The following is a 71,395-nucleotide window of genomic DNA, read 5'->3' as shown; positions in this document are numbered from 1 at the left end:
AATGGTCCCCACAGCCCAGCTCTTGGTGTCCTATGGTGCCAGTAGGAAATGGTGTTTTGGAAGGCCGTGTGAGCCTGGCTGCTCTCAGCAGTGCCGTCCCTGTATGCCCCACCAGCACCATGGCATTTGGTGAGCAGCAGTTCTGCTTTCACCTTATCCACTGCCTTGGTGAGTCTGTAAAGATTCCTAATATCCTCCTCTCCAAAGCGAAGATTTCAGCCATTTTGGCCTCTCCTCTCAAGGTGGCTGCTCCATTCCCCTGGCCATTTTAGTTGTTCTTCTTCATGCCTTCCCTGACTCCACTCTGCCCTCCTGGGAAGTAGTGACTAGAACTGCCTACTGCTTCCCAGAGCTGAGTGCACCCAGGTTTTATAAGGTGGGAAAATTATACAAAGAAAGAGGCCTGTACAGCGGCATCCTGTTCTACTCAGGAATCACCAACTTCAGCCAGTGCTACCTTTGACCCCTCTTCCCATCCATTCCTGGTATTGGGCAAAAAAATTTTCACAAAACATTTTAGCTGTGATATTTCTCAAAATTTTTTTTCCTTGTAAATGTAAAACTAAGCAGAGAAACTTTCACAGGGTGTGTGCAAGAGAGAGACCCTGACTTCTTGTTCTGCAGACAGGGGGACAGCTCCCTTCCAAGCAACGCAGTGAGAGAAGCCCCAGTAGATGCATCCTCAAGGGAAATACAACCACTTCTGTGTAGGAAGCTACTACAGCAGAACAGGCAGAAGAGTGTGATGACCCAGGGAGGAGTGAAGGTGAGGCCTATGCTGATAGAAGTGGCTTGAGGGAATTTTGTTGCAGGTTAATTGCCTTCATTAGCAGTTGTCCTGTGGAGAATCTCTCCTAAACCAATCTTGCAGTGTGTCTGTCAGCCAGCATTTCTGATGACCTTACTGAAAGGTCTCCTATGAGGCAAAGGAGCAAGAATGAAGGAAGAAGAAAGGACTTTCCTGGCTCTTTTCCTGAGTGTGAAGTGCTAAAGTTATAGATAGCTTTGGATTTTAGCAAAGAACAACCAAGAGAGAAAGCAAAGAAAGCACATGCAGTTTCTGGGGACAGAATAACATAGCAGTGACTTACAAGATCTAAAATTGAAATGTCCCTGCACAAAGACCATGCTCTGTTTAAAGAAAAAATAGTAGTATTTAAAAACTGCATATATTCTCCAGCAATTGCTAACCAGACCATGGCAGGACTTCAAAGCATCACTTTCTGTTCATAATACGGCTTCTAGCATAGTCAATGCAGACTTTTGCCATTTCATGCAACATCTTTTAGGTGGGGAAATGGGAGAAAGGGGGCAGACTGTGCCCTACTATTGCATGTCTGTGGCTTCAGTAAACTTGCTTGGGTCCTGGTGGCATTGTGTGTGCCAGCTGGATGCTCTGGGGGAGACAGCAGGAGGTGAGGGGAGGTTCTTAGTTTGCCACTAGCCAGGGGAGGGGTTCTTGGTTTGTTGAGCATAACACAGGTGCTGCCGGGGGGGCTGTGGCAATGCAGGACTGAAGCATCCTCCCCTCAGTTCCTGAGGTACAGCTGGGGAAAATGCATGTTGTGTGGGAGGCCAGAATATCCCTCAGGATGGTGAAACAAACTAGAAATCATATTTGCCCATTTTCATCCTGGTCCTTTTACTGAACTCAACTCAACAGCAGAGATGAGTAACTTGGGCCTTCTGACTCTTAGTGTCATCAGCTAAAAAATGGGGCTAACATCAAGCTTACCTACTTTCCAGTGAGTCGCAGCTAATTAGAGTTAGCGTTAGTTAATGTTTGCATAGCCCTGGGATGTGAAAATGGCAATATCATGCTAAGTATTACACCTGGTGCCTAGACACCATGAATCTTCATAACCAGAGCAGTCAATTAAATTAGCTGAAAGTGGAAAGATGCAGCAATGAGGAAGGCGGAGGAGATACAAACATAATACTGTATGTATGATGGCCTGCAGCTGCAGAGGGCAGGGAAAGCTTTGCTTCTGATACTTAGGGAGCCGGAGAAAGAGGTCTCTGTTTGTGTAGGAGGGCAGATGCTCCCCAACAGCTTTGGGTTGCTGCTGCAGCAGTCTACTGGCTGAGGAGGGGAAGGGTCAGTTCCTGACATGGTCCTCACTCATATTCTGTCAAGGATGCTGATTCTCTGTGAGGTCTACAGGACAAAGCTGATCAGCATTTTCTGGAGAATGAAGGTGAAGAGTGAAGCCTGTGTCATGTCTGTCAGCCAGCACCATCCTCAGTGGTGAGCAAGGAAGACTCTTCACCAGGGGCAATACAGGGCAGTGTTTCACTGGTCACGGTGCAGGACAGCTCTGGGCATAACACAGCCTTGTGGGTACAGTCTCCAGCAAGAGATCCATTTCACCCACGCCAGCTGTGGGCGAGAAGCAGACACTCAGGGAGAGTGTGGCAGAAGCAGGGTGGGAACAGACCTGTCTTTGCTCCCAGCAAAGTACCATTCTGAAGGGGAAAGGAAAGTAGTGGGACTTGGTTGAGACCCAAAGGGGGATTTAGTAGTGTGTGATGCTATTTCCCAAACCTGGATTTTGTCCAAGACACCCTGGTTTTGGATGATTCATCCGGAACTACAACACTTGTCAGGAGCTTGGCTCGCAGCCTCTTTCAGGACTGTCCCAAGCCACACAGAGGTCCAACTGCCTGTAAGGGTGTGACCCACCAGGGAGGCAAAGGGAGGGCTGCCATGCTTTGAATCCCCCGTGCCATTTCTTACAGCTCCCCAGTGCTAACCTACCTATTAGCTGAGGACTTGGCTACAGCTCCTGGCTACCCTTCCTACTCTGCAATTGCATTCTGCTGCCCTGAAATCCTCTTCCTCACATGCGTGCACATGCGTACCCTATGGTTCAGAGGGACACAGAAGCTGTCACTGGTTTCTGTCCAAAGCTCCTGCACAGTGGTGGAGCTGGCTCATCTTTCCCAGGAACAGGCTCCATTTCAGTGCCACAAGACATAAGTTATGCATCTGGAAAGGTTATTAAAATTCCTTGGGACCCTTTGGAAGGAAGATGCAATCTTGAGATGAAAAGTGGTATTAAAATGTCACCTGGTTTGACTGCTGGCACAATCAGGGCCTGTGGCTTTAACTGGGGAGAGGTATCCTCGTGATGCTGTAAGGCAAAGATTGCTGACACTAAGCATATTCCATTTATGAAGTCATAAAAGTGTCTATACTAGGTAACTGATTTAGGATTTTGTTCCTCCTTCCTCCTCTTCTCCTTGTCCTGTGGTTTTTCTTCAGCCTTCTTCTCCTCCCCACACAATCTTTTCTCCTCCCAGAGAAGTCGCGTATCTCCTCCTGTCAGAATGATTATTTTCCCCTGTATTAGAATGAATGATTAGTCTTTGTCTAGTTGCCTCCATAATTAAGTGCTGCATGAAAGAATATCCTTGTAAGTAACCACAGCAGTTTCTCCCTGTGGAGCTGTTGGGAGCATGGTACAGCTCTCCATCAGCTTACAGGCAGGGAGGTGGGTGTCCGGTGTGGATGTGCATTCACAACCAGCCCCTGACACAGGTACCACATGCACAAGCTGCCATGCTTGTAGCTCGGGTACGTACCTCCCCAAGATGGATGTGTGCACATGATGATCTCTGCATCTATTTGTGGGCTGCTACAGATACCCCAGATGTGTGTATGCACAGGAGCGCACACTCAGCCCCCCCTCTCCCCGGTATCCAGCCCTACACAGGCCTGAACACTCCTGGCCAAGGACTGAGCCTCTGCATACTTCCAGCTTGCCTTTCTCATTTCCCTGACTCAAAACCGTCAGTCTAGTTCTTTCCTGCCTTGGTATATCCCCTGGATAACCCCGATATTAGAGAGCACTCTTTGGGGAGGGCTGGGGTGAGGGGACAGGTGGTCAGTGAAGAAAGGATATTAACAATAAAGTGTAAAGAACACCTCACCCTTCCTATAAATATCCCAACAGCTCCCCTGTTTCCTAGCAGCACTAATGAGGCTCAACAGGAGTGGTGGAGGGCGACAAAGGAATCACTGATGAACAATCAGAAATGGTGCTTTGTTGCTAATGGGACTAATGAGCTGCTTTGCATAAGATGAGAGGGAGGAGGAAGAGGAGCAGATAGGTTCTTGGAAGGAAGGCCAGTGGCAGCAGGAGCACCATGAGGGGTACCCTGTGGTGTGGCAGTGCTTGCTGCCATTTCTCTGCTCCTTCCCTGGGAGGAGGCACTGACCACAGGATAGCGAGCTCTGGGCAGCTTTGCCCGAGTGCTCAGGCACAGCCCTCATCATGGTGTGAACAATGACTTATCACAATATGCCTCAGCCCATATGGCAGGTCTTGTATCATCCTTGTGTATCAAAGAGGTTAATCCGAGGGCAACATATCTCCTGTAACTCCAGCGGTCAAGACATGGACATGTGAACCTCCAAAGAACAACTCGCCCTGCACCCTGCTTTTAGAGATACCCAAGTTAGAGCAGAGATGTCAGACTCTGAAATTGCATTTACTGATCTCCACCTGTCTGTCTTCTGAGAGGGCGCCAGATATGACCAGGCAGATATCCTGGGGGTTATTATCCTGTGTTGAAGGAGATTTGCATCTTGTTCCCTACCTTTTGCCAGTAGGAACTGGGGTCCAGCTGTTTGACTCAGATTTCACAGGGAGTTGGTAGCTGTGATAAGGTTGAGGAAGGAGGAGTGTACAGAAGAAAGAGCAAGAGACAGAGACATATACTGCAAAGGGGAGATGATAGTCTGTGCCTCAGCCAGCTGGGTATAGGCAAGGGGAGAGTTTAGCTCCAGCCCACACCACTAAGGTTTGACAAAGAATTTATGACTTAAGAAACAGGGTGGCCTGGTGCACTCTGGCAATGCATGGCAGGTACACAAAGATAATTTCCCAGTTTGAGAATATGACACAGGTAAACTGCATTTGGGTCACTTTTCCTCGGCACATTAGCACCACCTCTACTATGATTGCTAATGTGAAACCAGAGGGACTATGGTGCCCTCTTTTGCCTCTTAAACCTGACTGCTGATCTTTGCAGCACTACTGGGTGAGAGCAGGAATACCATCTCTATCACCCTGTTTCAGTCTTTGACCCATCTTCTGAGGCTGCTGGCAACCAAACAAACTATGATCTCCATTGCAGTCCAGACAAGCATCTGCTAATAGCTGGCCTGAGGTCCATTAATGTATTTCCCTTTCACAGAAGCCCCAGGAACAGCCAGAAGATGGTGATGACCGTGCAGCAAGAGCAGCAGGTTAGAAAGGCTGCAGCATTGCTCTTGTTTGAATTCAGAAGCAGATGCCATAAATTATCTTGCAAATGAAGCTGTAGGAATGATTTTCTGCCTCGCCTCCATAATTTGTTGGCACTTTATCTAGGTGCACAGCTGCAGGTGGGGTGTTGTCACCAGAGGGAGAAGGCACTGAGCTCTCTGCCCACTTATTAGCTTGTACTGGGAGAGATGATTATGGGCTGGGTGTAGGTCCTCTAGCAGAGAGGAGCTGATTAAAACCTTTTTTCCCCTAGGACAAGCTGTGTGCAAGGCTGCACACTGACTCCCACTGCCAATACGGTCTCCAGTGTAGGGGGCATCTCTAGCATGAAGTGGACCTATAGAACCAGTTCTACATTCAGAGAAGCCTGTGGGCTATGTAAAGCCACCAAATATTCACATGGCCCCTATGCTCTCTTTTGCAGGGAAAGAGGGTAATGGCAAGGGATAATTTAGTACTGGGCTTGTGAGAGTTACAGTGCTATGTTGTCTTGAAGCCAGCCAGTTGAGATGCCCTTGTGTTGGGCTGGGAGAGACTCCGTGCCCTGCGGGTGTTCACAGGGAACCTGTGCTCCCGATCTCCTCTGTTTTTTTCCAGCTGCTGCTTTTCTCCCTCCAGTGTTGTCCCCCTGCATGTTGAACTCCAACGTGTCAACTCCCTGAGTTGGGCCCAGGAGGATGTGATACCTATACTTAAATGTGGAGGTCTGAGGTGATCTGTAAGGCAGATCATTTACAGGATCTTTGTGTTGCTTGTGGGATATTCAGTCCTGTCGCATTTTTTAAGTCTGTGCCTTGAGTCCTGCACTCTGTGTCTTGCTGTGAGTGTCCTCATCTCACTGCCCTGACTCCAAGGGCTGCTGAAAATTATTCTCCAGGCTCACCTTCTGGCAGTTTTGCATAGCTGCAGAGAAGCCCTGCAGAAAAACCCTGCAGGTTTTCTCTGATGTTGCATGTAGAATATTGCAAAGAAAAGAAATAAAAAATATACTGTTCACTCAAAATCTGCAACCCATCTTTTCAAATGGCCACCATGCTGTTCTGATGCCTGATCAGAGAAAGAAATCTACCTCTTTGGTAATGTGATGGGTGATGTGATATTATCCTTAATGTCTGTAGTGATAGGGGGCTAATGGAGGCCACAGCCTTGTGCACACACAGACAGAGATGTTTAGATTTCATGTGTCCCAAGAGTTTACAAGAGAAATATCTGTGATAGGCGACTGGAGCAGAACATGGAAACACGAAGGACAAGATGCCACATGAGTTTTGCTGTTACGGTTTGTCACTGCCATGCTGGTGGTGGTGGCAGGGGTAAATAGCACTTGACTAGAAGGGCTGGAGGCCAGCCTGTAGCACAGGAGGGAAAGCCTTGCAATGCAAAATTGCAGAGAGCGATGGCAGGATGTTATCTATGGTCATCAGTCTGGGCCCAGTCTGCTCTCCGTAACTGCTTTACCAGCTTCAGCCTGTGATTGACATTTACTGCCAGCTCCTTCCCCAGAGAAGGCAAAGGGTACTGCTGTGTGGGCCCTAACACCTATGTACATTTTTCCCTTCAGGATCCAGAGGTGCTAAGATTGCTCATTTGGAGCACAGTTTTGTAGCCTGTTCACCTGCTGCTGATCATGGCACCAGTACCTGAGAGTTTTCTCTACTTATTGGCACACTTCAGTCTCCACTTGCCTCCTCCCCACGTTTCCTTTCCCAAAAGTCAGTCAGGCAGAGGCAAAAAAAGGAGGAAGGACACCAGACAGAATTGCCTAATAGAAATATTTCCCAGCATGTCCTTTCAGGGTCTGGCCCTTAAAATACAGGAGAGGGTGTTTTTTTGCTGCCTGAAGTGACTATATTGCAGCTGATCAGTGCAGAGGTATCATCCTTCCAGCTGGTAAATGCTCTCCTGCTTCCTCTGTATAATATGCTATTAGGGCTGAAGGATGCTGTGTGTTTTCTGGGTTTTTTGGGCTTTTTTGTTTGTTTGGTGCTACTTCTAGTTTGGGAAGAAAATGTCTTTGCTGAAACCATGGTGGGCAGAAGAATGTCTGTCACATTCCCATGGCCATGGAGCTGTTGTGCTACTTGTGTTTATTCCATCTGTACGATTATGCTGGGTCTCAGAAGCTGAGCTGCATCTGCTGAATTCTTTGGCTAAACACCTGGAGATACTACTTTGGAGGCATTTGTAGCATTAGACATTTAGATGAACATCAGGAGCTGCAGGTTCAACCACTTCTATCACAAACTTCCAGTGCAGCTTTAGACAAGGTGTTTTAACCTCTTACACCTCATCTCTGCCTCCCATCTGCAAAATACAGATATCTAAATCTTTCTCTTACCCTCTTGGATTGTAAGTACTTTGGAGAAAAGTTTTTTCTTTTTACAATGTATGTAACAGTCTCTCTTTGCACTTCTGAGCATGACCATACCATAGACAGATAGTATCAGTTAATATTAAAGCTGATCATTTTTAGTAAGTGATGATCTAATGATGCTCTTTGCAAGAGGGTGAAGGCTACACTTGGAGTCCTGTTCCAGTTCTTCTGTATCAGTGTTTTCTGTATCTCTTAAGTTCCCTTTCCCATTTTGTATTCTTTTTTTCTCTTGAATTCTTTCATGCTGTGCTGCTGTGGCAAAACAGCTGCCACGGCGTACCTTGACATATATGTATGAAGGCAATGGGAGGTGACAGATGGGAACAAAGTCCTCTTATCCTGGAGGAGAACTGCAACTTTGTAATCCAAGATTTGCAGTCAAGAAGGTTTTTAACTCTTATGGTTCTGTTGACACCTCAGGCCATATTCATACACCGAAGAAGCATGGTGAAAGGGCAAAAATCCACGATGCACCCAAACTTTCACAGACATTTGGCCTGTGAAACATGGCCAGGAGCTCACTCTCTGTCATCTATGGAGACACCCATTTCTGGGGGCTATGTAACATCTGAGCACTTACATGCATCAAGCAGAATATTTACAAACATACCCAGTTGAGGGAAGGAGTCTCCGTAATTATCTTTAACTTCACCAGCATCACTAACAGGGGAATTCTTTCTCTGGTAGATTGTTCTAGCAGAAGCACCATAGGACTCATTGCCATGGAAACAAACCCTTTTCCTTCCCATATTTCAATGATGTCTTGAAGGTTTTCAGGGCCTTTCCCCCTTTTTCCTCTGCTTGACCTTTCAGCATTTACTGTGCATCATATGCTGGAAGTGCAATGCTTTTATCCTTCAAAACCCGAGCAAAAAACAATGTGCAAAATTGTTCTTCCATCTCAACTGACTTTCTGCCATCCTTCCCTCTTATTCCTTGTCTCTGTCATTAGATGGCTTAGGCTTTCTATGGTAATCTAACTCAGAAACAGCAATTTGTGCGATACAAGGTTCCTTTGCCTGTGCTCCAAAGTTCTCTCCAAGGAGAACATCTGACACGGACCTGTCTTGCAGATGAAGTTTTTCCCAGTTACACAATGCAGTTGAATGTCTTTTGTGTTATGGGTGGGGAAGGGGCAGAAGGTAGAAGGATTTCCAATCCTGGGAAGAAAATGATGAAATGTGCTTTCAGAGCAATGATTTCCATCTCTGCAATTTCACCGCCTTACAGCCTCTGCTGTGAAACATATAACCCCAGCCTGCTTGCTTCATTGCATAGAGCTGGGTGCACCTGCTTATTGGAGTCTCAGTTGCTGAACAGCACAACAGATGAAAGAAGAGATCTAGGAGCAGTTAAGCACTGAGCTTTAGAGATGGTCCTCACTATGCTGTGCAGCTGCCTGTTACCTTGCATAGTCCATTCCTCTAACAAGCCCTGCAGTTCCCTCTAAACAATGCGTGTTCCACTGCAGCTTCTCCCTTATGGTCCACAGGCTCATGAAAACCTCTGTGAAAAGCTGAGAGAAGGGTCTTATGTCAGTGGTCATCATGGTATATCCCCTCAGCATTCATTGGTTTCAAATAAACATTATTATGAGAATATCCCCAGTCATTGTTTCTCCCCTGCCTCTTTGTCTGCCCCTCCACAAGCATAGCTTTGGGTACCTTTGCTCTTACCTGCTAAGCTGACAACAAAGGATGTAGTGCATTTAGGTTTTGGTGCTTCTGAGTATGTGGAAATAACTGCCAGCCCTAGATGGCATATTTGTTTTCTAGACGATTAAGAAAAAGGCAACTTATTTGAATACAGCAGGCACTGGAAGAGCACCGAAGGCATCCTTTGACCCATCAAAAGAATAAGCCAGTACATCAAAAAGCACTAGACAGTGCACAGGGCTGCTGCATTTACCTGCCAAGAATAAGAATAGGACCTGGATCTCTTAGCTGAGCTACTGAGGTGGGATGACAAGACAGCAGATAAACAATGACCAATCTTAACAGGTGTCGGGCTCACTGCAGAAAGAGAGAAAAATAAAAGGAAGGGCTTCCTGTGATTCAAATTGCTCCTTTTTGGTAGTGTGGAAACACACACCTTAAACCAGTCATCAACCATTATCACTAACTCCCCATCATCTACAGCAACTGGCCTGCTCCAGGGGAAGGGTCAGAGGAGAGCATTACCAGAGCCCAGTGTGTACACTGCTGCGAGGCTTAAGACTAGCACAGCATACATGTGTGACTGCCTCCCAGGGACATGAGTCTCTGCTGTGTTCTTATCTGTGCTCTCAAATGGAATCAGGCTGAGCTGCATCATTATTTGGTTAGGAGACCTGTAACTTAGACTAGAAAAAGGTTTTGATGGATTCAGTGTTGGCAAAATTCCTACAGAGTCTGTGGAAAATGTAGTTCACAAGTCAAAGGTGTGGATTTTGCTGTGGGAGGTGCTCTCTGGGGAGCAGAACCACATCGAGAACATGAGGCTGTGGAAGGTTTTGCTGCCCAGGCCCAAATGACACAGGGAGGCAAAAGTGCTAAACCACACTGAGTTCACAGCCTAATGACAGAATTGTCTGCCACCAAGGAAAGTGCTTGAGACTAAACCATTATGTAATTGCACTGTAAGCTCATAATTACTTATTGTGTTTCCTTCCAAAGATGCAGGGCTGAACAGAGTGTCTCTTATTTTGTAGCAATTACTGATAACAAATGCTTTAGTTAAAGCTTAGTAAAAATACTTTTGGTCAAAACCTCTATTTTTCCAGCACAGACTAGAACTTAATATTTTTGGCCACAGCCCAAAGAGGTGACATTTCAAAGTATGAATAAAACTAGCATAACAACTTGCAATTGTGTGAGGACAACTAAGATCTACATTTCCTGTAATTCCTTCTGTTGCCTACTGTTTTTTCTCATGATATGGACCATCTCTGTTTGGTTGAACTGCCAAACAAAAAGGCAAGAACCATCTTTCTGCTACAGTTTTGTTGAGTGCCTTGCACAAGAGCTATTGGGGACTGATGCTGGGGGCCAAGGTGTGAGGCCCCATCAGCCAAGGTGACACTTACTGCTGCGATGAGATGAGCAGAGATGGACTGCAGAGCTGGAAGGGTGGTCCCATGGGAAATGTAATCATGCTGATGCCAGTCACAGTTAGTGGCACTAGGGCTTAAATCCCAGTCATCAGGGTTATCTGAGAGTGATCAGTGCTGGCAGGAAAAGGGAAGCAGTTTAAGCAGATGGGATATCTCTAATCTTCCTAGTAGTTGTGTTTGTGCGTTGGTGCCATAAGGGCAAAAATCTGTATATCTAAATCCCTTGTCTACACTTGGAGTGTATCCAAATAAATGTCAAGGTAAACAATCACAAATCCTGGCTTGCACTGTCTACCCTTGAGGCCTCCAGTGATGTCACCAGGCTGGGTGGCTATGGACTATGGTCCCTGCCAAATGTACACAAGGCTTACTCTGAATGTATCCTTTGGAGCAGAGCAGCTTCCCTGGCACAGTCAGGAGCCAACCCCTGCACTGGCACCTGAGCCAGTCTGCAGCCTCATCTTGCAGTGGAAAGGGGCTCTGGGACTGATACAGAGCAGGAATTTGGGACAGCTGGGAGTGTGTAGGTGACAACTTCTCCCAGGAGACTGTCTGTGCATGCCATTTTCCCCAAGCAAGAGGGTCTGTGCTCTTCAGACAGCAGCAACATGAAGCTGCGGGGGCTTGGCTGGGCTCCCATGTGGCCCTCTGCTCCACTGACATGCCATGCGGCTGTGCTCCGGGGCTGCCTGGCTTCCAGGGTGTAAATCAGCAGAGCTGTGTGGCATGGGGTAGGAAGCCAATCTTTCTGGGCAAGAGGGAAGCTGCCTGTGAGTGCCGTTTGATTGTGGTAGGAGCCAGCAGTGGACATGCCTCTGCCCATGCATCCTCCAGCCACCCCACCCCAACTCAGCACCCCTGGCCCCTTCCACCCCACAGCCTGTAGCTGTTATGCTGCTGTCTCAGAGCTTAAATGCTTCCTGCTTCCCTACCTGTACAGAAACGACTTCCTATCCCCCCGCTCGGACCAGCCCCAGCTCTCTTTGCTTCCGTACCCCTCCCCAGGCCTCTCTGACTCCTTCAGAGCTGCCCACCTGATACACGAAGTCCGCCACAACCCTCTTAAATGTCTTTTTTCCAGATGTGTCCCTCTTCATTCTTGTTAGTGACAATTTCTGCTGGTTAGTGTGGCTGCTCCAGCTGCCCCTTGACTGCCTCCCTAGGGGAATGATAGCTCCAGTGCATCCTGCAGATGTGCAAACAGCTGGATGCAGGAAGCACTTGCCAAAACTCCTCCTCTGGATGAATCAAAGACCACAAAAAATACATATCTAGGGAAGACTTGACCTATGCTAGTCCTATTGTTCACTTCTGCTTAGGTATAGTAACGTTGTCTTATTATATTTTTAACTCTATTACATATTTGTTTAAAAAAATGAAGGGGTTTGGATGGAGAAGACTGAACTAACTGGGCATTTGGGCCAAGTCTGTGAAAAGATCTTGGAATTTTGAAACAGTTAATTTTGGACACAGCTGAAGATTTGATTTGGGTGGTTTTGGAATAGGAATTAAAAATACTGAAAAATGAAATTATCATTTTTAAGAAAGTGATCTGGCTGAAAACAAAAACACCCCCATCTTTTCAGAGTGATTAAATAACTCTAAATTGTAAGAGAGGTTGGTTTGGAAAGAATGAAAGGGGTTAGGCTGGATCCTACATAAACTACTTTGCTTAAAATCTGCTTTAAAATATTATTTTGGGTTTAATCTTACTGGAGGCTATATAAATGAATAAACGTGTCCCCAGCTCTACGGTACACAGCAGTGAGAAATGCTAGAGGTGGACTTGCACACTTTTGAATGGAAACCCTGTTTTTGTACAGTACAGAAAGAAAGAGATAGTCACACCACAGAAAAACGTACAACCTCTAAAGAAAAGAGTGGAGAGAAAAAGAAATATGGGGGAAAGGATATATCCTGTCAACAAAAAGGAAGCCTTGGTAATATGTATTTGTTTTATGGTGATATGTTTTATTAACAACTTCTTAAACACTGTTTGGACTTGTTTAAACACCAGTTTTATACAGATTTAACTAAATCGGTTTACAAAGCAATTGAATTAAGTCAGGCAATCTCTTAGAGCACAGGCACCTGTATCATAAGTGTTTATATTGGCTTAGCTTGTGTCAGTAAATCATCCTTCCTTCATTGCCTGGCTTCTTCCCACAGCAGCTGTTTGATTGCACTGCAGGTGGCTTTAACTCTCTCTCTCCCTTTGGAATTTGACCCCATTCGCCTGCAGCAGAAGGGTGGTGAGCTGGGAGAAGGACAGGCTGAATGCAGGCCTGTCTCCCTGGTGGGCTGTTTGAAAGGTAGTTCCCGAGGAGGAAAAAGAGGCAGAGCAGACTCAATACCTGCATCAGCTCAGAGACACAGCTTGCAGCCGACTACGGTGGAGTGCTGGCTCTCCCAACAGCCATTTTAGTTGCAAGAGCTCAGACCCAAGAAAAAAGAAGTTGGTTGTTGTTTGGTTGGTTGGGTTTTTTCCCCAGAAAGTGAACAGTGCACAGGAAGATGGCTAATTTCCTCCCGCTCCAAAATATTTTGTGTAAATGTCTTTTTGCTCAGGTCACAGTGATGCTATTGTTATACAGTTGACACACTGAAACAGGATTCCTCATTGGCTTCTGCAGCATGGGCCCCAGAGAAGTACAAAGCAGCAAGTGCCCCTTTCAAACCAGTCTGTGGCTCAATATTCCTGATGATTTTGCACCTTCCTGCAGTTTAATTATTGCTAGTCCCTGCATGTTAGCAGGTGCCATTTCAGCTTTGACCTATGGTTGATGTGCAAGTGTCCTGTTTTGGCTGGGACAGAGTTAATTTACTTCTTAGTAGCTGGTGCACAGCTGTGTGTTGGCTTTGGTGTGAGAACAATATTGGTAACACACTGATGGTTTTAGTTGTTGCTGGGTGATGTTTATACTAAGTTAAAGACTTTTTAGTTCTACAGGCCTTGCCAGCAAGAGGGCTGGAGGGGCACAAATATCAACTGGAATCAAAGGCAGCTAAGTGCTATGCCACCATTGATATTGTGAATGTGTTTTTCTCAATCCCTTTGACTGCAGAGTGAAGGCCACTAGTTGCCTTTACTTGAAGGAGTGTCCAATACACCTGAATTGACTGTCCCAGAGGTGGAAATGCATCCCTATCGTTTACCATGGACTGATCCAGGCTGCACTGGAAGAGGGTGAAGCTCCAGAGTACCTGCAATACATTGACATCATCTTATGAGGCAATAAAGTTTTTGAGAAAGGGGAGAAAATAATCCAAATCCTTCTGAAAGGTGGTTTTGCCTTAAAACAAAGTAAAGTCAAGGGACCTGCACAGGAGATCCAGTTTTTGGGAATAAAATGGCAAGATGGACATCGTGAGATCCTAATGGATGTGATCAACACACATAGTTGTTGATCACATCCATTGTCTCCACCAACTAATAAGAAAGAAACTCAGGCCTTCTTAGGTGTTTTGGGCTTTTGGAGAATGCACATTCCAAACCACAGCATGATTGTGAGCCCTCTTCATCACATGACCCAATTTTAAATGGGGCCCAGAGCAGTGACAAGCCTTTGAACAAATTAAACAAGAGATAGTTCAAACAGTGGCCCTTGGGCCAGTTTGGACTGGGCAAGATGTAAAGCATGTGCTCTACACTGCATGCGGCCAGGGAGAATGGCCCTACCTGGAACCTCTGGCACAGAGCACCAGGGGAGACCCGAGACTGACCCTTGAGCTTTTGGAGTCAGGGATACAGAGGCTCTAAGGCCCACTATACTCCAGCTGAAAAAGAGATGTTGGCAGCTTATGAAGGGGTTTGAGCTGCTTTGGAAGCGATTGGTACTGAAGCACAACTCCTTCTGGTGTTCTGGTTATCAGCGCTGGGCTGGATGTTTAAAAGGAGGGTTTCCTCCATACATCATGCAACTGATGCTACAGGGAGCAAGCGAGTTGTGCCAATTACACAACAAGCTCAAATAGGAATTCCCAATTGTTCAGGAATCTTGGAAATTATTATAGACTGGCCAGAAGTTAAAGAATTTGGGATGTCACCAGAGGAAGAAGTGACATACTAAAGAAGCCCCATTGTATAATGAACTGCCAGAACATGAAGCAATATGCCGTGTTGACTGATGGGTCCTGTCATACTGTAGGAAAGTATCAGGGGTGGAAGGCAGCTGTATGGAGTTCCCTACAACAAGTCACAGAAACTGCTGAAGGAGAAGGTGAATCAAGTTCGTTTGTAGAGGTGAAAGCTTTCCAGCTGGCTTTAGATGTTGCTGAACGAGAAAGGTGACTGATACTTTACCTCCATACTGACTCATGGATGGTGGCAAATGCCCTGTGGGGGTGGTTATAGCAATGGAAGCAGAGTAATCGGCAATGCAGAGGTAAACCCATCTGGGCTGCCACATTACGGCAAGATGTCGCTGCTCGGGTGGAGAGCCTGGTTTGTAAAAGTATGCCATGTGGATGCTCACATACCCAAGAATCAGGCTACTGGAGAACATTTAAACAACAAGCAGGCAGATCAAGCAGCCAAGATTGAAGTGGCTCAGGTAGGTTTGCACGGCCAGCATAGAGGTGTATTATTTACAGCTCAGTGGGTCTATGACAATTTAGGCCATCAAGGAAGAGGTGCAACATATAGATGTGCCTGAGATTGAGGAGTAGACTTAACCACGAACACTATTGCTCAGGTAACCCATAAATGTGAAACATGCACTGCAATTAAGCAAGCCAAGCAGTTAAAGCCTCTTTGGTATGGAGAATGATGGCTAAAATATAAATATGGGGAGCCCTGGCAAATTGGCTATATTACACTCCCACAGACCTGTCAAGGCAAGTGCCATGTGCTCAGAATGTTGGAAGCAACCACCGATGGCTGGAAACATATCCTGTGCCCCATGCCACTGCCCAGAACACTATCCTGGGCCTTGAAAGACAAGTCTTATGGTGACATGGCACCCCAGAAAGAACTGAATCAAACAACGGAACTCATTTCTGACTTGAGCCAAAGAGCATGGCATTGAGTGGATATGTCATATGCCGTATCATGCACCAGCCTCTGGGAAAACTGAACAATGTAATGAACTGTTAAAACTACGCTGAAAGCAGTGGGTGGTGGAACTTCAAACACTGGAGTACACATGTAGCAAAGGCTACCTGGTTAGTCAACACCAGAGGCTTTGCCAGCCCTCCAATAAGTCAAAGACTTTTTGGTTTTTCAGGCCTTGCCAGCCAGAAGGCTGGAGGGACACAAGAAATTTGGTGGGGACACAGCCAGGTCAGCTGACTAGCCAAAGAGGTATTCCATACCGTGGGATATCATGCTGGGGGGAGTTGGCTGAGGCCTGGAGATCATTGCCCAGGGACTGGCTGGGCATCATTCAGCAGGTGGTGAGCAGTTGTATTGCACATCACTTGTTTTCTCCCGTCCCTTTGCCCCTCCCTCCTTTTCATTATAACTGTTATTGTCATCATTGTTATTATTGTTCTTTCATTTTTATTTTATTTCAATTATTAAATTGTGTTATCTCAACCCTTGAGTTTTACATTCCTTTCCAATTGTCCTCCTCATCCCTCTGGTGAGGGGGCAGTGAGCTAGTGGCTACGTGGCACTTAATTACTGACTGGGGTTAATCCATCACAGCAAGGAGGAAGAGAGATGCTGTCCAGCGTCCATGGTGGATCCATGCAGTTCCCAGCATCCATCTTGGAGGATCAGCTGCTTTACACTCGGCATGTCTTCTGGTGCATCAGCTGAGGGTGCTGCGTGTATCTGGGCATCTGCTGGCGATGTTGCTGTGTGGAAAAATTGGGAATGGAGCTTTCCTGCAGTACAAGCACACCCACTAAAAAACACTTATGTAGGCCTTCAGTGCCCCTAATTAGTGTATGCGTTATGTTATTTTTGCAGCATTAATTTCATAGTGAGCTGTTGTAGGTGTCCCCTGCAGTGCAGGAATGGTGTCCCAGACTGGGCAAGGATGAACCTGTGCCACCAGGCCCACTGGGACTCGTGGGACCCTGGGGTGGGCACAGGAGATAAAGGACCCTCCCTGGCTTCTCCTCCAGCAGAGCAGCCGGGCAGCAAGTGGCCGAGGAGCTTGGGCAGCACACGCTTCCAGCAGGACCTACCAGCAGCTCCTCTGCCCAAAGGTTAGCCAGAAGACACCTGGGGGGCGAGCACACACCGGGCGTCCCAGGCGACTCACGCCGGGACCGGAGCCGTGCGGGGGGGGGGGCTCACCGCCGCCCTGCGGCCGGAGCGGGAGCGGGCGGCGGGGCCGCAGCCGGGCCGCGAGGCCAGCGGGGTGCGGCGGCGCCACCTTGCGGGCGGCGGCCGTTGCGGCAGGTGCGAGCCCGTTGAGCGGCGCGGCGCCGGGCCTGGGGCGCCGGGCGCTGCCACCCCTGCGGGCTGCCCGCGACCCTCGCTGCCCTCCGCCCTGGGGCGCTGTCAGCGGGGCCCCGCACCCGCCCAGCCCCCTGCCGCCCTCCGTTGCCCGGCGGCACAGCTCCTGTCCCTTTATTACCTTCTGCCTCGCACCTCCTCTCACCTCGCAGCTGCAGCCGTCCAAGATGCTCTCTCTCACTAGGGCATCTTTCCCGGTCTGCTACATGTCAAGCTAAATGAGGCATAATTAGGAATAATTATGACATGACAAGGTCTGGAATGAGAAGCAGATGGGGCTTTCCCCAGGATGCTCCAGGTTGGATTTCAGGGAGGAGGGGATGGGGACAGAGCAGGGACATGTCAGTCTTTCATGGTTTACTACCTTTCATCACCTCCACTGGCAGGGGCTGGAGGCAACACCCTGCCCAGCAATGCGTTGCAGTGAGACCAGCACATGAGGTCTGCACTGTGACACCTGCCTTGCTCACTGGGGCTGCTCTGTAGTGGCTTTACAAGTCGCTTATTCTGTGTTAGAAGAGCAAAGCAGCACTTGTGTGTGGACATGCATGCTATCCCTCTGACTCTTCCTTCTGCGCAACATTAGTCCTAATTTTACAGTAATGTATGGAGTTTTTCTCTAGGAAGGAGGTGGAAGAGGGAGAAGTGAGGAGTGTTGGCTCTTTGGTACAGGCAGAAGATTGATGCTGAACTGCAGAGGCCAGGAAGGTGTCCCTTCTGAAGGACACAGCTGCTCTGTGTTGTATGGTGGGCAAGTGCAATGCTGGAGAGGTGCTGGACACTGCTAGGAAGAGGGATATTTAAGGGAAACCTCAGCCTTCAGGTCTTCTGAGAAGATGCTCCTTGGAAAGGGGATAAGGGAGAGGCCCTTGCTGGTGATGTTTCTGGCACATTTATTTGCCTTGGTGCCTGTTACAGGGACAGGAGGGAATGTGGGTTTTGACTGGAGGTGTGTGGTGCAGTGGATCCACATGGCTGTGTTGTAGGATGGTAAGTGCAAAAGTGTGAATTTTCATGTGAGTATCCATTTCTCATTAAAACCTGATGTCATCTGTAAGAAAATCCACAACTAAGGAAATCTATAACCACTCTCTTTTCCCATTACAATAATATGAGAAGTTGCAAGGATTTATCGCTGGCCTTTTGTCACTCGCATATCTAGGTACATCCCTCAGGGGAGAGAGACAAACCTTACCACACAGGAGGTCATGATAGCATGGGGTACACTTCACCCCCAGCTAAAGCACTGCATTTGTGTGCCTTTTTAGCTACCTTGCTGTCTGGAGGTGCAGACAACAGGCAAGAGGCCAGACTAGCCCAGGTCTCAGATGAGGTTGTTGGGAGTCAGGATGGGTGGCAATACAGGAGCATTGTGCTGCTCTCACCTTCATCTGCCCTCTGCCCTCCGACTCCCCAGCCACACCCAAGGCAATACCTGGCACGCAGAACAACTGGTTTTCTGTCACCCCTTGCTATACAACCTTGGCTGCAGTGAGAGCATCCAGAGGGAGCAGTTGCTTCCCTTTCCTCCAGGATAAATCTTGCTTGTTGCTGAGAGGCATTTTGCATTTAGTTTTTCAAGCAGCCATTCTTCAAGCTGCTCCTGCCCCTAGTTACTAAAATTTTAGATTTTCTGTTCCCAGCAAAAAACCTGCTTTTTTCTACAAAAGAAAAGCAAAGCGAGGTTTTCAGAAGAATGTTATGGGAGATGGATGGGTGCACCCACGAGTACACTCAGGAGCTGCAGGCTTGTTCTGCTCAGGCATACAGTCATCCCATCTCTGCTTCTGTTCAGCTAGTGTTGCTCATGACATGTCCAGTACCCCACATGGTTGAATTCAGCTTGCTAACTGCTACTCTCCCTATCTTGGGGTAGGTTAGCTAGCATCAAGTCTTCTTGCTCATTGCACAGTTTCTGTGATGCCTCACATATAAATAAACTGCTTGGTTCAACAGTGGACTTGCAGAATAATTCCTCCTAAGGAGCTGCCTCTGCACTGTGATAATGCTGGCTGCAGGTTTTTACTTTGCTGGAGCTTGGAAACTCTGGCTTTGCCAAAGTCAATAGCTTCTTGACATTTTTCCTAGTGAGTAGGAATGAAAAGCAGTATTTCTGGTTTTTCCTCTGCAGGGAATTTTCAAAATGAAACTGAAGAATCACTTCTGGAAAATCAATCCTGCCATCTCAGAGTTTTTTAAGTGTGCCATGCTGTTAAGACCTTTTCATGCCAGAATAGCTGAAATAGCTATTATTCTTATTTATTTTTCAAAACCAGTAAAGGAAGGATTTTTATTAGTATCTCCTGAAATGTCTTTTCTAGAATAGCTGCTTCTGTTTCTTTTATAGCGAAATATTTTAGCACACCAATAAAAAGGGAGGGTGGGTTCATCTCATTCAGCTTTACTCATAGAGAAGTTAAGCATTCAAACACAGCTTGTTTGGGGTCATTCCACATTCAGGGAAAGAAGCATGAATCAACAGCATGTTTCAGTCAGATCATGCTCTAACTTGAGCCAGAAGAGATGCACTTCCATCTCACAGAGCACTGAGAGACTAGTACTGCTCACTTCTTGTTTGTTTTGTGATCAGACCCACTGAATCGCCCTCTGGATGTTTCTCTTTCTCCTGTTTTGCTATAGAGGGAACCCAAATGATTATTGCCCAGATGCCTATTTGTTAGATAGCTAAAATTAGTATGATGAATGTTATCCCACAGGTCTAGTTCAAATTTGAAAATGGCAATTAGATATTTATGTCTTTTGGACATATTCAAAAATGTCCTCACTAGTAAACATGATCATCAGTACCCTCCGTACCCCTTGAGTATGCATAAGTGAAGCTTGGCTACTTCAGGAAATATTGCTTAGCTTCTCAGAGAGATACTGCTCATGAGCATAATACTATTGTTTGCTTATACACTGTGACACATGCTGTGTTCACACACACTGATTGTGCCCCCCTTGGGCATCCTAGATAGCACTTTTTCTGTGATGGCATCTTTCATCATGTCCAGTTTTAAGAGCTATCTTCATCAGCAAGACAAACTGGGGAACATTTTATGTTGGAATTATTCTAAGAATAGAAATCTGCTGGATATCTATGCAAGATGCCTCGTGGGTTTATTGCCTTGTTGGCCCTTAGATCCTTTCTTGAAAGTATAGGTAGACACTCCAAAGCAGACCAGACTGGAAGACTCCTCTGTGCTGGCTGTTTCATGTACCCCCACAGCTTACAAACATGTAGTATTTTATGTACCTTGAACTTGCCCAGTGCTGGGTTCTGGCAAGCTTTCCAGCTGAGTTTACTACAGTTTGTAGTAACTGAGACAGAGTGGGGAAAATCTGCATGAATGGTAGTTATGGAATGGAAATAATCTCACCTTCCCTGGACTGCTGGAGGCCTAAAGGGTCGGCATCTGTAATTTAGATACCAAATCAGATTTAGAAAAGATACATGTGTCTAAGGTCGGCTTCTCATGTGACCTATAGATGCCCCCAGGTAAGTTAATTAAAGGCAGCTGATGAGGAGATGTCTCACTCTCCTAGAAAAATAAATGTCTTTATCTGCATTTTTAGGTTTCTGGATATTTTTGTACATATGATCTACTCTCATCTATATCATTCCAGCTCCAGTCTGAAAAACCCAACTTGGCATAAGCAAGCATCTGTTCTAGTTCCTCTTGGTTCTGGCTGGGAGTCACTTCTAACATGGAGAGGTGATGGGGCAGCTCAGTCCAGATGATAGGAATTATTGTCGTTGATGTTGCCTCAGTTTATACACTGCAGATTGACCTCAATAAACAACAGATAATGTAAACTACCTCCCCTTTCTCAGTGTCTTCTCCACAGTTCAGCACTTACCAGCTGATACAGGGATGTGGCTGTGCCAGGAAAATTGGGAGGCAACACAGCATTAACCATTCACTGATCAGATATTGTAGAGACTCCTGGTTACTGACCATTCCCACAGTGGTTCTGTTCTGTTTTCATCATCCTCAGTCATAGCAGCTGGTAGGATGTGCACCAGTAGGGATATTTGCTGCTCAGCATATGGCTGAGTTTCACCTTGAGACCTCAGTTCTGTCAGCAGTTTAAAGATAAAATGCCACCTCTCTAAGTGAGTGTCAGAATCACCACAAAAATCACTGAGAGGTAAGAGACATAATCCCTCAGGAGCATCTCATTGATCCTCTCATGGTTCCCAAGCAGCGTGTAGTCCTGAATGCATGGCTGTCCATTTCTCCAGATTAGTTGATTTAGTTACACATCCCTTGGGCTTGTCAGGGGGAAGATTTGTATCCTTGCAAAGAAGCAAGAGTCAAGTAAAAGCTACTCCAAACAGCATTACTCACTACAGTAAAGTGCAGGTGTCTCCTGGGACTGGTAAACTGCTTTCTGTTGGTCCTGCTGGAACCAGCCCAATTCCACTGCCCAGTGGAACAGTGCATGCTATGCTGCTTGGTTATTGCTGCTGGCATCCAGCATGAGGTCTAAAAGCTGCTATGCTGGAGAAAGACCTTTATGTCTTCACCCCAGTTTGGAAGGTCTAGGGTCACATTCTCCCCCTCACCAGTTGGTAAATGGCTGTGTCTACATGCATCATGCTTGAGAATTGGTGACAGATGCCCTGCATATTGCATGATTTATGCTCTCCCAAGGAAACATTCAAGGAAACATTCACTTTTTTCACTTTTCCCTTTCTTCGCTTCCCCTTCCTGCCACCCCCCACTCCACCCCCCACCGCCATCTTTGTGTTTTCTGAAGTGTCTGGTGTTTTCTAATGATTCAGGCTGTGAAGATGAGAGGTAGCTTGTCCTTCATGTGAAAGAATGGAGACAGCAGTCATGTTACTGAGACAGTGCTCCTGGGCATTTTCTCAAAAAAAACTGCTGAGAAAAAATTTTCCTCTTGGTTTTTGGGTTGGGTTTGTTTGTTTGTTTGTTTGTTTGTTTTTTTAAATTCCATAGCAACAAATGCAATGAATGGGGAGACTTGCCTGATATTTAGCATACACAGGCGTTTTGGTATGAATTAAGGAGTCGATTTCAGCTGTCATTTCTCAGACATACCCAGAGCCCTCTGGTGGTCACTGAAGATTTTAAATTTCCATTTTTTTTGAGTTTCATCCAAATGTATATGGCCGTTTGTAAGACTTCTTCTGTGTGTGTGTTTTTAAGGGGGAGGTTTGCAAATTTTGGTGTAACTTTTTTTTTTCATGATTTTCCCACACACTTTCACCAGTTCTGTCTATTAAAAATGGTATGGTTTTCTTGCCTGGTAATGTTTACTTGGAAAATTGACTTGGCCTGAGAAAATGACACATTTAGTCTGCAGGCAATGGAAGCTGTTGCTGTGCGGTTAAAGAAAATTCAGAAACTGTTTTGGAGTTGGAATTAATTTCAAATTAGCATGTACCAAAGCTTTGACTTTGCCATAACATTTCCTTTTAAACCTCCAGCTCAGAAGCAGATTTTAAACTGCTCTCCAAGGGTGTCTGACTCTATGGAGGAGAACAGGGAAAGTAGTGGAAGAAAGGGAGATGAAGGACATGTAAAAAGTCAACACAGTGCTGCTGCATTTTCTAGATGTTAGCCTTCCTTCAGCCTTCTCTTCTTAAGCACCTCAGTTGAAGCAGTACCACTGGCTGGCTGAATACTGCAGACTTTTAAAAACATAAAGTTGGCCATGCTTGGTTAGACCAGAGGGACATCTCTTCTGGTGTCAGGCCTCCAAGAGACATCATGATCAGAAGGCAGTCCTGCTAGGTTAGACTCCCATCTTGTACTCCAGGTGTGCTAACCCCTGTAATATCAAGCTATGGAGCAGGTCTCTGTCTGGATCTGAAAATCAAACCTTTCTCTTCATGTTGTTGTCAGACTTTGACCCTTCCACAGTCTATAGGACACAATGGAGGCAATCTCTGCAAATCTATCTAGAGAACAGAAGCGGCTCTCCTTTAAGAAATCACAGGATACAGTTAATTATGGTGTAAACACTCCCCTCAAGATGTTTGTCATGCACGGTCCCTCACCCATGTGTTCCTGGGACATCTCAGTATGGACCAATACAGGACCTCTGGCAGAAACTGCCACCTTCTGAATAAATGGGGTTGTGAGATGTGTGCTGGGCTGGCCAGTGAAAGGCTGCTAGCAGCGGAAATTCAGCAAGGAACAATAAGATATTTTCTTTTTTGCCAGCTAAGGAAGAAGGCAGCTGCCTGTTGGGAGGAAGAGGCAACGGTCAACTTGAAAGGAAGGGAAGAGACTGACTTATAGCAGGAAAAGGGTAAATACTGCTTGAGAGCACACATGTGATCGTTGTGGTATCCAATATGCAGTAAGCTTTTGTGTGTGTGTTTATGTGCGTGCACACCCAGGGAAATTAAAAAGCTGTTCCCAGAAGGCTCAGATAAACCTATGTCTTTTAACCTTTGGGGCAAGGCAGCTATGTAGTGTCTTAGGGGTGCTGGAAGTGAGCTCATTGCTCAGTGGTTGCAGGACAGATTATGAATGATGTGATGTGTCCAAGGCCAGACAAGAAGCAGCCAGAGGGGAGACCTCTTGCAGGGCTGGGGCCAACTTGGTGCTGCTGCTCCTGCCATCATGCGGAGAACTGTACCAGGTTTGGAATGCTTGCTTTCTGGATAGGCACCACCCCATTCTGATTACTAAAATTCTGCCTATTTCCACATAAGTGTGTAAAAGAATTATTGTGGTCAGTTATGAAATACTGCTGTGGCAGCACTAGGTGTCTGAAGAAGAGCCAGGGGGGTAGGCAGATTGTATAAAATTTCTCATGATGTAGGTTGAGTCTTCATCTTGTTGCTGAGCTGGGTGGAAGCTGTAGGGGTCAGGAGAAGGCCTGGGAGCCAGACTGTTCTCAGATCACTGTCCTGACTGTAATCTAAGCAATCTTTCAGCCACAATGCTCTCTTGCATTGAATAGCAATAATAGTCATTACTTGCCCTTCCAGGCTGCTGAGAAAATTGAATAGTTAAACAATTTGAAGATGGTATGATGTTGCAAGCCAAGCAGATCTGGGCCTGATCTATTTTTGGCAGAGAGATCTGTGTGATCCAGTAGATGACATTAGGATCCTGTCTGTGACATAGTGCGGAGGTGATGGACTTGATAGCCCTTTTGTGGTCCAATAATTTGTATCAAGCAAGAGAGTCTTAGCTCCCTTCTTATCACAGGCTTGTTGACATTTTCACAATGATATGGCTTGGTTTGAGCCGATGACCTTGCCTTTCTTTTGTCTCCTAAACCAGCCCCTGATACACACTAAATAAAGATCCTTTCTTTTCCGATCTCGCAGAGAATAAAAATCAAATCCCTACAGAGCAAAGAACCTTGAAGCGCTACAGAGCAGTAGGAAGCCAAGCCAAGCCATTGGACAGCATGAGAACTTTGAAAGCTTGGATTAAATTGCCAGCTTGCTGAACAGCCCTCCTGAAGAGAAGGGATGTCACCTTTCACTCAGAGGTGGAAACTTGTCCTTCTCAATACGTGCATGCACATGTGAGGAAGGCAGGCAAGGATGGGGAGGAACAAGGGTGGGGTAGCACTGCAGACTCCTATCTGGAGTACACTGGGTCAAGCAATTTGCAGCAATTGAGATGGTCTGTGCTGAATTGTGAGGTGTAAAGAAGGTCTGTCCAAGTCCTCTAGCAGGTAACTAGCTTACCCAACTGTCCATTCTCTGTTATGTTCTTTCAGAGAGCAGCTAGCTGTTCTTCCCCATCCTGGTCATTTTCCAGATTTCTGAGGTGGTAAGGGACACAGGAGGAAAGAGATGTTATTTTACTCCAGAGGAATGATAGAGTTGTATTGTTTGTTTCGAACACTGAAAAAGAAAAATAATATCTAAACATTATTCAGAACTCCTTCTAAAATAGAAACAATCTCGAGTTCCTTTGTTGTCTGGAATGAGGAGCTAGTGTGCCACTAAGTTTTTCCATTGGAGTCTGCAGAAGTACTGTGATTTACATCCTACAGGCAAATGGCCTTATATTTGAAGACTGTAGCCTCAGCCCCAGGATATATGTTCCTTTTCTGTGAAGCAAAACATCAGGATCCAACTCAATAAAAAAACTCCATTCCCTCCCTCTCTTCCCCCATATTCAGGCATGATAGCATTTTCTCGCACAGCTGCTAATGAGAAGAGCTGGGTACCTATCTCCGAAGTGGTCTCTCTCTCCCTTAGCTCTGCTCTCTTCTTCCAGCTGCTGTGGAGCCAAGGGACGCTGGAGTCACTGTAGTGCTGCCAGCCCAGCTCCCACCTGGCAGGCAGGGCCTCCCTGTGTTCAATAAACTGTGCAACAGCCTTAAGCCATCAGGCTGTGGCTGCTATTGTTAATTTTGTGACATTGAGGTCAACACTTACTTATTCACACATGCGGCTCTATAGGTCAATGCAGATTAGCCCAGGAGGAACTTTTCCACTAACATTATCAGGAATTTGGGGAAAGTGGTACTTTCACTTGGCGGACGGGAAGGAATTGCTCTTTGTGATCTGATTCGTTCCTGCTGTAGCATGGATTTGAGGCAGGGACAGAAGGGAAGGCCCTCTTTCATCTCAGCAATGACAGCATGAGAATTTTGTTTACGTATCTTTTAGGGCAGTTGCTTTCCTGATGTTTTTCTGACAAAGCTCTTAATTTATTTCACTGATGTAATAATTGATCTCCTGACAGTGCAGCCTGAGATGTTGCTAAGCATGTATGATAGGCTCAGATTAAATAGCATACAGTACCTCGATTCTGCTGTGAAAACATCTCCCTGGAATTATCCTGTAGATGAGATCAGGATGAGGTAGGCTACCTATGGCTTGTCTGTAGCACTCCAGAGGAAAGGGAAGCAACCCACAGGACGTTGTTTAGGGATAACCTTCCAGGAGGGATACTTTCTGCTTAATCCCTGCCACTTAGAAGCTGATTTTTATGTGCTGTGATAAACACAAAGCTCCTAAAAATTCCCATCCATTACAAGATGCATGTATCCTGCTCTACATTTTGATAAATTCTTAACCTGAATGAGATCTTCCAAAGCAAGTTCCACAGGTTATGTAGATACCTGCCCCTGTTGTAATTGAATGCCTTTTGCCTTCCTGCATAAGGCAATAATTTTACCTTCTCCTTCCTTTGATATTTTTATCTATTGCAGACCTCACACACTTATTGCCTCTTGAAACCAAGCAAAGCCAATCATTCTCATCTCTCTTTATGCCACAGTTTCTTTACTCCTCTGGGGTTTTGCCCCTTTGTTTCTGGTTTGGTTTCTGTGATGTCTTTTTTGATATCCCGGTCCCACTGAAGTTAGAGGCAAAATGAGTGGATGGCTTTGTTAGTGCCTGGGTTTCACTTCAAAAGCTCAGAGGGCAAGTGTTGTTTCAAGTGAAGGTGCATCACAGTTTTGCCTTCTGTATTTTCCATCCTATTATGTACATTAAAATCAGTACACCCGCCTTTGCAAGTTACTGATGCTACCAAGTATTCAGGTCATTCCGTGCTTTTAGAGGAAGAAATGCCTAAGTGCTATGATAACTTCAATTGCTTGTCAAGTTATTTGCAAAAATTTAATAGTAGCTGCTATTTGGCATTGAGAAATTGCACTCAGGTTCTCTAGGATGAATTATGCTGGAAGAAGTGCATTTGTCATCCTTATCAAAATTATCAGCTTGCATTATTTTCCGTAAAGATAATGATTCCAACTCAGCTAAGAGATTTCTATGTTTTAGCCCTGAAGTCCTTTATGCTCTCCAAAGAGTTAAATCCATCACATGCTTGGAGTTGACCTCAGAGATTTTACAAGGATGAAAACTGGTGTTTAGCGTAGTTAGCTTTTTTGTAAAGGATAGCAGTCTTTGCTATGGGTACCTAGGTCTGTATTTAATTGAGGGAGAAAATGCTTGAAAAGGTACGGTTGGCTTCAGCTCTGTGTTGTCTGAGACACGGAAGAATGAATCACCAGGGTGGAAGAATTGCTTGCTTTTGTTTCCCTCGATAGCCCCAGCATGGTGTCAGGCTGGAACCTGCAGATTTATAGCTTCAAACCAGCTGTGGATATGTAGATGCCATGTGGATTCCCCATTCGCTTGGAGGTCAGACCGCTGGCCTGGCATGCTGTGTGTGGACTGCTGTAGATACAGGGGCACAGACATTCATTAATTCTGAGCTGGTTATCTGCCCTCTCCATCAGTTCATTTACAAAACTTCAGACCTCTTTCCTGGTCAGGAATTTGAGACCTCAGACACTGGGTTCCTAACAGATTTGGAGTAAATAAATAGTAAAAATGCTGATGAGGACATAGACAGTAATAAAATTCTCATGGAAATAGTGAAACCAAAGTGTGAAGGACAAAGAATGCCTATGAATGGATATGGGTGAGTAGGAGGCTGCTGAGCTCATCATCTGGTCAGACTGACCAGAATTGCTTCATTGTCTCTTCTTATTCCCCTCCTGGTTGGTATCCCATCTGTTGTCTCTTGTCTTAGCATATTAATTTAGGCTTGTAACTGAATCCCATCATCAAAAGGAAATAAAAAGACTTGTAAAATGAACGAATGCTGGTATTTAACCCCATCTATAAAACACTCCAGTCCCCTTGCTGTCCCTCAGCTCTGGTCCCTAGTCCCACTCCTGGCCTGCTCTGCCAGACAGATATAGCTACCTGCATTTCTCACATCACATTGTCCATGCTCCTGTTGTACACTGGCTGTCCTTGAGGACTCCTGAGCAGAGCTGGGACCTCAGGGGCCTGTGCTGTGGGTTTTGTTCATGGAGGTCTCCTCAAGCTGTTGATGTGTTCCTGTTGAAATGAAGATAGCAGGCAAGAGTTTTCTTTTGCATAGTCAGTGGCTGGACATCTGCTGTTTTCCTGCCCTTCTCTCTCTTCATAGGCTTTTCCCCATTCAGCCTCATGACCATGCAATAGTGTCCCACCTGGGAGCCTCCCAAGTGCCTTGCCTCTGAGACAAATGCCCCTGTTGAAGACACTCTCTGTCACTTGCAAGTTTCCTGAGGGGAAGATGGGAGCTGGCCACCTTTAGCCATCTAGGCTTGGTGGAGTTAACCTGTCCTGTCAGCAACTGCCTCGCCAATGTGACTCTCTGGGGTGGCTTTCACCGTGCTGAGGAAGAGGAGTGCACAGAGAGGAGTGGGCAGTTGCTTCTGCACCAAGCTCTCTTGAGGTTTTCAGTGACTACTTTTCTTGAAGGCACCATGCTCTCACAGAGGAGAGGACTGGGTGACTAGCTTGTACCGTGAGGGCTTGAAGAGCCACATTATACACAGGAGCTCTCAGTTGTTGCGCATAGGCATGAGAGGATAGTGTTGCTGGCTCTGGGAGACCTTTTGGTGTGTTGAGAGGCTTCAGGCCGTATCCTGATGCCTGAGTCATTTGGACTACATGTGCCCTGGGGGTCCTAGAAGCTTCTGAGACTCCTGAAATCCCTTACTTCTCATTTCTTCAAGCTGGGAGTCCATGGTTTTTTGGATCCAGTTAAGGATTGTGATGTTGGAGTTTGACCTCAGAAGCGCTGCTGGGGGTTGTGTTGTGGCAGCGTAGACCCCTTCTCAGGTACCAGTTCCCTGAAGTGTTTATGTTTGTACTTAGTTCTGTCATTGCACTGCAGGATACCCTAGACCATGATATATGAAAGCCCTTAAAGCTGTGTTTGAGCACCTTGAATTAGACTTTCCTAGCTTACAGAATTATTGTGAGGGGAAAATACTAATTCAGGATATATTTGACCCTGTGGGGAAACAGAGTGAGTACAGAGTGGGGCAGGAAAATTAATACAAGGTGCAGAGAGTGTTTCTGAGGTGCTCAGATACTGGAAGTGCTTCTGTAAAGAAAATCTGCAGTAATGGTTTGGTTGTGGATTGCTTTGTGGCTTTCATTGCTAATTGCCACAGAGGATTATCTCTACACTGGAAAAAGGCACCAAAGTAAGTTCAGTTTAGAAGACGGAGAATGTATTCACTTGTAAAAGGTCCAAAAAGTTTCAGTGTACAGCAGGTAAGGGATGAGTGGTAAAGAAAGCTATGGTTCCACAGTAGATGCTGAAGTGCTCATATTGTTGTTGCATCCAGCATGCTCCCCAGGATGGAGAAGGGCTGGCATGGGTAGGAGTAAATGGCCCATACATAGTGCTAACATGGAAACTGGTTAACTCTATTGCAGATGGAGTTAGTATTAAAACCAGGCTAGGCAATGGCTGCACTGCTACCCAGGGGTCTGGCAGGGCAAGGGTGAATGCCTTACACATGGTGACCGAGCTGTTAGGATCTCTGGGCCCAGAATGGTTTCCAAGCAGTTGAGCTATCCCTGAAGTCAGCCTGATCCCATAGCATATCTGGTCCAAATGCCCTCCTTCCCAAATAGCTTTCAGTCTTGTGCTGGTGATATTAGGCCACCATCTTGCTCTTTAAGATCCACAGATATGCCAGAACTATCAGGCCCTGAGCTCTGTGTATGTGACTGTGGGGAATAAAATGAAAGAATAGGTTGAAGGGATACTTAAAGCAAACATTTAGGCACTGATTTCAACAGAGATGAGTGTGCCAGCTTAAATTAAGCATTAGTTAGAAAACAAAAAGTTAGTGCATCTTGAGAGAAAGAAATGTAGAGCTGGAAAGGCAAGGTAGCCCTAAAATAGCAGGTAAACACATTACCAGAATCTGTGACTCTGGATGTTCATCACCAATCTCATTAGTACATCTTAATTTTGAATTAGTCTATCATTTGCTGAACTGTTTATAACTCAAGAAACTAAGGTGGGGGGATAAAGAATTAAATTAAGCTTAAGGATGCACAAATTGTTTAGAAATTGCTGGGTCTGAATTTCCTATCATGTACAAAGTATTTTATCTCAGCTGTCTATTCCTCCTTCTACCCATCTGACAACTATTGAGCCGACAACTACATTGTTTTCCAAAAAAAGCTAAAGGAGAAGCAAATGCTGTGGACAAGACATGCAGCCATGTTGTTTGCTGACAAATCTCAGGCAGGTGTGTGGTCTGACACAGGTGGGCTGGCTGCAGGCACAGGCAGAGCAGGATGTTCCCTAGGGAGGCAGGCTTCCCAGAGCAGCAGAACAGCAGGATCTGACACTGCAAAAGGAGATTGTTACCAGCTGCTTGAGCAGTGAGCGTTGGCAGTCTCTACCTCCTCACACTGCAGGCAGAGTGGGGCAGCCTGGCTGGTGTGTCTACCAGGAGCAGGTTTGACGGTATTTGGTCCTTCTGTCTTCCTGGGTGAGTTTTGTCCCAGCACCAGTGTTGCTACGCCGCACCAACACAGTGGCAGATCCTGCGTGGTCAGCGGGCCTGGGTTTGGTGCTTTCACTGCTGTTGCATGGATCTGATTTCCTGCCAGGGGAGAGAGGTTTTCTGTTTAAAGTACAGTAGTTCCAGGGTCTTGTCACAGCTAATATACAAGACCTTTTGTTCTGGGTATCAAAACTAAATTTTGCCTGTGCTGCTGGGCAGTTTTGAGCTAGCTCTGAAGCTTTCTTCACAGGCCCATACATGCATGCTTGCACTTACGCAACCCCACTAACAGGAAAGAACACTCAGTATAAACACACACACACAGAGCCGTATGGGCACATGCTCATTATCTGAAGCTAGGCCCATGTACTGAATCTCTTTGTTAGCATCCAAATCCTGGCCAACCTGCCAGTACTTATTAGATGCGAAACTGGATCACTTCCATTGTCTGTCACTTAAAAGCTGAAAAATTTTTCCCTGGCCCCTGCTCCCATACTCTTTGAGAGCTAGCACTGACATTTTTTTTGAACATACATCTGGATAGATTTATATTTTGTGCAGTGTATTTCATGTGAGCTACAGCTGATGCTTACTCCTATGCAGATGATTAGCTCAAAGCATACAAATAACTTAAGCTGTCAGATCCAGCTTAAGTGGACAGAAACACAGTGAACTCCACAGGAAGGAATTTCTTCTTGTAGGTATACTGCACATGCTGGAAAAGTCTTTTGATGATAGAATGACTTAATTTGAGGAACAAAATCAAATACCCAGGAAATGTCACAATTAAGTTTGGTGTGAACCCAAATCAACTGCTTTGGCATCCCAATCCATTCACTGATCTTTACATACAAGGGCATACGGTGCTTCAACACAGAACCATGCCTAACTGAGAAGGTACAGTAGGAGCAGCTTTTGGGAGAGGTCAGAACTCGGTAGCATTAAGGACTGCAGAGCACAAAGCCTTTGCTTTAGTCACTACAGATACTGGAAAGTTTGAAGAGACTGAGATGGAGGTCCCCAGACTGGACACAGAGGTATCTTCACATTAAGGCTGTTGAGTGTTATCAGGACAATTCAAGAGGCAGTTCCTGCCTCTGCTGCAGCTTTCTGTGTGATGTTGGGGGAGGCAGTCAGATTACTATGGCCATTTACTGAAACTATGTTCACGTGTGCCACTTTACCTTCTCATCAAATGGGAGAAGTATCTTAATATCTCTCTCCAGTGTTTGAGGTCTGGTCCTATGAGCAGATCCTTGTATTCTGCACAGTGTTCTATAGGCAGAAGATGCAACTGGGTCTCATGTCATGAACACATACATCTCCTGGTCATGACTTGGGTGAAAAATTCTTCCCTGGAAGCCATGGCTCCAGCAAGCTCTGTGTTGAGCCGCACCCAACCTTCCAACAGACCAAACCCTAGCTTTTCTTCTTGAGAGTTTTCAGAAAGTTTTTGTCTGCTGAAAGAGCCTTTCTTTGGAGGGGGCAGGGATCTGCAGTGACCAAGAGTGGGGCAAGCAAGCCAAGTCTGGCAAAATCTTTGCCTGGCGAGGAGCCATGGGGACTTGCTGGCAGGGAAAGCTTACTTGCAAGCTTTTTAAGTCATCCAGTTGAATCCATGCTCTGCACCATTGTTGCAGACCATAATTTTCCCTAGAACTTGGTATTTTAAAACACACTCTATGTATATGATCTATCTTCCCTCTAAAAGATCATCAGGAAGATTTGCCAGTAATTTAGTGTGCTGGTACTGGGGGGAGGGGAAGCAGATCATTAAGCCTCGAATACAGCCTGCCATCTGGATGGGCTCAATGCACAAGAAGGCGTAAAGTTGGGATGCAAATGTGCAGCACTTGGTTCTCAGCCAAGGCAGAGCTTGTGCTCAATTGTTTAAAAGCAGATCTACACAGACATGACATTGCAGGGGAGGAAAGGGGCTGATGTGAGTCCTTGGGGTCTGCTTTGCAGGTATCACTGCTACAGCTGAATCAGCCCATGGGAGCTGTGCTTTGAGTGCATGGAGATTTCTATGCATGGAATATTGGTGTCTTGATAGTAGCACCTAAGACTAGTTGATCCTTTTGACATTTATCTTTGTGGGCTTGTGTTTCCTATCCAGAGGGTTCACATTGGTGGGAAGTTTCCTGGTGTTTCTCCGATCAGGAAAGATCTGAGGTGACTGGTGGCTTAGGGAGATGCATGCAGCCTTCATTCTACCTCTGTGTTCAGGCAAGAAGACTAATACAGCTAGCCATATTGAGAACATTGCATTGGGTTGTAGAAACCCACTTTTCTCTCTCTGCTTTTACCATGGACTCTGTATGCTGAACAAATGATGTGCACCCAACTTTTCACTAGTGGCTATGAGCAGTTTCCTTTTGTATGTGGAGGCAGCAAGCCAATGTGGCCAAATTAATGGTCAGCATTGCAGATTTTTAGCTGTGATCTGCTTATGAATCAATCCCCCTGTCTCTAAAATGCCTGTAATAACGGTTTGGTTTTGTAGGGGTGACTGGAAGACAAAAGTCCTTTTGAGTTTGGGAACTGCTCAGCAGTGATAATAATGAGGCAAATCAAAAAACCCAGGAGGGAAGCAGAGTTCCGTATGCTGTTCAGTGCACTGCTGGCGTTCAGATAAATATGGGCACAGAGTGAATAAGGAAGATAGCCTCATCTGCAGAGCACTTCTGTGTGCTGAATGAGGCAGCAGGTCCAGTTAGAAAGGGGAAGAATATAGGATCAGTTAATTAAAACTGTACCTCTATTATTATTTCTGTTTCTAGAGTTTGGTCCTGCTCCACAATCCATTTGGTATCAAATCAAGGGTGGGTGGGAATAAAATGCTTATTTTTAGAGACTCTTGTGGAGTTGAAACTTACATTTGATATCAAAAGCTATTTCCTGTCCATATTTGAAGTTGGTATCATGCTATTCTGCAGCAGTTGCTAGTGGAAACTGTTGATGTGTTGGTACACTTCCATTATCCATCACTCTGCTCTGCAGTTCGAGAACTGGAAGGCATGCAGGTGGCTTCATTTTAATATCTATTTAAAGTGTAAATGGCTGTCTGCAGTGCCCTTTGAAAAGGCAAGGGTTGTTGGAAGCTTTCAACACTGGTGGGAGCCAAGAGTGCACATGTGATAGAAAAGAGTGGCAAATATGATGCAAGATAATTGCTGATGACTTTGAAGATTAAAGCTGAGACGTTTGCCCTTTGAGCACCTGTGGGAGCTTTGGAAGATGGCAGCACTGGGAAGCAAGAGAAAGGCAGTCTCCAGTGAGGCAGTGTGGTGGAGGGTGACATGGCATGTGTCAGCCAGCCCACCCCTGGAAGGGTTGTGGATCAGATTGGGAGAAGGGTGGTTTTAGTTAAATGACAAGTGGTGCCTACACTGTGCCTGTTAATCTGTCTTGAAGGTGGAAATGCAGATAGTAGCCTTGGTTTGCCTATCAGGAACAGTTAGGAGTAAGGTTTTGGTAGACCCAGAGGCAGAGGTGGTATAATTTCTCTCTCATGCACTAGAAATCTGTCTTCCCAGACCCGCTGGAGGTGTCTTTACAGCCATGCTCTCAACTTCTGTAAAATAGGTTATGTGAAACTATGAAAACTGAGATGAATCCATGCATGTGAAGGATGCTGTTATAAATGGAGCAATTCCAGACAGTGAAAGAGATGAAAAGCAAGAGCTCAGGGTCGGTGGCTTCCCATCCATTGCAACTTCTCATAGACAGAGCAGTCTGATGAAAGAGCTCCATTTTGCCTGGATCCCATTAAGATCAGTGATTCTGTGGGAAAGAATAAGTTTACAACATAGGGACGTGGATTTGTTCTCATAGCTCCACCAAGCATGACACTTACTTGGCTGCGTAGTGTTATCCACCTGAATTGCATCTAGATCTGATTCTACTATGACACAACAGCTTTGATGATATTTGGAGGCATGCCCAACACAGCCAAAATGGTCAGAAAGTTCGGAACAGGCTAACTTTCCTGATCATGGCTTCTCTGAGATAGTAGTGCTTTTATCTATAGCATATGTGTTTGCCTAAGTGGCATTGATTTTCCTCTGCGCAATAAAGGGCTCCTGCATGACTTCCAGCTTGCTGCTCTGCCAAACTTCCATCTCCACAGTAGGGAGAAGGCAGAAATAATCTAGGGAGGGATGAAAGGAAACAGTCATGGTAGAAAGCATCTGCTTTTCATTAAGCTTCGCCTTAGAAGCAGACAGTGCAAAAATCCGCTTTTTCCCTGTGAGTGGAAAAATAGAATGGGACAGAGAGCCCCAGCATGAGAGATCAGCATAGGTACTTATGTGTCAAAGCCATAGTCATCTGAACATGAATGTAAGGCCCAGTGTGCAGTGACGGCTCCATTGACACTACAGGTCAGCCTGGTCTTGCTGCCTGTGCTGCACTGGTTCTACTCTGAAGCACACTGGATCTGGGTGTGACTGGGCTTGATTCTTCATGACTGATACCTGTTTGAGGGTTTGTGAATCCTGATGTGAATGCCCTTGTTTGCTAGTCACATTGTGAAAGTCATATGGAAAGGCTCTCCTTGGATGCCTGTCTCCTTCCACCACTCATTGCTGCTTGTTAGCTGCAGATGCACAGTGAAGCCGGCAGCTGCCTGGGACAGCAGCTGGGGAGGTGGTGAGGGGTGAGCTGGCTGCCAGCCTTACCTGTGCTGGCATGAAGCAAGCATGGCCTGAACAGCCGATCCCTCTCCTGCCTGGGGGCAGGATATCCGCTCCTTGCCCTCTGAGCTCTCTGCTGCCAGGGGAAACACAGTTGAAGGCTATGTGGTAGCTGAGTCAGTCCTGTCGTGTCGTGTGTCCCCCCCCCCCGTCCCCCCCGTCCCCCCCCCCCCCCCCGATCTCCACTGAACTGCCTACCATGTCCACAACATTTCCCTATCTCTTGCCCCAAGCCCGGCAGGCCCCCTCTGATTTCTCACTCCTACGGAGGCAGCCCGGGAGGTGGCAGCTGAGGGAGCTGTGTGCAGAGGGTGCAAATGGCTGGAGGGAAAGGGAGATCTCTCCCACACCTGAGAGGTTAGGCTGAGGGGGCAGAGGGAGGCACTCGTGCAAACCACAGCAGAAACTCCCAGAACTCCCTAAGGCCATGGATTTTTCCTGGATTTCTCTCAACTCTTCCAGAGCTTTGATGACTGGATCAAACAAATGCTTTGTAATTTGCAGAATCCTCTGTATCTGAATGGAAAACCTCACCTCCTATACCCAGCTTCATTTATTTCCTGTTGCTTGGGCTCTGCCACACTTCCATCCCATGATTGCCTTTTCCCCAGCCAGAAAGCAGTTGTGCCTCAATATGGGCATGCAATTATACAGCAGGGACCACTAGATTTACTGCACTGCAAATACAAACTTTGCTTGTATTGCAGCAAGGTCATTGCAAATCTTCTGGTAGGCACATGGCAGAAAAAGCAATGACTTCTCTGATCTCTTTGTGTCCCTGCTGTAGGGTTTCAAGATTTCCACTGGGAGTCTGTGTTCAGTTTTTTGGGCTTGGGTGTTTGAAATGAGAGACTTAAATTGATGTACCTTGCTGAGCCTCGGCAGCTTCCACAGATTTCACTGGCAATTCATCAGTATTAAAACCACAGCCCTGAAAGCTGGTTTCCTTAATACAGATTTAGCTACTGGCCGGCCTGCTGCAATCAGTCTTTAGGAATGTAAAGCTTGCTCTTTGGGAAACTGAGAAAGACCCTGTTTTGTTAAGATCCACTATAAGTGAAGGGGAGTTAGCTGGAAAGAGTCCCCTCTGAAGCAGGAACTGTGGAGGTCCTAAATGACTGTAGTCTTTCCATCTTCCGGCCACCCCAGCATCTCCTCCATTCTCTCCTCCCAGCCTGCTTACCCCAGCTTGATGGAATTTCTCTGCCTCAGTTTCTCTGACAGTGCACGGTGGAGGAGATTAACTGCAGGAGTGAGGGGCAAACCCATTTATCTCCTTAAGCCAAAAAAAGCTCTCAGTGGCCAAAGGGAATTGAGCCATGGTTCAGGCCCGATGGTTAGAAAAATTTTTCTCATTCCTCCATAGAGTTTCTTCCATTTTCATTTGCTCTGTAGGCTTCTCAGTTGTGATAAACACTCCCACAATGTTACCTCTGTGGGACAAGATGCCCCTGACATGCCTCTTTCTTCTTTTGACATGCCACAGGACAGCAGGGAGCCCATTTGAGGGCTGCCAAGTGAAGCTGGAGCATGATTCCATTTCTGAATTACAGTATCATAAAGCAGAACTGTCCCTGGCTGGGGATGTCCATGTCTCAAAAAGACACAGCTCAGCAGAAGCATTTTCTGGGCTTGCACTGACCTCTAGTGACAACGCAGGGGACCGGGGTCTTCAGCCATCAAGGGGCTGAGAGGGCACACGTGGGTCCTTGGCGCTGGATGTTTTACAATAGTTGGCCCCAGTTTTTGGCAGGATTGTGCACATGAGCCTCTGGTACTGCCTTGGCAAAGAAAGCCTACTGCCTGATCAGGGTCTCTCTGCTTGGTAGACAACTGCAGTAGGTCTCAGGTGTCCCAGACTCCATACAACTCCCCACTAAACCTCTCATCCTCCCCCAACCCACCAGTGCTGTGATGGTCTTCAAGTCTTCTGCAGTCTTTGTTCTTCCTGTCCATCTCATTCTCCCTCCCATCCATAAATGTGATCCCCCATTTCTTTCTACTGCCCCGTTCCTGCATGGCGTCTGATCACTGCTAACCGACCCTGCTGGCTAGGTAGTGCCCATGCTTCTTGCTTCTCAGATGGTCCTGAGTACTTCACTCTTACCTTTTACTTCTGCCTCCTCCTCACACTCTGGCTGCCTTGCAAAGCCTGCAAGCCCTCTGCAGAGCTGGGGTGCAAAGTGCAGGGATTCTGGTTTCTTTGTCACTAAGCTGCTTCACGTGCTGCATAGTTGATGATTCTCTATGGGATACATATGAAGCATCCCTTGCCTCAGAATACCAGTTAGAAACAGAACACCCTAAAAAAATACATCCAAGCTGTGCCGAAGCTATCTTTTACCTCCCTGAGCCTGTAAGCAAAAATGGTGAAAGCTTTGGACCCAATCCTTGGAGCTACTAGACATGCCCCCAAAATGCTGAGCAGCCTCAGCTTTTAGGGACATCAGTAGGACTCACAGGGAGACCTGCATTGCCCAGGAGCATGGGGGAGATGTGCCATGGCTGCAGCGTGAGGAGCACATGGAAGCCTCTACCCTGCCACATGCTGAGACCATGCCTACAGCAGCACATTTTCCTTGCTTGGCTAAGCTGCCCTGGTGTTTGTATGGTTTCTGGGCTCTGATAACAAGATAGTGCTTCATTCATTTGATATCCCCCTTTCTCTCAGAGCCACACATCCCCCTACCCTCCTGAAGCCCTAGAAAGCGCTTTTTGCTTTTACTCACTGAATTACAGCTCAGTCCCCTCAGCTCCACCTTATCATCAAAGCAAGGCCCAAAAAGCTCTATGGTGAGCATGCCAATGAAAGGAACCTTTTATTCTGGGAGTTGCTTCTCTGATGCCTCACAAAACTTGTGGGAAAAAAGTCACATCCATCTGTGAATGCCAAAACCCAGGCTTCTGTCCATGCACAGATCTACCTGGAAGGTGGAGAGAGGCAGGAGCACCCCCAACACCCTTTTCTTTAGCACCTCTGACTGCATTATGCCCTCCAGGTCATCTGTATGAGAGTGACCATACCCACAGAGAAGACTTCCACAGCACTGCCGCTTTTCCTAGACCTCACTGCAGATAAATTTGGCTCTGTTGCCCAAATCCTGGCACTGGGATTAGCCTAAAAGATCAGATGAAACATCTTGGCTTCTCATAAACCTCTGTGAAGAGCATACCTCCTGTCCTTGCCTCTAGGCATATGCTGGCTGGAGGCCCCTCACCCTATGGATTGACACCTCTGGTCCCTGGCTAACCTGGTCCACATGTGAAGCCTGAGACGGGGTGGAATGGAGGAAGGTTGCCAGCTACAGTTTTCCACACTAGGCTGAGCATAAAGGCAATCAAGTTTCCTAAGCACTGTAACAGATGACAAGGTGTATATTTATACCAGATACCCACATACTTCGGGTGAATTGTGCAACATGAGATTTGTCATCATGCATCAGATCACTGTGTATCTAATCCAATATCATGGCTCTGACAGTGTCAGGAGAGCTGAGCTGCCTGCAGTGATGCACCTCACCAACTGAGCAATGCTGGAACAGAGGGTCTGGGATTAAAATACCTCCCCAGTTCCTCCAGCAATCAACTGGTACCCTGACTGCTCTTATTATCTGAGCAAGCAGAGCTGCAAATGTAAATAATTACAAGATTAGGCAGACTTCTAAAGACAACTGCAATATTACATTTCTGGGATGCCCCCTGGGCTGGGTATGTTTTGAGTGGGATAATATTTCATGCTGCATGCATAATATTTGCCTTACTTTCCTCTGTTAAATGATTCCTGGGTTAACTGCACCCTGGATGCCAGCAGTGGAGAGTTACTCCAGTGCCAGAAGTGACCCATAATCTTTTACACGATTCCTAGCATCATCTTTTATGCCTCCCATGGTCTCCCTATTCCTTGCACGCTTGGGTTTTTTTGTTGGTGTTGGTTTGGTTTTTTCTCTGTCATCTTTGCTCTGCAAAGGAATCAAGCCATTCTCTGGCTCTGTCTATGCTGACAGGCAGCTGCATTCTGTAAATGCAGCAGGTGCTACTGCCTTTATGTTTGCAATGCTGTCATTGCCCCTTCATCAGCCCAGGAGTCAGTTACTTTGCCTGGCCACTTTGGGCTTCTGCCATTTACAGAGCAGGGCTCTCCCCTGAGTTGTCTGCAGCAGCTTTTGCAACACTCCCATGAACATGTTCAGATAATTTCAAACCTGTTAACATGAGCAGTTATTGGAATGCTTATTTCCAGTCTGCATAGCCTGACTCTCTGGTCAGATCGAGGGTGACTCTTGTTCTTGCCTCCTTGGCTGTCCCTTATTTTTAGCACTTCCTGCAGCTGATTTACTGTAGTCAAATGCCCTGAATTAGTCAGTTTGTCTATGGAAAGCCCTTTCCTCCTTGCACTGTGACCAGCAGAAAAAGGACCAGGAAGGGGGAATCCTTCCTTTGTTCTGCAGTGGAGTCTCAGGCATGGAGATTGTTTTGTTTCTTTTTCTCCTCTTCCAAAGGCTTTCCTTCAAAGTACAAGGACTCTGCTGTAAAGTAATGGAATCAGTTTTGGTCCTGGCCCTTGTGAGGCTTGGTTACTGAAATCCCTGTAATGGATCTTGCAGGAGTGCCATGACTTTGTATCTCACAGTCTGTGTGGTACTGCATCAGTGTCACTTCAGGACGTGTTGAAGATGATTTTTCAGCAAACACCCATCATATGATACAACCAATAGTGCCATTTGCTCCTGTCCTTTTCTGCTTCCTCCTGTTTTGTAATTGATTCATCTTTGTTGGTATCTACTTTTCCCTTTGGTGTGCTCTGTCCTGCAATGTAATTCCCTGCCTGCCAGCCCCTAATGTAACAGGACTTGAAAGATGGTGGTGGGAGCTACCAGATGTGGAAAAGACTGTCTCATTTGGAATGGGTTATACTTCAGGGACTAGAACAACTACGTTTCTCAGATGCCAGAGGACCCAGTGATTTTTTCCACCTGTAGATTAAGGCACTGTTCCTTTAAAAGCCCAAGTGGTTTTTTGGCAAACCAAACTGCCCAGAGTGTCTGGTAGCCTTCATATCCATATCATATGGTGAGACAAAGGCTGCTGGAGACCATTGTTCAAAAATCAAGACCATTACCTGTGACCTGTCCTGAGCATCTCAACAAAGCTGGGATTGCTTTGTCATCCTGTAAGGTATCATACTGTCATGTGTGATCTGTGCCATGCTAGAAACAGGGCATGGATACCAGCCTAGCCGTGGGCATGCTCCTGCAAAGCTCCCTAGCTAGCATCCCCCAGTGTTCCCATTTCAGCTGCTGGCTCAGGTCTTACCTGCCAGTGTTAGCTTGTAACCAGAGGAGCCTTGTTCCCAGTGCCTGACTGGTCTTTGGTTACCCTGCACTTATAGGAGTTTCCAGGAGGATGATGCACAGCCAGACTCCTGGAAACTCCTGAGACCAGGACAAGCATCCACCCATCACACACTGTGAGCCTTCCCACACCCTGCTATGTATGAGGTCCTTCTCTGGTGAAACTTCTGCTCCTAAAGACTCATGTCACTGTTCTACCCTCAATCAGAATGTCTTAGCTCTCCCTAAAGTGGATTAATTGATAAAGCAAAATTTCCCACTCAGCTAATTCCCGCTAGGCCTTACCTCACCTCAGAGCTCACAGGATTGTGCCCCAGGTTTGCTGAGATCTGCCTGTGTCCTTGGCTTTGGACTCTGCTCGAGCTCTAGAGCTGCTGAGGTGTTTGGCCAGACAATGATAAGGACACAGCAGCTACACCAACTCATGTGGCCCAGGCAAACACCTCGGTGATTTTGCTTTGGGACTCACTTGTGCTAAGGGTTGGTCTAAGACGTAATAAATTCTGCAGCATATTAAGCACCAGCTTCCACAGAGACGAGATTCTGACAGAGTGAGAAAACACATTTCCAGCTCTGCTGGGTGTGAAGCAAAGCCTGGCTCTGGGACTGAGTGTTACCATTGCTCATGCTACCTGCTTGAGCTTGCAGAGAGCCTGAAACAGGAGCTCTGGGAGTTGTTCTGCTTCCTCCTCCCCTCCAGAACAGGAAATCTCATATACCGACAAGCAGGAGAACAGGGTACTTCTGTGTTATCTTAAGGGGGTGAGCTTTGATTCAGTGAGAACAGCAAATGCTTCTGTTAACATATGAAAACATATCTGTTAATACTAATAAAAAAAAAACCCAGAGCAAAACTCTTTATAATAAAGGGAATCAGATTTTATTTTTTTACCCTCAAAGTCAAAAATATGCATTTAAAAATATTTACAATGACTATGTATGAAATAACCTTTGTTAATGAAACAGCAACATACAGTACTAGAATATATCCACCAAATTGATAAAGTGTACATAGGAAGAACATGTAACAGAAAGAGAAAGAGAGAGAGAGAGAGAGGTAAATAGCATCCATGCAGAATCTGCACCTGTAATTTTTTTTATACTCTCTGCCTTTTAGTTGTGGATGGAGTCACAGGAAGTTTTGACCTCTTGTCCCTTACAAATGCCACATGTGACTGAGATTCTTTAAACTGCCAGAAATTTGTGGGTTGCAGCAGTACCAATGCCTTACTTTCCCATGCCAGCCTTTCACATGGGGACCTTGTATTACAAAGCAGACTCAAAATCTCTCAGCAACCTTGGAGGTAGGTATAGTTTTATGGAAGAATTTGGCAGACGGAAAAGCACCACGTAAAGTGACTGGCCTAAGGTTGTGCAGCAAGGAGCAGAACTCACAAGCCCTGCCTCATCTCTCCTAATCTGTCATTAGGGAACACATTTCCTCTGCTAAGCAGTATCATTTGCCTTTGAGATGAGCTGTGTCACAAGGTGGGGCTCTCAATTAATACCATGTACTGGGTGACAGTGTGGGAAAAAAACCCTGTCTACAGATAACGACTCGTCTCAGTAAAGACCTGCAATGTTGCAATGTTGTTAGCATGTTCTGGAGCTGAACAGAAGATTTTAGTGTAGACACACACCCAGCTGATTCCCTCTCTGCATGTGCATCACTGAGCAACTGCATCCTCTGTAATTAGGAACCCCTGTGTATCTTCACCAACACTTTCTCTCTCTCCCTGCCCCCTGTCATCCATGCCTTTATATTTGCCCTTCCTACCTGTATCTGATTCAACCATGGGAATGTCAAATAGTAAACAGAACAGAAAAAAAATTGCTGCCTTTTTTCTGTAGATATTTTAATGCGAAGTTAATCTGATTTCTGTTGGGTTTCTTCTCAATTTAATGTCTTTCACATATGTGCATATATATATATGTATGTATAAATGTAACAAAAGGCCCATCCCTTTCATTTCAACGGACAAAAAAAGGGGTCATAAGCCTCACTGCCCAACCCACAAGGCACACGGAAATGTAAGTAAGAAGGGCTTTAGGAAGGGAGAAAGATGCAGCCCTTGGTTTTGTGGTGCCCTTCAATCATCACTGCTGAACTTGAAGCTTTGTGAAAGTATGACATGACTTTGCAGAAAAGGAGAAGAGCTGTCTGGGTCACTTGCAGATTTCTGGTGCAACAGCCCCAGCAGTGCTAGATCAGTTGGAGCTGTTTCTCCCTCTCTTTGGTGAAGGAGTTTCTGAGGATTCTAGCTTTGTTAGTGATTTTTCTGTGGTGGTAGCAGTGGTGATGATGGTAGCTGTTTCTGCCTATTGGCCCAACAGTTCTCTCAGCAGAGCAATTCTTCCCCATTCCCAGTAGCCAACCCTCTCCCCTGGACTCCCATCAGCCTTATTTTTTCCTAAGAACAAGATAGAGGATGCTGATAATGAAACTGAAGCAAAAGCAGATCCAGGCCAATATGAAGCAGTAGCCGTGGTGAGAACGTGCGTAGGACAGCTTGCCTGTGAACCGAGCTGTGTAAATGGAGGCTCCAATCAGAATGCACATCCCTGTGGGAAGGAAGGGAGAAAAGAGTTGGAAAATGCACAGAAACCAGCATTGCTGCAGGACTTCTGAAATACTGTTGTCCCCTGAGATTGTAATGCATGTCTTGTGCCACATAAGAGAGGGGCTGCTGCCCATTAGGCTTATTTATGGAGTATTTCTCTTGTAGACATGATGACATAAGACACTCGGGGCTTGTTTAGTGAGTGCCATGGGGAATAAACCTTTGTTAGGAGGAAATCAGTAATAAGATCTGCAGGCAGTTTGGTCCTGTGTTGAATCCCATGAGCAGTAGTTGTCTAACTGTTTATTCCCCTGGCCTCCAAAATACTTGAATCTTTTTTTGTTGTGTTTCAAAGGTGTTTTGAAAAACCTATTGGGCTTTTCTAATGAAAATCTGGAAATACTTTCATTATATACAGTGAAAAAAACCGAACACTTTCCAGTTCCCCAGTGCTTTTTTTTATCACAAGAATTGGGCCACTGGAAACATTTAGCTGGCTGACAACCTCCCCTGATGGCCATGTGTGGCAGAGGTGCGGCAGTGGGACGCGTGCACAGCCATCGAAAGGCACACATACTTACAGCAAACCAGCATGATGGCTCCAGTGATGTAGAACCGTTTGCCTTTCTCCAGGGTGAACAGCTGGACAATGAACATGACAAGTGCAATGACGGAGAAAATGATCGAGAGGATCATAAAGGCTTGCACGGCTTTGAGGGAAGCTGTGAACACACAGGGAATAGATTTGAGAAGGTCGGGATTCAGCCTTGGTATTGTGCACTACTGTCCTGCAATTTATCACCACGATGATAATGCAGACCTAACTTACCATCATTGCCACCTCTGAGTGGCAGCTGATCACAGGTCTTGTTACACTGTAGCCAGAGTCCTGATGAGATTGTTCCAAAGTTGGTAATATCCACCATCCAAACCTGAAACAGGATGAAACAGTGGTGTCGAGGGTGAAGGGAGGCTTCCTTGCTCTTCCGCCCAGTTGTCAGACTAAACCATAAGGGAAGCAAGAGCAGCCTAAGTGCCACGAGACAGAGCTGAAAAAGGCAGCACGTGTCGGCAGCAGATGAACAGGCGAAGCGGGTAGGAGATGACGCAGGCTTCCACGGCCAGGAGGCATTTGGTCCAGGTGAAACACTGGGGCAGTCTGCTCCCATGATGGGGGGGAAACGGCCCAGGCCATCCCCTCCCCAAACCCCCGCGCGAGGCGGCAGGCAGGCACGCCGGAGCGAAGGAGCCGCCCGGGCGGGTGCGAGGGACCCCCGACAGCCTCCGGCGCCGGGCAGGAGGCGCGGGGAGACCCCGGCCGCGCCGCCCCGCCGAGCCGCCAGGGGTCACCCTCGCCCCAGGTTTCCCGGCGGGCGGGGGGCGCCGGCCGCGCCCCTCGGCTTGGGCTTGGAACGGCCCCCAGCCCCCGGCGCTGCCGTCGGAGCGGGCAGGCATGGGGGGGGGGGGGAGGCGCCCAGTTGTGCAGCAGCCTGGCTGCCAGATGGGATGATAAATACCGCTTCAGAGCTGTCATCGACTGACCTTCCCTGCTCCTCACGGAGGTGCTGCTGGCACCGGGATTTGGGAAAGGGGGCTGGCAGGTAGAGGCTGCCTCCTTTACCACCCCGGCTGCCTTTCTGCTTGCTGAGAACGCCCATCACTGCTTCATATTTACTCACAGCTCTGAGCGGGTGTCCCTCACCTATAGACCTGAGCCCCCACCCGCCTGTCCCCCTGCCAGCTGTATAAAGGGCTGGCTACTGCTGCGGAGGGCACCAGCCGTGTCTCGTCCCGTGTGGTCTCTACTTACGTTGGCAATGGTGGAGACAAAGAGCATGATGACAGTGGCAATGTGAACCACAAAGATTCCAGCCAGAAGCACCAACATCTTGGGTCCCTTCTAGGTGGCGTCACTGATACAGAGAACTCTGGAGGAGAACAAGAGCAGAGGGAGAAGGTAAAGGGAAGGGCTGAATCAAAGAATAGCATTACATTACTTTATTTACATGTAAGAAAACAGGTTGATTTAAAATCCTTTCTGGAACCATGCAGTCACAAAAAACATCACTAAAACCTTTGTCAAAATCTGCAAGGGAGTCAGTTGCTCAAAAGGTTAAAGACAGCCTGGTAAAGGAACTAGTCTGGGAGGAGATTTAGAGCAGGGGTAGTTAGCTTGAGGGCATTTTAAAAATAGCCTGACTATAAATACAAGATACTTAAATTGGTGTGTGGTTATGTAAAGTAAAAATGACATACTCCAGGACTACACTCCAGGAAGAGCAGCTTTTGCCCACAGGATTCACAGAGGTCAGGAAAGATTTTCCTGTTCTCCCTTTCCCTCTCATGGCACCACCTCCTCCAGCTGGTCTGGAACACAGACAGGTGGTGTGGAGTGGAGGACTGTGTGGTCCTGGGCACATCAGCTGTTGAGCAGCAGCGGAGAGTGGACTGGAGGGCTGCCCCTACTCAACGGGTCGTTCCATTGCGTGAAGAAGAGAATAACCAGAACAGAAATGCCCACTGAGGTGTTCTAGAGCAGAGGAAGATGCTTAGGTTTGCAATGAAAACTGCCTTTTTCCCTTTTAAAACTTTAGGCGTGCAGATCACATTATTACTAAAATAAGATTATCCAGTAGCACAAATTGCCCTCTGGTTTGTTTTGGGTTTTTTTGCCTCTGTACCCTGCAAACTTTTACTTTTTGTAAGATTCCCTGTCATTGATGAATATGTGATTTGAAAGGGAGGGGAATGGGTTTTAGACAGCTCTCATGTTTGTCAAAGCTGCTGACTTCTCCCCTGAATACTCAAAATACAAGGAACAAATCTAAGCTGAGAGAGTGCAGACAATTCACACAAAGTGAGTGAGTATATTCTCCCTCCTCCCAGGCATTTATTAGTAATTGTGCGGTACAGCCACAGAAATGGGGAAGAAGAGTTACTGGGTCCGCTCTGGCCAGTGAAAGATTGTTTCCTAGAAAGTTTCACAGGGCTGTGGTGCTCTTTCTCTTGGTAGTGCTGGTACTGAAGAGCAGTATCAAGTACATGATGAATGTTGGTTACCAAGTTATTTTGGTCCAGGTGACTTAGATAAGATTTGATGCTGTCACCATTTGTACAGGATGTGGTAACATTGTCATAGAACCACACAATTATACTTTATGATGTCTTTCACGCAAACTGTAACGAAAGGCTTTGTAAAGTCTCATAAATGTGGTGCTTTTACTCAATGACTCCACCTTCTCCACTCCTGTCTTTTCTCTCATTGTGGCCATGTGTTGGAGTGTATCCCTGTAAAGTTCTACAGCTATTCCTTGCACTGCTTTGGATACAGTTTCTCAAACCAGAGCAGGCAGACAGGCTTCTCATCAGTGGTTCTTTGTCCAGTTAAGCATTAGCTGATGACCAGGAGGAATTCCTTGAGTTCAGGATTTCAAGGAACCAGCTCTGTTAGGCCACTCCTCCGACCCAAATGAGGCCGCTCCTTAGAAGGGCAGACTAGGTTTGGTAACTGGTCCTCTTCTCTCAGCAATAGCTTGTTTGCTCTGAGGTTTCTTTCACCTGGGAGAACTCTCTGGAGTTGATTAGCTTGCTGAACATGGGCCAGGCTTACTTGTCTGCTTTAGGGTGTCCTATAGCAAACTCATGCCCTATGGCTTGATTCGCCTGGATGGCCTGGTCACTGTGCCCTAGCTTCTTGTACCTTCTGCTAAAGAAGTACTTTCTTTAGTGATGATCTTGGAGAAAGTACAGACTTCTCAGGAGTTCCTCTCTGACTGTAGTGACAGTCATTGATGAGTTCAGGATTGCTAAAATCCAGGTTCTCAATATTATATGCAGGCTACCACAGGAACACATCCGACATGAGCATTAAACCCCTTCTTTCCATTGACTGCAAAAGGAACGAGTGTTTCAAAATGCTGGATGTCAACTGATATAGACACTGTACCATGAACTGAGGAACTATTGCTGTTGCCATGACTAGGTGATATCACTGCAGCAGGTGCCTGGAATAGAGCCTCTGAGTCAAATCTTCCCAGCCCTTTGACTACACAAACTGTAATGAGTACTCTTGCCACCATAGTGTATTGGTATGCACACACCAAATGGTGGTAAATTTGCCTTCTCTGAAATTGGCCTTTACTGAAGAGTGGCTAAACTTTCCTCTTTCACAGATGGATGTATTTTTCCATGGCCTCTTTAAAAACTCATTCAGCAGTTTTTTGCCAATTATTTTGAGGACCTTCAAAAAAGCCCTGTACTTGAAAGACTAAAAACTTGCTTTCATGACACCCTAAGGGACTAGAACAGTCCTTTTAAATGCATCTTCTGTTTGCATTCAGAAATTAAAATGAGGGGTAAATGTTACTTTTCAATGTAAAAAAAAGCCCCACACCCAGAACTTCGACCAATACGCTAAGGACAAAACCAAATCCTTTATTCCCTTTGCTCTTTCTGCCCCATTCTCACACTGCTTGAGAGCACTGTTAGTTCAGGTGCTTTCAGTGCACCTACTTCCTGAGAACGTCAGCACCTCTCCCTGAATACACACACTATCAAATGCAAACTCCCTCGGAGATATGTGCTCACAGCTTAGTTTTGATACTTAGTGAGTTAAGGCACAAGCCTCCTTTTCTATTCATTTGCTTTCCCCTTCCTTCATCTCTCCCTGCCTTTTAGATAAAACACTAGAGAACAATCCCAAAGGAGCAGTGGGTGAACGAATGGCATTGAAATAGAGTCATCTCTGTCTCTGACAGTACAGCACGCACTTTTCCTCCCATTAGACAGAGAAGCTGGCAGACCACTAGTGACTGACCGGATGAGCTTTCCGTTTGTTAAGTGTGAGACATCTTTCTCCGTTACAGGGTGGGGTCGCATTGCTAGAGCAATAGGACACAATTGCACGCAAATGCCTTTTCTTCCATTCCCCTACCTAAACTGTAGCTGGATTTGGAGCTCCTCAGGCTCTTCTTGGGCTATGAGTCAGTCTTAGCCTTCCTAGAGCTGCCAGTTTTTTCCACTGACTCACCCCAAAGCTCCCAAAACCACAATTATTTAACCCTGCAAGTGTTCAGGACACCCTGCCAATTTTAGGACTGCTTCTCAAAAACCAGTCAAGCAACCAGGTTGTGAATCCTGCATTGAGCCTCCTGGCATGCCTTTCAGAGGAGGGACCCCAGCTAAGCCAAGAAAAACAGAGCTGAGACATGAAAGCAAAATGACTACTGAGGTAGGACATGCTGGTGGGGAAGGAGGAGTGAAGGTCATGCACCTGCTGGACAGCCTGTGTGAGTCAAGAGAAGATCTTGCACTGATGACAGTGGACTGAGTTTTCTTTTTCCTGGGATGATGGATGAGGAGAAATAACAAGCCACACCAACAAAAACCATGAATAACAATCACCATAACAGCCTTCAGCACAAAAAAGCCTACAGATAAGCATGACAGACATATCCGTGTAAAGACTATTTTCTAACCATGAAGGAGTACACATATTGGGCAAGAACACATAGCTCTGCTGCACCTTAGTTCAAGTTCAAGCAGGCAAGCACTACTCATTAAAAACTAAGACAAAGCCTTCTCATGCAGATAAAGTGTAGCCACCCATATCACCACTCCATCTACTTCAGTGTTTTGGATCCTTCTGTCTGGAGGGCAATCCGGAGAAGTGACTTGTTGCCCTTGTTTGCTGCTTAGCAAAGCATCAGGATGGAATGCAAAGTACCACTTGGAGATATGACAAAGGCCAACAGTATAGTTCCTCAAATATAGGGAGTGGGTTCCTCAGGAGGGTAAGCCAGATTAGGTAGTGGTCCTTTGCATCTGGCAGAAAGTGCACTGCAGTGAAAGGAGTAGAGGGGAAAAGTGCAGGATGTTTCTGCAGGAACGATCGGGTTGTTTGGGGTGAAAAACCAGAGCACTCTCAACTGAATCTGAAATATTTCAGATCTGAAGTGTTCCCAAGGGATCTAGCTCATCTGACTCCCATTCTCATTCTCCCCTCTGAACTGAGGTTCCTGCTTGGAACGACCTCTCCCAGGGTAAGTTGATGAGGCATACTCTCAGAGATGCTGGCTGAGGGGAGAACTCAGCCAATAGCCTAAAGTAGCCCATAGTATCCAGTGAGCAAAGGACAGCTAAATCAACCACCTGTGAGCACCGTGGTGGCCTCTGACTCCTCTAAAAGTCAGTTTTTCAGCTGAAGTCCCTTGGGTTTCATACATTCAATTTTTCAACAAGGGAAAGATGGCATTTTGGGGTAAAAGCAAATGTTTTTGACCAGAATGTCAATAAAAATCTCCATAGATTTAAAGCAACTGAGATGAAAACAATTCTGCCTTCCCCAGCTGCCACCACAGAATATAAGGAATGCAGTAGTAAGTCAAACCAGTGGTCTGTCTCAGCCAGTGCGCTGTCTCTGATGGTGACAGAAGGAGGTCCAATATTTAGAGAAAGCACATGAACCTGGCCACTGTCTGTGGTGGCACTGGGTCACACCAGGAATACTGGTGTTTGAATCAGGGCCAAGGCCACTTGGAAAGGAAGGGGGGAATTGGAGAGGATGGGACAGAAAATAAAAGCTGTTTGACATTGTTTGAGACAGCCACAAACTGCCACCTCTGTCACTGGTACATTCCTTATTGCAAAGCCAACCTACAAATAGCAATGCTGCCATGGTGCTACCAGCAAGGGAAACCTCAGAGTGGGATAAAACCTTCCGCAGAATTTGTAGATCTGCCTTTTGACTGAGCTGAGGCCCTGCCTGCATCTTAGCCCTGCTACAAGTGCATACCTTGTCACTGTGTGTGATATGAGTCCTCATCGTGCCCTGGGTCACCTGGCAGGATGAAAAGATGTGAAGATCTCTGTAATATCCTGGTGGCCCAGTGACTTCGGACCCATCACATTGTTACTAGAAACATGACAACTTTAAACAACCACAGGGAAGTATCCTTTTGCTTTCACCCTTTGCTCTGTTTCTTGCTTCAGATCCAGCTGAATCCAGAGTCTTTGCTGACTCCAGGCTTTTATAAACCACTGTATGCCAGCACTGCTGTTGACAACCTGGTTTTGACAGACTGGCCTGACTCAACTTACAAGTCAGATGCTTTTTATAGACATGTGGATGAGTAGGCTGGTGCCTGTGGAAAGAGATTTCGCATGTGTGGGAAAAGGGTTGGGCAGGAGGTGTGTGTAGGCACATGGAGGCCTGTGGAGCCTCTGGTTTATGGCAGTGAGAAGATTTTGTGCACGCATGGGTGGTGGCTGTGGTGATCACATGGGATACAGCAAGGCTGTAAAAGTAGCAGATGAATTTCAATCAAAAGGGAAGTGTAGAGCAGCCTGAGGTATACTACAACTGAAAATAAGCTTAAGAAAATTGAAGATTTTGTCTGGTGCTTGCGAAGTATTTTCTGGTGGTATGGTCTCCAAGGGATCAGGGGAATTGCCTTCCCAGCAGAGTTGTTAAGCCCCAGAATATGAATCATTTCTTGTGGGACCAAAAGTCCTCAAGAATCCACCCTTGGAAACGAACCTCCATTTACTGAGAGATGCAAGGCGGAGTCACAAAAGATGACACACAAGGCTTTTCCAGCTCTCATGCTTGTGATTCATATGAGAGTGGGGAAATATCGGAGCTCCTAGGGCAGACAGTGAGAAATTGGCATTTTCTGCAGAAGAAACCACCCTCAAGTGCTCAGCCATGTGACAACATCAACTGAAACTCCAAAGCTCTCTTGGTAGTAGGAAGGGGAAGAGACAGCAGCCTGGGGCCTGGCAGGCAGCCAGCAGCCACTGCTGGAGGAAATCTGTCACTCACACTAGACACGCCAAGGAAGGGCTGGGGCTGATGGGCGGCAAGTAAGAGGGAGGGGTGGGGAAGGGGACCTCAGAGCTAGTGGAAGCACAGAAGTGTTCCTCTGCACTTTTGGAGGTGCAATGGGGAGCACGCTCAACCCTTAGAGTGTCAGATGGTCCCTGGGTGGGTTAATTAGACACAGGAGTTGCTGGGACTTGCAGGGGTTTAGACAAGATGCCAACATATGCAAGAAACTTTTGTGGGAGGACTGACAGTCTGGGCGATGACGTGGTGTGTGTAGGGGTGTGCATCTGCAGCTCTGCGTGGCTCCCTCTATGAATGGGAGTGTGCATCTGTGGTTTCCCTGTGAGCAGAGCTGAACCATGTGTGTTGAGTGTGTGTTTGTCTGCATGTGTACCCATGCGTGGCTTCCTTATGAGTGCGCATATTTATCTGTGTGACTTTGACACTGACAGTGCCCACGTGGGAGAAACCATCTGACAGCTCTGACAAGAAAATTCAAGTTACAGTGTGGTGTGAGCAAAAGTGCACAGATCATTTCTGGTGGGGCTTCCTGCTTTTTCCTCCTTACAACAGGCTTTAGATAGAGGTGGAAGGTCTGTGGAGCTCACATCAGCTGTGCTTTTAGCTGCATTTTTAAATTAAAACTGCAGTTCTCTGATTTACATAGTTTTGCAAGGATCTTCTGTTTTGGTTTTGTTTGTGTTTTTTTTTCAAGGGAGGGTAACTGAAAAAGAAGTGGCTCCTTATCAGTTAGTGACTCTTTCTCAAGACTGCAAAATCTATGAACACGCCAGTACAACCTACAAAATACTGAGATCAATGCAACTTAGGCATCTAAACAGTCTGAGTTTTTGGGTCAGTCTGCCTGCAGGGTGTCCTTGTTCCTGCAAGTGAGCTTGGAAAAGACTGTGCAGGATTGAATTGCAAAATTGTGTGATAGCTCCTTCTTTTGACCTACAGTGCACAAGTGATGGACTACGAGGAGCAGGGGCATGAGTATAAAGCAGAAGCAAGACGATGCTGTGCAGCCTGAAGTTGGTCAGTGTGCTGTGCAGGGTGGGGTAAAGGTGGTTGTGAGGTAAAACGCCCCTCCTGGCTTCAAGAGGGCTTCATGCACCTGTGATTAGCATGGGCTGACAGAATGGTCTAAGGGTCATTCTAGCTCATATTACATGCAGAAATGGCTTTCCACAAGGCATCTGTCAGGACACAGCACTCTGGCCTTGTTGCAGCTGCTATAGGCCAGCTAGCAGGCAGGTTGCCTCAGCTGCCTGAGCTGGCACAACCAGTGGCTGTGCCAGTCTCAGAGTCCAGCTTTCCTTCAGCAGTGGTCCATGTTCCTGGAGCTGGTCTTCAGCAACCCCCTGACTAGCCTGCTTGCATTTTGCAGCTCTCCCCTCTTGCTCCCATGGCTCTCAGTGTCCTTTCCAGAGGCCTGCTGGAGCCTGTGGGGGAGATGTCTCTCTGGAATGAGAAGAATGTGGACACTGGACCCAGTCGTGGCAGCTGCTTTCGCAACTCTCCTCCTTGAGCAGTCTCTGCCCTGCAAGGGCAAAAGGACAGCAAAGGTCCTCAGCCCAGATTTCCTCTAATCCAGCAATGCCAGGATTAGGAGCCAAACCTTCCGCATGAGTCACTGCTCACCTGCCATCAGCCGCTCCAATGCTCATAGTTCACTGCATTTCTTTGCATGGTTGGGGATGACCTAGCCCAGGATCTGTCCCTGGGCTCTCATTGTGGGTGTCTCTCCATGCCTGCAGTACAGACTGGTTGTCATAGGGGAAAAGGGATAGATCTTAATTATGAGCTTGGCAAACTGGTCACTTTCTTGGGCAACGTGGGTTCTAGAGCTGAGTTGTCCTAACCGTCCCTCCCTACCATGACAAGGCATGGGCTACGTTTGGTCTTCCATGTACTCCATGGAGAGAGTCACTTCCCTGTACTCTCTACCCTGCTACAAACAGTTAAGGAGGAGGAGGGTGTGTGGAGCTTCAAATCTGGCCAGGGTCTCCTTTGTTCATTGTTCAGCTGTTCTAACTAGGAAGGTACTTTCCAAAACTCTCCCAATGGGGTGTGAGGAAATGATGCTCCAGATGGCAGCCCCTAGACGTGCTGCTTTGCTGCCCTCCCTACAGTGTAACAGCAGAAAGCAGTTTAAGAACAGAGGCACTCTAGATTTCCTTCTGGGCAGTTTATATAAGGAACTGCTGCAGGACCCGTATCGTGCTATGGGATGACTGGGTGTGGACTGGCTCTGACAGAGAATCTGTGTAGTCACATTTGAGCTGATGCTTCAGCACATTTATTCAGGGCCCGTATTACAGGACTGTGGCTACCAGTTAATTACCAGTCCTGGCAGAGGCTGTCAAAAGAGCAGGCCCATGGAGAAGAGTCTCTTTTTCTGTGCATGCTGCTTTGCCTCAGCAGGAAAGACCCATGAAGTATTAAGTATCCATCTTCAGATGGGGAGATAGGAAATTCCCTTCCTTGCCCTCCCTTTTGGAGGTGTAAAAGAGCACCTCTGTGTCTCTTATTTCTCCCTGCCTTGAAGAAAGGGTAAAGGAATATTGTCTTTTATTCCCTTTTCATTATTTTTTTTGCAGGAGAACAGGAAGAAGAAAAAAATAATGAGGAGTGCCACACCCTGAAGCCTGCCCTGTGTTTTGTTGGATGACAGTACTGTCACCTCCCTATTGAAGAGTACAGGCACAGGAGCCTACTGAGATCAAATGGGTCTAGTAATGCTATTTCTTGCCTTGTGGGGCACTTGAGTATCCAAAGGCAAATCCTAGCCCGTCATCAGGTGCCTCCCCCTTTGCCATCGGGTGTAGCACTCGGTAAAGTGAGGACTGGTCCAGCAGGCAAAGGGAACTGCGGGGAAGTGAGCAGGTGGAAATGTGCCATGGAAGGGGCATCACAGCGACTGCCTGGGGTTGATGGGCCCTGTGAAGCCCCCTGTGAACAGGCAGGACTAGGGAAGCAGGCTGTACCCTGCCAAACCTCCTGCTTTTGCTCTGAGGAAACTCAAGCAGGCGCAGGCTGAGTGCCATGTGCCAGCCTTGCTGCTCGGAGGGTGATGAACAGAGAGAAGGATTTGTGCTTGCAGCAAATCTCCTGTCTCATTACAAACAAGGCCCTGAGGTGGGCCTTTTACCAAAACCAGGCTGGCTATTATCAGCAGATCTCCCAGAACTGTTTCAAAATACAACCTCTGCTCTACCCCAGGCCACCAAACAGTAATACCTGCATGCACTTGCATTACTCGCACACTGCAAAATTCAAAGACCACCGGCTAGGCCAGCAGGGCCGGTTTTCCAAGCCCTGGGTTCTCTGTCCTCAGCAGGGTACGGGGGAGCACTAACAACCCTGCAGCTCTGAGGCACCCACTCCAAAACTGGGTGTTTCTCCACAAGATCCCAAGTCCCTCCTCCATCGATGTGTCCTTGGGTGTGGCTGGACTCCCTTTCTCAAATGTCTGCCTCAGGATGGCATCTGTTCCTGGCTGGCGATGCCCAGCTCTAACACGAGGGTAGCCTGGGTGAATGGCTCAGACTGCATGCCACGTTTAAGTGATTACTCATAGCTGGGGGGAGCTTCCATGGGAGCCTACTGGGAGGAACTCCTTGGGTGGGTATAGAGCGCCTCACATGAAGGAGCTGTATTTCAGTCTGTGCTTCCAGGCACCACAGCATTAGTGATAGTAAGATACCTCAATTTTGATCCTTTTCCTATGCTGATCCCCAAGGCAGCAAATAGAAATAAGCTGCCTTTAAGCCTGCACTCTTTCAGTCCACAGTCGCCATGTTTGGTGGCTGTGTGAGGTGGGCTGGGTGGAGATGTTCGGCTCACTTGAACCCTTGTTATCATAGGAACAACAGCTAACAGACTCCAAGTTTTCACACTCTTCATACCCAGCTCCTTCTTGTGTGTTTGCTCAGAAAAGAATCCCACTCTGTCCAGAAATGTGAAGTGCGTAGTTCCTCAGCAAGACTGCTTTCAGAGGTGCCTTGAGGAATGCAAAGCTTTTGAGTGAGAGTTGCTCTGTGACCACAGCATCCCACCCCCCACCCCCAACCAATTTCATTGTTAATCATGGTAAATGACAACTTCCAAAAACACTTTCTACCCAGATGCATTGCTCACTGACCTGGAAATACTTGCTGCCTCGGTCAGCTTCCCTACCGCTCAAACATCTTTTTCTTAGATAGGAGGGACTCCCTGCATGACCAAACCTCAAGCAATAGTGCCAGAGGGGACCTCGAAATTCACTAAATCCATCCTTCTGCCACAAGGTTAAGGTCAGCTCAGCTTCTTGGCCACTCATATAGCAACTGTCCACAGCAGCAGCCAGAGCTGCAGCCATTCCCAGCTGGACTGGGCTAAATACTGTTTCAGTCTCTTTCAGATCCATGAAACTGTGCAGAGGTGGGCTGGGTTCCTGCAACAGGAACCAAAGCCTGGTGCCAACAAACTGGCTTTGCTGCACTCTCTTTCTCAGACCTCAAAAATAGTTCAGATTTGACCGCAGGATACAGACCATAGCAGACAGATGAAGTGAGAGAACTGGTGAAGGAGAGGAGAGAGGGAGGGGGTGGTTGTGTGGAAAAAGGCAGGTGAATAGGGAAAATTGCCAATCTCTGCAATCCTACACTTCCCATCAGCACCTCCCACACACACACCCCACCATGCAGCCCCAGTGCTCTTAGAAATTCCACCCGCTCCCTCACCTCACCTCTCAGTGCTCCCCACTCTAGGGTCTGTGCTGCCAAGGAAGGCATAGCATGCATTTCTACCCATCGTGTGGCTTTGTGTAAGAGCTAGGGCTTGGCTTCAGCCTCAGGAGCTGGGACTCCAACAGAAAAAGAGAGGTCTTTTCCACTGTACCCCAAAGTCTGCACCTTTGAGGCCTCTCGGACTTCACTTGGAATGACTGTCGTGGTTTTAATTTAAAGCTTGGCAAACCACTGATGGAGGGGAGACAGACTTGCAGAAAAATGCAAGTGCGAGCCAGAAATGCTGAACCAGCAGCCTTAATTTCAAGCAGGCACTTTCCCACGTTTGTAAGCAATACTACTTGAAAAACACACAGCAGCTCCTGCGGCGGGGCTGGCCCAAGCTGGGCACCCTGTGCCTGCGCCCTCGCTGCACATGCCCCGGAGGCAAAAATAATATCGCGGATGCCAGCACTCTACAGTTGCAGCTGGGACGCTTTGCAATGTCGCATTGACCCGTAACACAGCTGGATTTCAAAGCTAAAGCTGAAAGGTTAAGGTGTGTCCCATAGCCAGCTCATGTGCCAAGTTGAAGAGAAGTGGCGGAGTGGAAAAGAAAAGCAGGCTGGAGCTGCTGGATGAGAGGAGCAGCCGCCAGTGAGGGAGAAAAGTTGCTGAGGATTTTCGAGAGCAGCTCTTACCGTGCGGGCTGGGGCTGGTCCTAGCACTTGCGGGAGCAGGATCGTGTGGAGCTGCGGTGCTGTGTCCCGGAGCGCAGAGCTGCAGTGCAGGGGAGTGACCTGCTGGTGGTTTAAGTTTCCTCCGCTGGTGCGGGAGGGTGGTGTCTTTCCACTCTGTTTTAAAGGAGTTACTATGAATCAGTCTGCCTTTAAAGAGAGGGAGAGGGGGGGGGAGAGGGGGGGGGGGGGAGGAATTAATGAGCTACGCCCTGCTTTGTTGGCGGGGAGTCAAGAGTCGCTGGGAGGAAACCAGGGAGTCAAAGAGATGTGTGCAGGGCTGCCTCTGACTCAGTGTGCCGCACAGAGACCGCAGCCTGGAAAAACGACTGACGCTGATCCAGCTGAGTAATAGAGGCCCACAACAACATCTGTTTATAAAACTGAACTTCTGGTTGTCATATTAAAAAAAAAAAAAAAAAAAAAGTATGGTTACAAATGTGGCAACGGGACTTCAACAATACAATCACTCAAACAAACAAAGAGCCGGTTGGCAGGGGACATGGTGAGGCTGGGTGAGTCACTGCACCCCCTCCCTGTGCTGCTGTGCTGCGCAGAGAAGTCATGGAGGTGGGCAGCGCGGGAAGTGCAAATCGGACCCTTGACTTTGACATGGGCAAGACTTTTGGGAATATACCAAGGAGCAGAGATGCTCAAAATGCAGCTCTGGCCTGGTGGTTACTCTGGAACAAGTTGGCCGGGCGGTGGTGGTTTGCATCCATGGAGTGAGAAAAGAAAGGCAAAGAAGATGAAATAAGGAGTTTGTGATTCGCAGTTTTCTAAGGTCAGCATTTCTTGTCATCTTAAAGACTTCTACAAATAGATCCTTTACATTTGCAGAGAATTGACTGGTGTAGCTGTCTCATGGATGTTACAGGCAAGATTGAGTGGGGATGTGCTTGAGATGTGGGTGAAGGGGGAGGAAGTTTATCAGAAAGCATCTGGGTTAAAATGTGATCCATATTGTGATAGAGTTGGTGATCTGCTACTGCAAGGAATCAAGCTTGCTTTTCCAGGGGCCCAGAAATAAATAAGCAGATACTGATAAACTACCTGGCAAAGGCCTTTCCCACTTTAATGAGGAGGACACTGGATTGCCTTTATTTGAAAGATGAAGCTGGTGCTCTTTGAAGTCTACACAAATTAAAAGACCTTGCTATTTTTCAGATTATTCCTTCTCTGTGCAGTTGATATGTGTCTAGTCTAATTTTAGACTATTAGCAGCCTGCTTAAAACAGTTATGGATAAAACGGCAGCAAAAATGACACATACAAGTGGGCAAAGACATTGTGCCCTGACAATCCCATGGGAATTTTACCACTGATGGAAAATAAAGACCAATATGTGTTCCTTGAGGATAGAATAAGCCTAACTATGTTTAATAGCTATGGGTTAGAACGTGCATCTTGGTGGTGTACATGAAGACGATATCTAGGAAAAGGAAAATGTATTTGCTTACCCTGCAGAAGGAGCTGACGTTTGCATTGAGCTGCACTGTCCATTTGCCATTCCCTGTTCTCCCAGCAGAGTTTACTGGAGTGAGGGATGCTCAGCTCCATGCAAAATACTGAACACAGGGTCCCAAAGCAGACTCTTTGGGCCACAGTTCAGTTGTGGTGAAGCATCTGCTGCCCCAGACCTGTTCACAAGTGACTGCCCACCTGCAGCTGCTTGCACACTCACAGAATTGCTTATCTGAGACACAGCAGCCAAAACACCTGCATCTCAAACACACTCATGGGGGGCAACAACAGTGGAGCCCCCTATGAAGTTGGGTATGAAGTGACCTGTGACTGGCAAAGCATTTTTTTTTCAGAAAGAGCAAACTTGTTTTGTACAAATTGCTCTCTAGCCTGGGAGGCCATGTCAGGCAATGGCCAACATCAGACACTTCACAGGGAGGCAGCAGGGTTCTGCAGCATCAGCAGCAGCTTGCCCACAGGAGCATTGCTTCCTGGCTCTCCATCTGGACGTGTTGGTGCCCAGCCAGCAGAGTAAAGAAAAGTAACCAGACAGGCCAATTGTGACTGTGGCCCTGGAGGAGCACTGGTACCCTGCCAGCAACTAGCTTCATCCTTGTTGTTATACCTGTCAAGCCAGGTGTGAGGGGGTAACAGCGAGTGTCAAGTGACCAAAGGTGCAGACAGCTGCTCATGTTGGGGAGCAATGCTGCAATGGCAAGATGATAGTTTAAGCAAGTGAGGGTACCCCCCTAATGACAGGGCATGATGAGGTCAGGGGAGAGCTCAGCTTCCACTGAGCAGATTGGTAGCTCATTGGGATATTTCCACCTCTCATCTGGACAGGGAGACAGGGTAGAAATGAGAGAACTTCCTACCAATAGGTAAAGGTAGGAGAACATTTCAAGTTGATAAGATTTGTCATATTTTCTGTAGCTGTTTGTCTGTGGAGGAAGCATTAGCTCAATAAGCCTTTATGCATGTGTGACGGAGAACCAGATCTATCCACCCATCTTAAGAAGAGGCTAATTCTGTGTGCCTGCGGCAACTTCTCCCTTTAGGGTGTGTGCTTTTCATAAGGCAGGTTGCAATAGAAAACCCGTGACGTGAAAAGTCTCATCGTGGCATCAAAGGTCTAAAGCATGCTGCCAGTTTGACACACTAAAGTTGAATTGCCTAAGATGCCCACACCATAATCTATGGTGTCCCTTGACCCAAGCACCACTCATTTCACAGGCTTTTCTGAATGCCTCCAGCCAACTAATAGGAGGTGGTCAGGTCAAAGCCACGAGAATTTGAGCTGTGGGAATCTGGGCTGGCATTTCCACAGGCGATGAAAGGGTGAAGCTTTCCCGTGCGTGCCATGCTTTTGCTGAAGCTCTTCCCAAATAAGCAGCTTGCAGCTGCTGTATGTCTGCTTGTTTTGCCATGCCCCACACCTATGTAGACATCACTACTGTATGTAAACAGTAGCCCGTGCTGTAACAAGATGAGCATCCACAGTGACATTAGATAAGACAAACATTTTGCTTTCGCAAGCCCAGATCAAAGGAGGAATGGATGATAGGGAGTGGGAGACAGGGTGTGAAGTTAGGGGTGGGGGAGGTATGGTCAGGCTCAGCTGGAAGCATCCAGAACAGACTGTTTCTAGAACGTGCCAGGGGAAATAGTCCATGGTGTCTCTGCACTTTCTTCAGATGCCAGAATCTATGCTTGGGAGAGGTGTGTAGCTGAGTTCCCATGCTATGGGATGCTTTCAAATACAAATTCAACAGGAATTCAATATATGCTATTTAGACATGCTTTTCTGAATAACTATCTGCAAACACACACTGCATATTAAGCCCCATGTCCCTCCCCCCACCCCACCCCCACCCCCAGTCTAAACAAAATGTCTTTTCTCATAAAGAAACTTAAACCCTTTCCTCTCTTACACATGCTCTTAACTTTGTACAATGTCCTGCTGGCTGGTTGCAGGACTAGTGGAAGGGATATGCTCCATGGTGTTTGCTACTTCTCCACTTGTCATGATATGAAGAAGGCAGGGTTGAGCCTGAGATAATGTGTGGGTTTAAAAAAATAGAAACCAACAAGTTTCATACTGCTCTGTAGTGGTGTAACTGATGTGTTTGTGTGTGTATCCTGGGGTTATCCATGTGATACAGTAATTTGCAGAGACATCTGATACATCTCAGAGCCATATGATAAACTGCATTTGTCACACATGACCCTGCAGGGCTTCAAATGGGAGCATTCATCCACTGGAGAGGAAAGGGTGATGGTTCCCTTATTTATAGCTTCACTTAGTTCTGAGGAAGCAGATACTGGAAGTCACACCTTGATGGTTTTGGTCATTTCTCTAATGTGTCTTGTCATGTTCCTGTCCCCACAAGGACTGCTAGGCTTCCAGTACTTAGGGGAGCTGACTTTACAAGTTCAGTGGTACAAGAAAGGAGTGGATTGCAGTCAACACTGAACAAATGTAACTCTTCCTGTGCACAGTTTTTTGGGGGGGTCGGGTTGTGGGGGATTTTTGTTGGGTTTTTTTTTTGGGGGGGTGGCAGGTATGATCTCTCACCCAAGTACTTTGGTAAACTGTATGAAGAACAAAACCTACAGAAACATCTACATCTGATTTTTTCTGAAATCACAGTCTGGACTTCCAGACTGACTGATCTTTTGAAAGTGGGTGATAGGTACAGTGTTGAAAATCCCCTGGCTTTATAGCATTTGTGTAGGAATGGTTTGTCACAGAGCTGTAACATCCAAGAACTGCAATAGTTCCCTCTAGTACTTGAGTGTTATGAGTGCAGTCTATGCCAGAATGCATTCTCTGCATCCCACCTACCACATCTGGGAAGCCCCAAAACTTACCTTGTTTCAGAACAGGAATAAAAGATGAACATGGGCATGAGATGAGGAGACCATTCCTACCATAATTTCCACAGTGATTAGAATTTCATTTTGTCCTACCATGTGAAAAGGACCATACACTTTGTTCTTATGTTGGAAGGGGAGATGAGCATGGATTGTGATTCCTCTGTGCAGTGGGCAGACTGACATCTCACACTGTCTTAGAGTACTGACATTCACATTGTGGTCTCTGCAGCAAATCTGGAGATTCTGGCAGGCTGGGTAAATGGCAATCCACTCATATCGGGCTGAGGGGCTTGGACTATTTTTCAGGGGGTCAGTTAGTCCAAAAGGCCTTGCCTTCCCAGGCTCTGTTGGGTGGGCTTGAATGTGATCCTCAGGCTGAGGTTCTGAACACTTAGAGGAGGCAGCATGAGCTGGCTGGTGTTGGGAACAGAAATGTGAACCCAAGAAAACAACTTTCTTCCATGCTCTGGAGCAAAAGAAGGTGTATTTTGATGAGAGCCAGCTGAAATGAGGCAGTCTTCCCCTGCTTTTATGAGACCGGGGGAACTGCACTCCACATCTCATTTTCCCTTTAACCTCTACCTCAACCTCTTCCTTTTTTTCCATTAAAACAGCTCAGCTGAAGACATTTGCCTGTAATGTGCAACTGGTAGCTCTGCCCTGGCAGACCCATCTGAGCTGTCACTTTTCCCAAGAACCTCTCCCATTCCACATCAAAGAGATAGTGGCTGGTGGTATTCTCCACCTGCACCTGAAGGCCTCTCTCATCCATGATGGCAACCAAGGAGGTTTTCTTTATTGCTTTCTCCCGCTTCTGGCTCCTTTCTACTTCTGCCTTCTGTGGCAGCTGTATTTTGCAGTATATGCTACTGGTTGCTTCACCAACAGATTTTACCATGTTAGTGGAGAAAAAAAATATTGTGCAAGCACCAAGAAATGGCATGAGTTAGCAGTGCCTTATTGTTCTCCTTTCATTCAGTGCTGACAAAGGGAATTAGCTGCATGACCATCCTGCATCCTGGACTGCAACTGTGTCATTGGCTGTAGAAACAGATGTCAGCTAAGAGGCCCAGGCAACAGCAAGTGCCATTTGCACTGTGGTTGAGGTTTGACAATGAGAAATCTTTCTGTTTACCTGCTGCTCCCATGGGCTGTTTGCACGTATTAGTCCTGCTCAGGGTTTGCTGGCCTTTCTTCTTAGAGCATATATTGGTGTCTTGAGAAAGTTGTAGGATCTCCCTCTGCAACCAGAGATAACATGTGGAGGGTGCGTGAAGGCTAACTGTACTTGCTTCTCACGTTCTGCAGTATCTTGCTTTTTTTTTTTTTAATCTCAGGATGCATTTATTTAAGTAACATTGCAGTGTCACAGGCTCTGCATGCAGGAAGGGAGAGTGATAACCTAGGAAGATAAATGGCAGAGTGCAATGGACCTGCCATTGGTCAAATCAGTTACTCAACTAAACTGAAAGAAAAGCCCAGGGAAGGCTTGCTAGCGAGGGCAGTAGTACCTGTAATGGTCTCCTAGTGAGGGGAAGGGTTGGTGGAGGGGAAAAGAGCCAAGCTCAGTGCATAGTCAGGAGGGAGGAGAAGGAAAACAGGGAAGTGTAGCTGAGGTGGAAAGAGGCTGGTCATTGACAGGGGCAGAGCAGGGGAGAGATGGCTGAACACCATGGGTGATGCAGCCAACAAAGGAAGCATCTCTGAGCTTCAAGTCACTGAGCAAAGTGCAGAGGGCTGGCAGAAGGATGGGAAGTCCTCTCCCTCCTGTTGCTGTTGCATGGCAGAAGGGAGGGGATGATCTCTAGGTTTGTTTTTTTATTCCCTGACAAAGAGGGAAATGATTCCTGTGACTGCAGAGGCATGGTTCCCTTCTGAAACAGGAAACATTTACATGTGCCACACCATGGGCCAGCTTCTGAGTTTATCTGCAGCAGCATAAAACTGGAACAACTCGCACTGACTTCATGGCAGTCTTTCTGATTTTGAATCAGGGATTGAAGCAGTGCCACCAAGTCAAGATACTGGTGATAAAGACAAATTTGTGAGGGGAGAAACCTCTTCCCTCAGCGCTAAGACTGAGCATTGAGCTAAGCTCTCTTCCTTGCTACCTGCTTCCCTGCTTCAGGCCAGCTGTCCATTCATCTTTTGAGAGGGAACATGAATTATGCTTTGCTTCCCCCCATACACACACATTCCCTTTCTGTGCCTTATGCATTCGCTAACACAAAAATTTTCATGACTCCATTCCTTCTCCTTTTGTGATGTACAGTCACCACTTTCGTGGCTCCCTTGTGTTTGAGGCAGGATATGGGCAGGAAATAATAACACAAGATTCAAACTGGAAAAATGCAAACCTATTATCTGGGGGGAAATAAACCCAAAGTTAGCTATTCATAGGGCGGGAGCCTTTGGAACTTGCAAAAGAAATAAAGCTGGAAGCAACTTAACAGGGACAGCAGACAGAGATCTGGAGAAGAGCTTGCAACATGATATAGCACTTAGTGGGGGAAAAGGCAACCAGTGTCATTTAGAGATATTCAGATGCTGATGTCCCTCTCGCATCCACAAATCTCAGAGCCATATTTCACCCCTGGAGAGGCCCTATAAGTGGTAATGGCAGCGAAAGCTGAAGGTTCTCATTGCTGAGAGGATTCGCCTCAAATCCTATGGCAAGGGATCGCTTTAGTGTAGTCCCAGCAGTGCTGTGGGACTGAGGAACTTCCTGACTGGTCTGAGGTACCAGTCAAAGACAGAGGTGTTATGTCCCTGTGCAGCTCCATGTTGGGAGTGTCGGGGAAGACATGAGCTAGACAAGGGGGAGGAGAAAGAGAGCATTCACCACATTGCCTGGCTCTGAGGATTAGATAGTACAAAGAATTAAAAGCCTGGGCTTTTTTTACTTCAAATGTGCTTATAAAGGGTGATGCTTTGTGACTGTGGAGCAAAAATCAGTACAATGTTGCAACAGCATGAAATGATTGCTTGAATTCGATAGGTGTGTCTGGGTACCACCATCCCTGTGACATATAAGATCAACTGGACAAAAAAATAAGAATGAACGAATTCAAGCAAAGGACATGGCAGACTGGTAAAGAGTGCTCACAGGTGAAGAATTAGGACTTTTGGAGGTGAACTGAAGAAATGCTTAGGAAGATATAATTATTTGAGAGGATTTTTGAACCTTGGACTGAAGCTTAAAGGGAACCCCAGAGCTGTAGGTACCGCCTGGCTGAGAACAAATGTTATGTCTCCTGTGATATGCAAGGGTGTGGATCTACTTTATAATACTGGTCCAAATTGCACTAGAAATTGTGAAACTGAGCAAAATGAGGCACAGGCTGAATAACCTGCAACAATAACTTTGTGGTGGCTAGGTTCAGTATGAGCATACTGGGTAAAGATGAAACACAAAGGAGCAAGGGGCACCGTCATCTTCATCACTTCCAGAAGAACAGTCAAAAGCCTTCCGAGTGCAGGGTCTGCTCCTCTTCACAGTGCTGCTGTGTATGTGTTGGGGTGAGCAATATACAGGCAGGGTGATAGGCCACTCTGACATCCCATTTGTATTATTGCGGCTAAAAAGGCAGCAAGGTACATGTTAGGAACTCCTATGCAGTACCTGAGTTACATCTCTTATAGCTGGTTATAATCCTTAAGCTGGTGATGTTTTTCTACAGGTGATGCGGAAAGAGGCCCTTCTGCCTCGTGGACCACTTGCAGAGCAGCAGTTCCCACCAGGCACCACCAGCAGCTCTATCTGGCTGGCTGTGGAGTCCTTTTCTCTGTAAGAAAAGTGGCCAGGGAGGAGGGTAAGGGAGGTACTGATCTCCTTTGAACACTCCAGGTTTTGTAGCAAGGATGGGCTCCATGTGACTCAGGAGCAGTGGTGCAGCTGGGCAGACCAGTTCTGATCAGGCAGTGAACACTTGTGGGCTGCACTGCTGCTTATAGAGGTTCCTTGCGCTGCCTGCCATCTGCTTGTTCCAGTCCAGTGCTGTCACCTTCGTGGCTCAATGAAGAGGTAATATCCATGTCACAGGCCAAAAAGCAGGCATGATGGAGCTCTGAAAGTTAACAGAGACCTCTGCATGTCACAGCTACCAAAGTGATTGCAGAGTGAACGCAGGGTGGAAACAGCAATGACAAATGGAAGCTGCAATGTCTTTGGTAACTGACATGCATCTCCATCCCTCAGAGGGGGTTTACTGCTGTCTCTGCTGTGCCCTTTTGGGTGCACTGGAGCCATGAATTCCAAGCCTTTCTCTTGGATGGAAACTGATCCCACCCAATGCCCACACAAGCGGCAAGTGCTGTTTGTCCCACTTTCTGTTCTGGCTGGCAGCTGAGTCTGTCCCAGCAGCAGCTGATGCTGCTCACCAGCATGGGTCACTGGGTATGCACTGTATCCCTCCCAAAATGCCTGGAGAGGGTCACCATGCTGAGAGGTACTGAGTCACAGGAGATCTGTGGGGGTTTCTCCTCCCAGGAGAGCAGTGTCTGAAGGCAGGCTGCTGCTCAGCCGGTGCCTTGCTGGGTACCATGTGCTATTTGTAAAGCGAAGTTCGTAATACAAGAAAGGCCAGCTTGTCACTGTAATTTAAAAATCCTTTTGCCATCTAGGGAAATGTCAGCAGGCAGAAAGAAGTAATGGGAGGGTTTGACCCAGACACAAAGAAGCCGTTGTTTTCTGCCTGTCCTGGCTTTCAGTGGTGTTGAGTTGCTCAATGCTGTTCAGGAAAGCAGTTCTGGAATTTCTCTGCCTTCCATGAAGGCTGAAGACTTGTGAAGTGAAATGCCTCTCCCTGAATAAGCACCTGCCAGACTTTCATGGGAAGAGCTGGGATGCTGAAATGCAACAGGGTGAGGACTGGCACTGAGCCCACACTGGTTGTCAAGCAGAATCCTCTGGCAAAGTTGACATCTTGGTTTTGATAGCTTGGTTTCCACCTGCAGGTGTAATCGATACCCAGGTGGTGGAGTGACTAAACTTGCCTGCTGTTGCTGCTGCTGGGTTTCAGCTGCACCAAGGAGCAGGGAGGAATAGAGGGGGGGGGGAATGGGTGTGAGAGAAATTCCTGTCTCAAGAACCACAGAAGCATTTTCATGCCTGGGATACTTTCCTATTTGTTTTCCCCTAAGGTGGCCCCTCTCACCTTGGAGACAGTATGGCACCTGAAACCATGGGCCACATGACCATGAGGTTATTTACAGCTACAAAGTCAGGAATAGAAGACATATTTTGTAGGTCAGAATCCCAGCTGGGAGAGTCTGATGGGCTGGATGTGAAGGAGCTGGGGTGACATCCTGGCTCAGAGAGCCTGTGGTTTGGCAGAGGAGAGTGGAGGGTGTGCTGTGCTCGCATTTGGCCCACTGATCTGTTTCCTGATACATCCCACTCTTGATGGATGGCTCAAGGAGTTTCCTTCTGTGTGCAGGCTTGTTCACAGCTGATGAAAACTTGCCCAAGGCATCCTTGCCTGCCATCACCAGCCCCATAGAGAAGGGGAAGGGACATACCAGGAATGATCCAAGTCAAGGGAGGGGAGGAGTTGGAGTGACATGGTGCAGATCTGCACCCTATCCTCCACTGTTATGAAGAGCCCCAACCTTTCCTGTGCAGCCCCCATATCCCCTGGAACTCAGTAACACAGAAACCAGCAAGCATCTGTGTCCAGTTTTTTCCGTCCCTGGATTTGCCAGATTTAAGGTCCAGACCATTGAAGTAATTAGGTCTAGTTATCACAGAGAGTGTCCTCACATACCTGCTGTCTGAGCACATGGCATCTGTAAAAGGCTGGTGCCAGGCAGCCCTGCGTGCTGGACTACTCTCAAAGGAGAGTCCTGGCCGTGGAGAACCCTGCCAGATGGAATCATAAGAAAACAAGCGTCAACCTGAGCACTTCAAATGGTCAGTCTCGACAAAGAGCTCATCAGAAGGACTTCACAGGGCTCTGTGCTAACACTAGTGCTATTGAACACACTTGTCATGATCTGGAGAAGCATGTGAACAGCAAGTTAACAGTTTACTTGTGTCCCACAGTTATTCCAGAGAGGCAATATAAAGCTGATTGCAAAGGGTTGCAGAAAATCTCCTGGCACTGAGTAGCTGGGCACTCCCTGGCAGGTGAAATTCAGTGGCAGCAAATGCAAGGGAGTTCCACGAGGAAGAGAACAGCCTGGCTGTAGAGATACACTGAACGGCTGTAAGTCAGCTGCTGCCAGGAGAAAGAGATCTTGGATTCATTGCAGCCAGCCTGCTGAAAACAGTCACTCAAGGCTCTGAAGAGGTCAAAAAGCCAAACAGAAATGCTAGGAATGAGTACAGAAGAAACAAAGAACATGATTATGCCTCTGTGTACTTCATGGTCTGCTGAAAGTTTGAAAGTTGTGAGTGCTTTTAGTTACTCCTTTGAAGAGTGTAGAAGAGCACTAGTAAGAATAGAGCACATCAAGAATGATCAGAGATCAGAAGTAGGAGATAGTTTCTGAGCAAGCACAGAGTACTAATCTTGGAAGAGGGATGCCTGAAAGGAAATAAAAAATGGTATGGAGAATGTTAACAGAGAACTAACATTCATGCAGTCACATATCACAAAAACTAATGGTACGTGATAAAATGGTTAGGCAACAGGTTTAAAACAAACAAGCTATGGACTTTTCCATGTAGGCATCAAGGAATAATGGAACTCTTTACAACAGACATGAATGGGTTGGGCACATCTGTTTCCTTTGGTGACTGTTGGACACAGCAGCACAGATGCTACCGTTTGCATCAGAAGTGTCCTAAACAGCAGGCTGATGGAAGGTGAGCAGGTGTACTGGGATGTATTTTGTTTCCTCTGTTTCTTATAGTTTTTTCCTTAATACCTGGTGACTGCAAGAGAAGAGATACCGGTTCCTCAGTCTAAGCTAGTACAGGTTGTCTTACATTTTTAGTAAAAATATTTTTTTTGTTTTGGGTTTTGATTTTTTTTTTATTTTTTTTTTTTACTACAGTCATTTCCCAAATTATTATCTGACAGCTGGTAAGATATTACAGGAGAAATGGAAAGTGAACTAATGAGCTGGAGAAGACCACAAACTTCCAGATGAAGAGCCGACATCTCTTACAGACATTCCTAATGTTCTTTGCGCTGGCCTGCTAGGCCATGCCATAAACAAGAAATAGGGACTTTTCAGTGAAAGTAAGCAGAGGCTGTGGTCATGTTTTTAAATTGAGAAAAGCACTATTAGCTTTGCCAGGGCAGTAGATGTCCTTAGACATTTAGAAGACAGAAGAGAGACATATTCTTCCCTTGCTGGATGAGCAGTTAATGCGCTCTGGCTGTCTGATCCAAACAGTTCCACCTGTCCAAGCAGGAAATGCCAAGTTCCATATCAGCAATGAAATTATATGCAACCGTGAGTAGAAAGAACATTTGCAGAAATAACTGAGAGTAAAATTTGTCCACAGGGATGCTGGTCTTTCCAGCTTGCACAGATTCATTGCTTGGGGCCAAATTTCAATTGAGGAGAATAATTTTTCTTGAATAAGCTGGAAGGAGGTAAAAACTGTCCACAGACAATCTTTGCAGAGGAAAAGATGACTAGCTACAAGTCCAGGGCTGTGGGGCACTCGTAAGAGAAACATGTTGGTTGTGGCTTAGCACAGTTTCAACCAGCAAGCTGTCCTGGCCACTGCCTCTCTGGGGGTGTTTCACAATATAAGATCCTGTCACAGCTCTGGGAGGGGGAGAAACCACTTTCTGCAAACAAAACTATGGTTTGGTCTGTTTGCTCTTTCCATTTCAAATGCCTTGATTGCTGATGTCTGCCATGTCATTTAATGTCCAACCTCTACTCAGAGACTACAGCTTTTAACATGATATGCGTCCTGAACCATTTCAGCTGTGGTTCCGCTTTTTTTTTTTTTCCTGTTCTGTTTTGCCCAGTTTCTGACTCCACCTTCTCTGCCTGCCCACCCTCCTCCCTCGGTAGACAATGTTTTTCCATTTGATTTTATGAGACAAATGCAAGGCATTCTCAACCCCTCCCCCAGGCCTGGAGAAGAAAAGTCCACATCTGGAGGCCATTCACAGCTGGAAGATCTCTTCTGACATTCCTTGCTTTGAAATCCAGCCCTCGAAACTTTCTGTCTAAATACTCTGTGCAAGCATGACAAAAAGAGGCTTTGTGAGGGCAGTCTGTGAAGAAGCCTTCAACCCCCACATCCTTTTGCAAGTCGCAGACCTCAAGGGTACAGACTTTCTTCCTCACAAGGCAATTGTTATTTGGGTTTAGGGCTTCCTAGGTTTGAGGTCTCCAAAAACCCACTTTGAAAGCAATTCAGAAAGGGAACTTAATTCTTCTGAGGTGTCCAACATACCCAGGAACAGCTAAATGAAGCTGTCTGAAGCACTAAGTTCCAACATCCACAACTGATTTTGTCCAAACTGTCCAGCTGGTGGCCTGTGGGCTGCATTTTGTCTGTAGAGCAGTTCACCCAGGCTCCTAGTGACTTTTCCACCACCAAAGAATAAAATTAGCTCTCTTGCATCCTCCTTGTCCACTTAGAGCAAATTGCTGTAACCTGACCCCAGCTTGCCAGGGAGGTAGATGATTTGTAATTTATATTAAATACCTGGGAACAGAGACTTATTTGTTATCTCTGTGTTTGATTGGCCTGTATATGCTTTCTTCTATGACTGCATTACTGAGTACTTTACAATGCTAGCAACCACACTCATCCTTGTTGTAAATGCCCCTGTTGTGACTAACAGGACAAAGATCCTTGAGCTGCTGCTCTGGTATTTAAGGCCTGGCACAGAGGAAACAGGTGTGTCTTTTACCTAAAAAAAGTGAAGAGGGTGTCCAGTTTGTTTCTGAATGGGATTCTGTCTGCTTTTATGTTCTAAATAAGAGCCAGCAGCTCCCTACACCCCATAACACGCCCCTTTCCTGGGGAAGTTCACTGGTATGGCTGTGCAACAGCCTTGGGTGTTTCACTGTGTTGGGTCTCTGGGACCCAAACAGGTCCTGCTCCCTTAACTTCTGGCATCACACCAAGGTGCTGTTGCACTCATATTATATGCCATCTGCCTTGATGTTCCTTCTCGCACTGCAAATCAGAGCAGACTAGAGAGGCTATATTCTTCTACATTAGTATAATTTGGGAACCGTTCATGGTTGGCTGTTGAATTTTTACTCTTAAATAAGTGAGCCTTATTCTGAGAAGAAAAGATGTCTGTGTATTTACATGAACTCAGGTGAGGGAAAATATTATAAAAGAGCTGTATCAATTTTCTAGTTCTCAGCCTCTGAGAGATTAAAGGCATCCATTCACCTTTACACAAGTTAACTACCACAGGATATGATTTATGCTGCCCTGTTTCACTTCATACTACTACATGCAATGTTCAGCTCATGTGTCTTAGCTCAGGGGGTACTAATAAACCGCTGAACAAGTGAACTAAACCATGACACATTTTATAGGGACTTGTCTGACTCAATTTAGCTTTCTAGGCTGCCCCATGTAATGTAATGTAATATAATCGTCTGCAGGTATCTGGGCCATATTCAGTCTACATGCTACCTCTGTTTGACTCACAGGTTGTTATACTATTTCCCTGAGAAGACTGCTGAGAGAACAAGGGGTTAAGAGCTCTGGGGAATAAGTGACTTTTTTCTCTTTATCAAGCTAGAATTGTTCTTTGTGTGATACAATCACCAGAACATCTGGAATAGACATGTATTTGGGGTAATATGGCTGCTTGTGCCGAGAGCTGAAGTGTCCCTAAGGCTTCATATACCCAAAGGAACACCTTTGTAGCACTAGGATTAAATTTGCACTGGTATGAAAGACAAAAGCACAATGCTGAGTAGTCTTACTTATTCTTCCCTTATTCTTAATTACCTTATCCTAACAGTTTGAGGAAACAAACCAAACCATATTATTACTATTTATTATTACGGTTATCTGCTCTATGGCAATGCTGAGAAGCTAGGGCCCCAACGTGCTAGGTGCTGGTCAGAAATATGAGCCACCACTGTCCTTAGAGGTAAATGTGATGCTGAAAAGCAATAATGATCACTAGTGTGGTCATCACAGAGATCTGGGTCCCTGTTTCAGAGTGTAAGGGCTGGCCTGTAAGGAATTCATTTTCTTTTCATGCGCTCTTTAGTTTGGATACTTTGGGCAATAATTCTAGACATGTGATGCTGACATTCCAACCTCGGTTATTCTGTTGCTGGTGACCACATAGCTGTCATTGGGAGCAGTGAGACCTGCCTCTGGAGGCAACCAGTCCTGTCACACTGAGATTGTAGACTCTTCACCTGCTGTGGGCAGCTGGAGATGGTCATAGCTGCTGCTCCCTTAGACTGCTCTGGAATTGTGATTTCTTATCACTTTTGAAAATCTAGCTCTTGGTCCCAGCATTGCAAGCAGTGAGCATCCTTTTGACAGGGGGGGTAAACCAGGGCAGGGCAGAGCTGGGACTGGCAGTTCTGAAAAGCTGGTCTTGCACACATAGCAATGAAACTTTGTCCTGGAAGGATGGTGGCAAGTGGAATATGCTGCTTAAGGGAGAAGATCCAAAAGAAAATAGCTGAAGTAATGGAAAGAGTTTGAGTGAAAGGAAATTTTCTGTTGAATCTCAGGAAATCTTTACTAGTAACTGACTCTTGTTGGTGTGTAGAATAGCTTCCCAAGGGAAACCCAGTAATGGAAGCCTAGCTTATCAGTTCTGGTCTCCAAAACTGGACTGGA

The 71,395-nt window shown here is 46.6% G+C and overlaps 1 protein-coding gene across 1 annotated transcript; it reads right to left on the bottom strand.

The window, feature by feature from the left end:
* Positions 1-41,327: 41,327 nt before the first annotated feature.
* Positions 41,328-56,449, bottom strand: EMP1 (epithelial membrane protein 1). The gene is made up of 5 exons (XM_037390090.1): positions 56,270-56,449; positions 44,842-44,959; positions 43,861-43,963; positions 43,613-43,753; positions 41,328-43,032 (listed from the first exon to the last, which is right to left on the bottom strand). Exons 2-5 carry the CDS (start codon positions 44,917-44,919, stop codon positions 42,872-42,874), a joined length of 483 nt encoding a protein of 160 aa, XP_037245987.1. The 5' UTR covers positions 44,920-44,959; positions 56,270-56,449; the 3' UTR covers positions 41,328-42,871.
* Positions 56,450-71,395: the final 14,946 nt, after the last annotated feature.

This window comes from Falco rusticolus, chromosome 5 (genome assembly GCF_015220075.1).
Source record: "Falco rusticolus isolate bFalRus1 chromosome 5, bFalRus1.pri, whole genome shotgun sequence".
In the NCBI taxonomy this organism is placed as follows: Eukaryota; Metazoa; Chordata; class Aves; order Falconiformes; family Falconidae; genus Falco; species Falco rusticolus.
Note: the sequence above shows the minus strand (reverse complement) of the source record. Positions and strands in the feature narration are given on the sequence as shown.

What these genes read in the sequence shown, in the direction of transcription:
- EMP1 (XM_037390090.1), bottom strand. Translation starts at nt 44,919, where the DNA reads ATGTTGGTGCTTCTGGCTGGAATCTTTGTGGTTCACATTGCCACTGTC. An exon ending in ACTCAGAGGTGGCAATGATG is followed by an intron (nt 43,754 to 43,860) that starts GTAAGTTAGGTC and finishes GTGTGTTCACAG; the next exon opens with CTTCCCTCAAAGCCGTGCAA. An exon ending in AGCCATCATGCTGGTTTGCT is followed by an intron (nt 43,033 to 43,612) that starts GTAAGTATGTGT and finishes TCCTTCCCACAG; the next exon opens with GGATGTGCATTCTGATTGGA.